This window comes from Girardinichthys multiradiatus, chromosome 23, assembly GCF_021462225.1.
Source record: "Girardinichthys multiradiatus isolate DD_20200921_A chromosome 23, DD_fGirMul_XY1, whole genome shotgun sequence".
In the NCBI taxonomy this organism is placed as follows: Eukaryota; Metazoa; Chordata; class Actinopteri; order Cyprinodontiformes; family Goodeidae; genus Girardinichthys; species Girardinichthys multiradiatus.
Genome location: NC_061815.1, coordinates 12,502,472 through 12,574,560, shown reverse-complemented (window position 1 = coordinate 12,574,560; position 72,089 = coordinate 12,502,472). Strand labels below are relative to the sequence as shown.

At 39.3% G+C, this 72,089-nt stretch overlaps 1 protein-coding gene across 1 annotated transcript; it reads right to left on the bottom strand.

Annotated features, from left to right (window-relative positions):
• Positions 1-18,506: 18,506 nt before the first annotated feature.
• gabra4 (gamma-aminobutyric acid type A receptor subunit alpha4) lies at positions 18,507-51,250 on the bottom strand. The gene is made up of 9 exons (XM_047353889.1): positions 50,834-51,250; positions 50,631-50,749; positions 48,104-48,171; positions 47,242-47,462; positions 43,180-43,262; positions 34,587-34,730; positions 33,919-34,071; positions 22,841-23,097; positions 18,507-19,430 (listed from the first exon to the last, which is right to left on the bottom strand). Exons 1-9 carry the CDS (start codon positions 50,917-50,919, stop codon positions 18,894-18,896), a joined length of 1,668 nt encoding a protein of 555 aa, XP_047209845.1. The 5' UTR covers positions 50,920-51,250; the 3' UTR covers positions 18,507-18,893.
• Positions 51,251-72,089: the final 20,839 nt, after the last annotated feature.

Below are 72,089 nucleotides of genomic sequence, written 5' to 3'. Positions count from 1 at the left end.
TACCAACAGAAAACACATGCATGCGTGGATCAAACATGCAACCTGCAAACAGAAAGACTACAGGGATTTGAACTCAGGAACGTTTTGGTGTAAGCCAACACTGCAAACAGATGAAAACAGACCACCACTCAACAGTCATTGCCTCCCTTTGCAAACCTTCAGCAAGAGGGTTGCTCCATTGATCTCACCAGCCAAAATCAATACCTGTGTGACGAATGATGAATGAGACAGGTCATCTTAGTAATAGTGGCACTAAGGCAGTTTGTCAAATCCAGCAAAACAGGAATCTCATTAAGCCATTTTTGCATGTATATTTCCTTTTCCTTTAAGCTGCGGACCTGGCCTTTTGGGTTCCTTAATCTTACACCACGTTGCACATTGCAAGATGTTGCATCATGCTCAGCGCACTGACAGGCATGAGTGTGTCCCTGTGACTGACAATGTTTGCTGATCAGGTCAGTGTAGAGCAATAGGAAAACAGCCACATGCTGAAAATAAGCAGCATCTCTTCGAATAATAAACAACTTATCTGTTTAAGATTACAGCGATCTACAGCAGGAGTGTTGCTGGTGTGAACAGTGAAATTGTTCTCCTAATGCAATAGATCTAACACGTAAAATCTTCTTTTTTTTTTCAAGGTCTGCTTTGAGTCATTTACCTTGGATTCAGGTGCACACTTTGTATGAGTACCACAGTAAGATATGTAAATCAGTCAATTGTTTTAATTAACGAAAGAATGAGAGCCACCAATCAGTTTTACTGCTGGCATTAACAACAAATTCATTACATCTAGCTCTGATTTGATAGACTGGTAACCAGTAAGCAGGAAGTGTTTTCGGCAGAGAGCAATAAATATTCAGGCTGAGCCAGGAAACATTTGTCTGCTGAGCGCCTGAGTTGGGGGGGGCACCTCAATAATGATGTAGTCATCAAAAACCGCAACATAAACAGGTGATTGTCGATTAAACCGGTTTAGTTATGAGGCTGTAAAATATGTAGATGCACCCATAGTCACGTGTTTACAATTAGCTGAGCTTTAAATCTGATGCAGAGCAGAGGTTAAAATGCAAAATGTCCATGTGGTGAGACATTGACTCACTTGCACACTGTCACACATGGTGTCTTCTATTGGACAAGCATGGCAATGCATCACACAGACTTGGAAAGAGATGAAACAGGTGACCGCTGTGGCTGGAAAAGGAGATCTTTGTAACCAGGGCTGATTTTCTGATTCCCAACTCACGGCAGCAATCTGACATACAGCTCAGATTTTTGCACTGATAACCATGCAAAGGAGTGACATCCAATATGCCACCTTTAATGTGATTCTAATAAAGGAGCATTTTCTAGTACCAGGTGGTTGCTCGATCATGGACACATTTCAGGAAGAAGCCCCCACCCACATCCCTTGTCTGTCATGCACCATGTTGATGTCAGCCTGCTTGTCAGCATGGCCTGATTCACTAATGCTGTAAATACTGAGTCGTTCTCTGGCCTGTTACCTCGGCAACAAACCATGCACGGCAGAAGAAAGATGTTGCGAGAGAAGAAATATGAGGAGCCCATCGAGGGGGTCTGGCACTCTTAAAGTGATAGGTCACCCTTTAAAGTCCCTATTCAAATTTTTAGAATTATATGAGCATGTAACGTGCGCAAAGCCTGTTGTTTAAAGTTATATGTCTTATGTGATAGACCTATAAAGGGTTAGGTGGAATTTAAAAGAAGGAAACGACTTTTAAATTCTTCAAATAAATGTATATAAAAAAGGAACATACTCTTTGACAATGTACAGTGCCTTTGCAAAACTGATCACACCCTTTAAACCTGTTCACAATTTGTCACATTAGGCTTTTATATTTTACCTCAACACAAAATAACATTTTATTGTGAAGTAACAAGAAATGGCTCCGTGGTTTTAAAGATTCTTTTACAAATAAGAATGTGAAAAGTGTGGCATGTGTTTACATTGAGCTTCCTTTACTCTAGAACACCTGAACAAAATCCAGTGCAGCCAACTGCCCTCAGAAGTCAGCCAGTAGGTAGGCTCCACTCGTGTGTAATTGAAACTCTATTAATGCAGCTGTTCTGGACAGCGTCATGAAATAAGGAACACACCTGTAGGCACATATGAAGTTGAGAATATTGTGTGTGTAGCTACACATACAGTACAGACCAAAAGTTTGGACACAACTTCTCATTCAAAGAGTTTTCTTTCTTGTCGTGACTATGAATATTGTAGCTTCATACTCAAGGCATCAAAATTATGAATTAATACATGTGGAATTATATACTGAACAAAAAAGTGTGAAACAACTGAAAATATGTCTTATATTCTAGGTTCTTCAAAGTAGCCACCTTTTTCTTTGATTACTGCTCCGCACACTCTTGGCATTCTGTTGATGAGCTTCAAGAGGTAGTCACCTGAAATGGTTTTCACTTGATGACATCTTCAACTCCAACTCCACAGCAATAAGCAAACTGAAGGGGGTCCTGATGGTTTACTGTTTGCTTACTCAGGTGGGCCAACAGGAGTCTCTCTAGGACCTTCATGATGTGGGATGTCAGGGCAACAGGTCTATAGTCATTGAGGACTGATGGGTGAGTTTTCTTTGGTACTGGAACAAGACAGGAGGTCTTCCACAACACCGGAACCTTCTTCTGGGCCAGGCTAAGGTTGAAGAGGTTCTGCAGAATCCCACACAGCTGCTCTGCACAGGCCTTCAGGACTCTAGGGCTGACATGATCTGGACCTGCAGCCTTATTCCTATTCAGTCTCTCCAGTTGTCTCTTCACTTGACTTCTTGAGACACACAGGTGGAAGGAGGAAGCAAAGGAAGCATCAGCATCTTCTGATATGGTTGAAGGCAAACATGTAGAAGCAGAAGGGTCTAGGGCTGAGGTGGAAGATAAAACTTGTGAGGTGTTACTGGACAGCTGTGGGTCCTGTGGGTCAAAGGAAGGTGGGATGTCTGTTTGGCTGTGAGCAGGAGAGGAGGATGCTGAGCTTGTTTCTGAACTGAACCTATTGAAGAATGTGTTCAGTTCATTGGCTCTGTCCAGACCTTTATTGGTCTGATCATCCTTCTGCTTGAAGCCTGTGATCTTCTTCATCCCTGACCACACATCTCTGATCCATCTCTGATTCATATCTTCTTTTCTTATAGTTCTTAAAGAGACATTGAATTGGCTACCAAACCAAAGCTTTACAAAACCTGGAGATCAGGGAATTCAAATCTTGTGTAGGTACAAATTTGTGCCAAAATAAAGTACATGCAGAAATGCCAAGTTGTACCGATACATATGTTATATACTACAACTCCAAGGAAAGTCTTAGGGTTGAGTTGTTTAAGATGGTAGAAATCCACTTTGAATTTGCCCTGCTGTTTGTACCTCTCAGCTTCCATCCTTTATAGGGATTTGTATTAAATTATCGAGTTTGAGATCACTCTTAGTGCTGACCATTGCAAGGAAGATACTCGGTACCCTTTATTAATGTAATCATTTAGGCATAGTATTTGTAAAGTCTAGTACCATGTAGTTATTCAAATCTGTTGTACTGTGTGTTGCTCTTTGTTGCTCTGCCTATTTTTATGGCTTTCATGTCTGTCTTGCAACAAAAAATATCTCTTATGTAGACTGCTGCAGTACCAACAAGGACCAGGTCAGTCAGGCCCAACATGGCAACATAAGGCTTATAGCAAGATAGGTACTCATATAAAAGCTGTCTGTAAGCTTGTCATCAGACAGGATTTATTGAGGGACATTTTGAAATCAAGTTGAGGAATATAGGGCGGACATGTTGACTCATGAAGGAGAAATCAAAAGGGAAAGAAGAACAGCCTCAGAGGTCACCACCAGGCCTTAAAACATTTAACATTTGATTGGCAGCTGCATTGCAGATGGAGTCAAGTGAAAGTTAATGTAGAGTTCATGTTGCGGAATGCCAGATGATCTCACTGTTACAAAAATCCCAAACCTGCCTACATACTCTCCCATCTTCTTTTTCTATTGATCCGAATCAGAAGCAGCCGTTATTCAATGGCACTATTTATGACCCAAGCTCTGTTGTTCCTGTTGCAGCAGCTTCCACTGCTACTAATTTCCCTCAGCTTACCATGGAAACTAAACCGATAGCAGCTCCTTGATCCTCTGTGCTCTGCCAGTCCTGCTGCATCTGCCATCTTCAGCTCCGGAGTTCCTACAATAATTCTTCTTTCATTCACAGCTAAATTTAACCGCCAAGCTCGTGTACAAACAGCAGAAAGCTGAAGCGTGGGCTCCAGCACCTGGTCTCCACTGTCACATGCTGGAAAACATCTCACAACGAAGGAGACTGGTGACAAATTAAGGCTGTATGAGCTTTCTTTGTGTCGTGTGATTGAAATTATATAGAAACTGCGCTTTTCATTAGGAATAATCAAACAGTTAAAGGTACGTAATGTTGGTGACATAAAGCTTGTGTTATAGACTTTGGGATTATTTGAATTAATCATTCTTTTGGGGAAATAAATGGCAGAAAACTTAAGTAACTGACAACTAAAATATGAAATATCCTAAGATAAATTTCAGCAGTACAATAAAACAATTCATAAAATTGCTATAGTCTTCTCTAGTCTTCATATAAACACACAGTATCTCCAATAAAGTATAATATATCAGTATATATATATATATATATATATATAGTATATGTCTCTGGTAGCTACTGCATTGCAAATATCCACCAGAACGTTCATAAAAACAAACATTCGTCTGGTGCACGCATAGTGTTACTGTGCTGGCAACTTACTTTTACAAAACCCATATTTGGATATTTGGGAATCAGAAAAGGAAATTGTGGCAAGTTTGTGCCAAATCCAAACCAATCGGCCATTTCATTTTGGCCATGTTGAGTCCACCCCCTCTGATCTACTTTGAAAATTTAGTTTCAGAGCAATAATCCTTTAAAAACAAACAAACAAGCAACGTAAACAGCAGCAAGAAAATGAAGGCTCATGAAAGGTGGGTACATTGTTCCACTGTTGCATCCTGATATTAAAATTACTCGAACCCAATCAACTTTCTTGGGTTTTTCTTCACTGTACCACGTCATGCTGTTGTTTGATTCAACATGCTTTAGTCCTTTGAAACCAACTGAACAGAACGACAAGTGGGTCTGAACCAGGGGTGTCCAAAGTGCGTCCCCCAACCACAATTCAAGGATGGTACAAATTTGGTCCACCAGCACTGAAAGAGATGGACCCTTATTGAAGGCGAAATTCTCACTAACAAATTAAAATCCTAAAATGCAAGATGTTAAATACAACCGATAGTGTTCATCTTATATTAACCTTGTTATCTGTTTTAATTTAAATTTTATATGAAATCATCATTTATCATGACAAAATACAGCAAGCATTTTTAAGAATGCGTTAACTGTCCATGTTGCAGAAAGTAGACAGCAAACCATTTAAATTCTAGACTGAAACAGAAAAGCAGCAGAGCCAAACAAACTAGGAAACTGTATGCCTATTTTTCAATGAGACAAATTAGTGAGATCCTTTCTATATTTTGGATCCACAAAATGTTTCATTAAGATATAGGCTATGTAGTTAATTGTTGAACAAGTTAAAAAAATTTAATTTGGGCCACATGGCAAAATATTCGAACTGGTCTACACATTATCCAGGAAGGTAAATGGAAACTTATTTTGTGCTAAATGGACTTTGTGATCTGCTCTGAAATATATCGGAGCTTCTATTAAGACTAAAATGTTTCATGTATTGACTATTTTGTTGCCTCATTTCAAGTTAATCCTCAGTGTTGACGTGATCATTTCCAGACTGATGAGTTTAATACCATCATTTAATTATATGTCATGTTGTAATTGTGTCGCTATTAGAATTTGATAAAAAAATCTCTCTTGATCCGTTACTTATATCATGCGCCAAGTGTTGTCACTGTACATGTGTCGTGGTCTTTTTTTACTCACTGAATTGTCCTAAAATGGTAAAAAGAAAATTTACTTAGCACAATTGCAAGTTCCATTATTTGTGTGATAAACTGTGAATAGCAGAATGTCATTTGAAGCAAATGGTTACATTCAGAATTAACTTTCTTATTACCCTATTTTCAAATAAGCTAAAGTGAAAAAAAATGATAATTTCTGCTTACAGTAGCTCATATTTGGTATGCAGAAATCACAGTAACAATATATGTCCAAAAGACACCTTGTTACCCTACTTAGACATATGGGAGAGTTTCTTATTTTAACCACTGTCTTATTCATATTCCTCCCGCAGTCTTATCATGTTTCTCTTGCTTACTTTTTAAAGAAACCACAGAACATGCAAAAGTATTTGCATGAGTTAGGATATTAAACAATATCTCAAGCTTTGAACACCTCACACATCCCTTTTCCACCAATGCGATTCGGAGCCCGTACCAGTTCCCGAATTTGATTTCTAACAGGTGACACATATTTCCACTAATGAAAAGGGATTCCATGAACTGTGGTTCAAGACGGGCACCACTGAACACTTGGTCCTTCTGTGTGAACCGCAACATCACCCGTGGGCGGGTCAAAGCTGCAAAGACAAAGAACCCGTATAAACATTATTTATATGTTTGCAAAAACACACTAAAAACACATTGCAAAACTACTCGTTTTTGTTACACACCCGGATGCTAAACATATGCAAATGATAACACTGTACATATTCTTGCATTCAGTCGCCGTCTCCTTTTCCATATTAACTGTAGTTTATGGATGTTCTCTTTTTGCATTAAAAGGAACATTATGCGCAGCTCAGTAAGGTCCGCTGTCTCGCTACCAGGCTGTGTCATGCCCACTGTTAATGACTCATGCTTGGTTCACAAAACTGATGGAAACACCCATCGGTGCTCAACAAAAATGCAAATTACAAAGTCACCCAAACCGAACTGGTTCAAAAATGAGAGTTCTTCCAAGGGAAAAACGCTAACAGAGGACTGTTCAATCTTCTGAAAATTATAAGAGCATGACAAAACCTACCAGGACATAGCAGTCCATCTACACTGACAGGTCAGCCAAGAGGCCCATGGTAATTCTGGAGGAGCTGCAGAAATCCACAGCTCAGGTGGGAGACTCTGTTGACAACTGTTAGTTGGGTACTCTACAAATCTGGCCTTTTTGGAACAGTGTCAAGAAGACATTTATTGTTGAATGAATTGTTTAATTGTGGAATTACTATTTAGAAGTCCTGTTTGTATTTTGCCACAATCCATGTAGATGACAAACATGTGGAAGAAAGCACTCTGGTCAGATGAGACGAAAATAAAATCTTTGACCAGCAGTTACACATGGTGGGAATGTTTTTATTCAGCAGGGACAGGAAAGCATGTTGAAGCTGATGGGAAGACTGATGGTGCTGAAAACAGGGCAATCCCAGGGAAAAACAAATCTTCCAGAAGCTGTAAGAGACTTTATACCTAGGTGGAAGTTTAGCTTCCAGCAGGACTATGACCCTAAACATAGAGTCAGAGTTTCAGTGCAATCATGTTGATGTGTCGACATGGCCCAGTCAAAGTCCAGACATTAGTCCAATTGAGAATCTGTGGCAAGACTTAAAAACTGCTGTTCACAGATGCTCTCCATCCAATCTGTCTGAGCTTGAACTATTTTTGAAAAATGAACAAGTACAAATTTCGACCTTTGCTGTACTAAGCTGGCAGACACTTGAAATAAAAGACTTGCACCTAGAATTGCATTGAAAGGTGATTCTATAAAGCACTCATGGGGGCTGAATAAAAGTGCATGCCACAATAAAAAAAAGGAAAATAAAGCCATGTATAATTTCTTTCTACTATTGTGAACATTTTTACAAGGCGCCTTGGGTTCTGCCTGATGCAAAAATGGCTAAACTACAGAAAAGCTTGTTACCATGACTTTATTCATCTTAAACGTAGCAGATATAAGGGTCATTTTTATTCCTTTTTTGTATTATGGCTTGCTCATATAGTTTATGCAAACAATTATTTTTTCAGTAGAAATAGACAGCAGTTGCTAACTGAAAATTCTTATAAAACATAAGGGTCATATTCTTATCTTTTAATATCACCATGAGCAAATATTACTCACCAAGCCAGAATCAAAAAGCCACATCAGCCCAGTTTTATACAGCCACTGATCACTGGTTAGAAAACAGTAAAACATTAGTGTTGTTTGTACACATCCTTCTTTTTCCTCTGGGTGGAAAATGGCCCTTCTTATATATCAAGTGATTGTCTGATGTGCAGGTCTAGTTTGTCATTTTATTGCTTATTATTTCTAAATTCTGATTGGTTTTATCATTGTAATTATTACCTGGAAGTCGATGGGAGAACAAGTATTTGACACACAAAAAACAAAAACAAAAAACAGAAAATCACATTGTCTGATTTTTAGGTAATTAATTAGCATTTTATTGCATGACATAAGTATTTGAAGATGGATCGTGGCTGGGTCTTCCAGCATGACAACAACCCAAAGCACACACCCAGGGCTACTCGTTTTTGTTACACACCCGGATGCTAAACATATGCAAATGATAACACTGTACATATTCACTGACTGGCTCCGTAAGAAGCAGCTCAAGGTCCTGGAGTGGCCTAGCTAGTCTCCAGACCTAAACCCAGTCAAAAATCTTTAAGGGAGCTGAAAGTCCGTATTGCCCAGCAACAGCCCCAAAACCTGAAGGATTTGGAGAAGATCTATATGGAGGAGTGATCCAAAATCCCTGCTGCAGTGTATGCAAACCTCGTCAAGAACTACAGGAAACGTCTGATATCTGGAATTGCACACAAAGCTTTCTGTACCAAATATTAAGTTTTGTTTTTTCTGATGTATCAAATACTTATGTCATGCAATAAAATGCAAATTAATTATGCATGCTTTGCAAGGGGGAAAACCTGCAAAATCAGCAGCGTGTCAAATACTTCCCACTGTATGTATATATATATATATATATATATATATATATATATATATATATATATATATATATACTTTAGTTATCAGGCTCCTCTCCTGTGGAACCAGATCCCAGTTTTAGTCCGTGAGGCAGACACCCTGTCTACTTTTAAGGCTAGGCTTAAAACTTTCCTTTTTGATAAAGCTTATAGTTAGAGTGGCTTATGTTATCAGGGAGGGAGCCTTCCTCCCTCTCTGTTAGTTGGAGTAACGGGGAGTCAGGTTTAGCCTAAACCGGCTCAGTTATGGTTGAGGTGCAGTCCGACAGAGAGAGGTATCCCAATCATTGTGGTTTTTAGTATAACAATGACCATCAGTGGGACCCTTTGTGAGGTGCCTTGAGACGACATTGTTGTAAATAAGCGCCGTTTAACTAAATAATCTGAACTGAAACTATCTGTGTAGTTATGCTGCTATAGGCTTAGGCTGCTGGAGGACATAATGACCACTTTCACCCTCTTCGCTACATTCTCACACTACTCTCCAATTTTGCATTATTTGCTGTTATTTCAGCTTTTAACTTTGTTCTCTCTTTTCTCTTCCTAGAAGCTACACCTGGCCTGGCTCTGTGTCTACCTGTGACACCTTTCTGGAGAGGGGCATCGTCCGAGCTTCTGCTGGCAACAACTTAATGCTCACCCTCTACCGATGATCCACATAGCCCTGTCTTTCAGTGTTTAACACTTTCTCTCTCCTAGACATGGCTACTGACTGAGCTTCTACTGTGACTAACTCTATGTGCTCTTTTTCAGACTCTATCCTTGAAAACTGGCTCAGAGTTTATCTGTTCTTTCTTTCTAGGTGAAACGACTAAAGGAGCTACATCCATTAACATTTACTTTTCCTTCCCATAGAAAGTACTCCTGGATCATTGTTTCTTTGTTCTCTTTGTGTCTCTGCTCTGTTCTCTCAAACCCACAGTTGGTCGTGGCAGATGGCCGCTCACACTGAGCCTGGTTCTGCTGGAGGTTTCTTCCTGTTAAAAGGGAGTTTTTCCTCTCCACTGTCGCTACATGCATGCTCAGTATGAGGGATTGCTGCAAAGTCAACACCAGTGACTGTCCACTGTCTCTACATGCTCATCCAGGAGGAGGGAATGCTGCAAGTCACTGACTGGATGCAATCTGCTGGGTTTCCTTAGATAGAAAAACTTTTTATCCAGTTTGAATAAATAACTAACTCTGACTGCACTGTTCAATGGTTAGGATTAATTGGAATGTATGTACATGTTGTGAAGTGCCTTGAGACGACATGTGTTGTGAAGTGGCGCTATATAAATAAAAACTTAATTGAATTGAATTTCATTTGCTCTTTAGAAATAATTTTGTTGAACCCATATTTTCTCTTGAACATGAACTTCACTTTTGCTGGTTTATTAAAACAAAACAACAACATGGAGTTTATCTAACATGTTTAATAAGGTTTCCTCCAAACTGGACGTTGGGACTGATAAATAAGACAGATGAAAAAATATTTTTATCCCCCATAGTGCCTGTCGGAATACAGTTCTATACAATCCTGCAGCTTGTGGTCACATAATTTCTGCATGGCATCAGAACTAATTACACAATAGATAAATAAATTTTATGTAGCTAAAAAAGCACAGCAACATTTTTTGCACATTTGTAAAATCATATGTACATCCCAAGGGGCTCAGGTTTATTAATATGGGTGCATTAAATGATGCTTAAATACATGAGTTAATGGAAAAGCTCTGTAATGAATCCTTTGGTGCTGTACTGGTTTTATTATAAAGCCCAGCTGAGATTGTGTACATGTGTTGATGCTTTCATGTACCTTATTGTTATGGATTTTTGGTTTATCTAATGTTGTAAAGATTGCTCTGCCTGGTGCTGAGAGTTTTATCATGATCTCTAAAAATCTCAGGTCCACATTGACGCAAACATTTACCAGGAGATAAGAAGAGGATTTCAACTGGAATCATGTGCTCCATTTACTCTGGGAGGTTTAATGATGAGTGGAGTCTGATCCAGAGAAGGTAAGAAAAGATAAGATAAAATAAATTATTCAAAAGCTCATTCTGAATTTAAATCATTTCATGTATGACTTTGGGATATTTTCAACACAATCCCTGTGACACCATCCATCCATGCATCCATCCATCCATCTTCGCTTAATCTGTGCAGGGTTGGCACTGGTGCCTATTTTCAGTGATCAACGGACACCCTGGGCAAGTTAGCAGTCTATACAAATGTACCTTCAAACTAAAAATGTAATAAGCATTAGGAAAAAATCTGTTTAGTTTTGGTTTAAATAAAATGTATAAAGGGCAATGTATATTGAGTTATAGTAATTATGGGCCATCCTGGAAAGCAAATAAATACTGTTAGTATGACTTTCTTTTAACACAGGGAAATGGATTGTCTACACATAGTCTTTGGAAGTCAGAACATTACAATACTAAACATTTTATTGAAAACATTAAGTCTGAAGAAGACACCTACAGCCCCAGACTCCCTCTAGTGGCTTGTTTTATTTCTTTAGTCAGCAAATATATAAAAAACGACGAAGGTACTCCTCATCTTAAAGCAAAATAAAAATAAAAATTAATCATTTGAGATGCCTGTTTAAGTCACAAAAAATACTACACATTATTTAATTTATACAACTTGTTTCTGAACTAAGACCGCCAATACCAGCATCTTTAAAAAGTGTCCATTCCCATTGAGGTTTAATTCCCACAATGTGAAGAAATGATCTCGCACATTCAATCCCAGTCTTCAATCCATCCAGTGGCTAAACCCATTTCATCCAGTAAATGGTCACTGAGGGCGTGACCTGTGATGCTGAAGGAGGTGTGAGGCACAACTAATTTTTTACATAACATAACGTAACATAAGGTCTCGAACACTTTCCATATTTTTTACTTTAATTGGTTGGTTAGCTATCATATTTTGCATCATATTAACGGGAGTGCGGAACCTGCAGTTTAATCCAGGTCACACCTTCCTGTCTGTGTTAGCCTTCAGTCCACATAATGCGTTATGGGTTATAGTCTGAAACAATCCGTTGACATGACTAAATATATAGGTACAAAATATGTTTAATTTTAAATAATGAATTAAAAGCCAAAATATAACGGCCACTGACAGGTAAAGTGAAAAACACTTAATATCTCGTTATCATGGAACCAGTTGGTGGGTGATATATTTTAGAAAGCAAATAAACATTTTGTCCTCAAAGTCGATGTGTTAAAAGCAGGAAAAATAAACAGAGGTAAGGATCTGTAGCTCAGATTGGTGAAGAAATTGATGCTGGTTCTGATAGAAAGGTGTCAGAACACACAGTGCATACAAAGTGTGTGATCAGGGCTGCATAGCCACTGACCAATCTGGGTGCCCGTTGTGATCATAATGTTATGCCTGATCAGTTTCATTTTTCTACTTGTGGATGTTTTTCCTTCAAAGCCCTTCTGTTTACGTTGAAGCAAAATTAACTGTAGCTGCTCTTGGATTCCACTTTACATTAGAAAGGGACCCATTTCTGTCTTTGTTTTTCAGCATTCAGTGATGAGATTTCTAGTTTTTGCAATGTAGTCTGAAAAAGATTTATATTTATGCAATGCTGTGCAAATTTTACATTTTCCGCTTCTCTTCTTTTTATTAAGTGTTTTAGATAATAAAACGTTTTTTGATATAAAGCCATTGTGTTGCCTGTAAATATTTCCAAATCCTGTTTTTGAAGATTTGACAACCTGTGAAAGTCTCTTAAGATATCAAGCAAACTACATAATTTGTTGGTACTTGGTAGAAAACAATATGAAGAAAATGTAACACTTGCTCACTATTTTTTGTTCTTCTTCTGTTTTTGCTTGTTTTGTCACAATTAAATGTTTCATGTTCATCAAACAAATTTGACCATATAACAAAGATAACCTGAGTAAATATAAAATGTAGTTTTTAAATGATGATTTCATTTATTATTGGAGAAAAGCAAATTGCTTTAATTCAGCCACAATGGAGGGTTTTCGAGCATGAGCAGCGTGTTTGAGGTCATCCTTTTTCTAGACTAAATTTACCAATGAGACCAGGGTGGGGCCAGAGATTTGTCATGGGGGCACAGAATAAAAGAATTAAACAAACAAACAAAAAAGAAAACAGGGCAATATTTCATTGTTTCATATAAGCCAAAGAGCTGCAGGTTACACACCCCTGATGTCGCAGATGAAAACTGTGATCCCATCTGAATACAGCTAAAGCTAAAAGTGCAACACTTTAATTTTTAATTCATTGTTGAAGTAAAACTGTACAGGTAAAAAATAAAATTATGGTAACAGTCAGTTACGGTTTATGTGCCAGAAGTTGATTTAGTATTATGTCTTTAGTACGGGGGCCATAACAGGGGGCCAGTTCTACAGGGGGACTGGCCCCTATTGGCCCTTGTCTAGAACCACCCATGCATACCAGCACCTCAATTTAAGACTCTTGGATCTGAAAAATCTGGCTGATCCAATTTAACTAATGATTCAAAGAGGGAAGCAATTACTTTTTCACATAGTGCCAGGTTGGTTAGGATAGTTTTTTTTTCCCTTCAAATGAAATCATCTTTTGAAAACTCAGTCTTGTATTTACTTGTCTGGTAATAAGATTTGTTTGATGATCTTAAACATTTAAGTGTGACAAAACAGTACAAACTGAAGAAACTTGCAAGGGTGCAAATACTTTTTCACAGCACAAATAGCAAACCACAAAAAGTAAATAAAACTTACAGAAACCCAGTAGCCTTAAATGGGTAAATGCCAAACAAATCCTAAATAAAACACCCCAAGTGAGCCACTAGAGGGAGCCTTCTACTATATTTTTGCATCATAGGTGAGGGTAAAACTTCCATCAGGGACCCACTCAAGGCAAACTGTTTGACAGTCGCTGTTTCAGTTTTTCTTGATGATGATAAATTGAAAGGCTGATCTTAGGGTGTCTTCCTACTTTCTGCAGCTTTGTACGCCAATCCTGCGATCAAAATGTCAAAGTTAGCATCTTTTATCTGTTTATCTAAAAAAAAAAAAACAAAGCACGAGCAGAAAACCCACAACCTTGCGTTGGGAGCATCGATCAATCACACTCATGTTGAAAGAAATCTCAGAATATAAACAGTAAACATCAATCTGTTGCTGACAGGGTTAGTACACAGATGTGTTTTTATAATGGGATATATTTGCCCCTTTGGAGATAAATGGACAGAAGGGGGGGGGAAGCAGAGACCAATGGGGAGCTAATGATGACAAAATCAATTTCACACATGGTTGCCTTCAGGAGGAGAGTGGTGCTGGGCATTTTGATCTGTCCATCAGCCCCTGTGTTTCATGACGCAGTCTCAACATCAGCGCTCCTGTTGGATCAACCGATCAAGGAGGAGCAACAGCCATGACTACACGGACAATACGGTTATTAGAGCCTCAAATGAGGCACAGACTACATCATGAATCCCCATCCATATGACATCCTCATCAGCAGACATGCTCATCCGCCAACTGTTCAGTGAGACATATTCAACTGGTACCACCTCATTGTCGTTAGTCACTGACCAAAATGAGAGGTTTTATTTCATAAATGACAACTTTCTCAAGGAACCAGTCAAATCCAGAAGTTGAGCATCCCTGATATTTCCCCCATTATCTTTTTTTGATAATTTCTCAGACATTTTCTCAAACATCTCAAATATTGTTTGTGCATTTACACCAAAGCAATCACATCCCTATTCTTAGACAGCTCAATGACGGTGACTTTTCTACTTCACCTCCACCGGCCTATTACACAATGGCAATAGAATACATCAGGAAGGACAATTTGGTGTCATCATGTTGTGTGCTATCAGGATAATGGTGTCCTTTAGCAACACAAGAATCAAATTACCACCAACAGACTTACTCCCTGCGAGGGTCAGAAGCTTTACAGATTCCACAAGGTTTCCATGAAGTGCAAGGATGTGTGTCTCTTTACAGGTTTTAATAATACACTCGAAGGTTTCCTGTCTGATTCAGACATCAGTGTGAACACTGAGGTATGTCTACTTTTAAGGGGTTAGGGTCACTCACCGGCCACTTTATTAGGTACACCTTGCTAGTACCGGGTTGGACCCCCTTTCAGAACTGCCTTAATCCATCGTCGCATAGATTCAACAAGGTACTGGAAACTTTCCCCAGGAGTTTGGTCCATATTGACATGATAGCATCACACAGATGCTGCAGATTTGTCGGCTGCACATCCATGATGCGAATCTCCCGTTTCACCACATCCCAAAGGTGCTCTATTGGATTGAGATCTGGTGACTCTGGAGGCCATTTGAGTCCAGTGAACTCATTGTCATGTTCAAGAAACCAGTCTGAGATGATTGGTGCTTTATGACATGGCACGTTATCCTGCAGGAAGTAACCATCAGAAGATGGGTACACTGTGGTCATAAAGGGATGAACATGGTCAGCAACCATACTCAGGTGGGATGTGGCGTTGACACGATGCTTAATTGGTACTAAGGGGCCCAACGTGTGCCAAGAAAACATCCCCAACACCATTACACCACCACCACCAGTAGATTAGCAGTTTCTGAAATACTCAGACCAGCCCGTCTGGCCCCAATAACCATGCCACGTTCAAAGTCACTTAAATCACCTTTCTTCCCCATTCTGGTGCTCGGTTTTAACTGCAGCAGATCATCTTGACCATGTCTACATGTCTAAATGCATTGAGTTGCTGCCATGTGATTGGCTGATTAGAAATTTGCATTAACGAGCAGTTGGACCGGTGTACCTAATAAAGCGGCCAGTGAGTGTATATTGGGAAAGATTGGATATTGTAACTGTCATAAGGGTCTGGACAATGGAGAAAGTGAACCCAGTTTTAGAAGAGGGATGCAAAGTTATGCTTCAGTTGCTAAATTTAATCCCCCCCATTGTCTGGACCTGATCTCTGACAGCAGAAAATGTTTCAGGCCATTGCAAAGGTAGGCTTTAAGCGGCTTAGACCTATAACCAATCTGTAACAGAGCTAACCTCACCACAAGTAGGCTACTTTAGCAGCCTTGGAAATATAGTTTCCTTTTCTGATAAAAAAATGGAAATAAATTTTTCCGTAAATATTGTAAATTCTTGGTGTTTCTAATCAAGGTTATCAGGCTGTGAGAATGTCAACCTGCCCATGCCTTGTGGGATCTTCTACACACTTAAAAGAGAAAATCACTTCATTTTTACCTGCTTACGTTTATGTTTGGTAAAGTCAAGACTTTTAAGTGTAACAATTATGCATCGCCATTTTCCTTAAAAAGCATCTGCTGTGTCTATTTTCTTATTTAAAATGATGTGCAGGTGACAACGGGGATGTCTGGGTCATTGAATGTTCAAGTGTTAACCTAAGTCAAACATTTAATAAATGTGGCCTCATTTATTGCAGAGATGTTTAAGATATGTGTCAAGCACTGTCAAAGGGACAGAAGTTTGGTGAAGTTGTCATCGGTAGTCAGGACACAGCCTGGAATAAACAGAAATCTTTTCACAGTGGGTTCACATAAATAGAAAATCTTATCTTGGAGGAACAACCCCAACTTCTCAGACTAGAGAATCTGATAAAGTAGAATTCCTCCGTTTTTGGAGAACTCCAACTCAAAAATATCATAAAGCTGGAAGCCAAGACCAGTTCAGAGAACTGTAAACCTCTACACGTTTGGATAAGGCTGTGTACTTAACTAAGCAACAAGTTACTACAAGAAATTACTACTGCTGTGGTTGTTAATCAAATTAGGTCACATCTACGGAAAATAAGATATAAAACCTTGACTGTGAGCTATAATCTGCTCTATCAGGACCCACTGTTAGCTTTCCCCTGGTATGAGAATTTCTGGCATTTTCACACTTCAACAAAGCCTCTGTCCACTACAGGTAAGGTACCAACTAATAATGAGTACCTTGCAGAATCCCACAGCAGAAAGCCATTACAGCCCTTAAAAGGACAGCTCAATTAATGTTCTGTGAACTGGTTATCAGTATTAATTCCCTTACCTGTAGTAGAGGTCAGATGACCATTAGGTTTTTAGAGATGTGAAGACATTGTCAGAGCTTGGAAGGCTACAAGGTAGGTACGAGGATTTTAGCAAATTAAAACTTTTTTTGTTGATTTTAGCAAATTAATACAACTGAAACTGAAAATATTAGCAGATATTACAAGTGTACAGTTTACTAGAAGTGGGTTATTAAGTTTCTCTCTGTTTTCTTGGCTGAATGTGTTACTCGGGAAGTTACTTTGTTTGATGCTGGTGGCTGTAATAATCTGCCTTAACAGCTGGGACTCATGAGTCCTCTCTATCTACACCAAGAGTGGAGCAAACTTCTTGATTTTGGGTCAGGCTGTTATTTGTCCAGCAAAATAAGAAAATGGTACGTTCCTGTGCTTTTTCTACTCATGTAGTTGTGTGCAAAGTATTCTGGTGCTTCAGAATAGGTAATCTTGTGCAGTAACACGGACGGCGCAACAAACTTAAAAATGGTCACTTTTGAAAGTGTAAGACATTTAACATCGACTGACAGTTCCTACAGGGAACTTGGAAAATCCAACCTCTGAGATCAAACAGACGGCCTTTTAGCTTTCGACTCCACTGAGGATTTCTTCAGTTTTCTTCAACCTTGCTGCAGGATGACATCTGCTACATATAAGGGAACTACTACCGATGATATCACAAAACCTCAATTTATATCTGAATTATCCTTTTTGTGAACGCATTTTTAAAAGAAATGCTATGGCACTGCCATATGAGTTGTAACCAACTGATAATAAGGTAACATCTGACTGCCTGACAGAACAAAACACAGAACCAGGTGTCTGATTGTTGATGCCCTTGAGCAGGTTCATTAACACAATTTAAGCTTCATCTCTGAACCTTGCAGTATCACAAAACAGATGATTCCCAGTGAAATGCATTAAAACAGTGCAACACGGGTCCAAAAGAAAAACAAGAAGAAACAGCAACTTACTTTTCTTCTCCCACACTGAAAAAGTAAATGTATTAACTTTCGGTTGTTTTTGTTTGTCCATATCGATTGTTTGTAATCATTTACACAATCAAAGTATGAACCTTGGCCAGACAGTAAAGAAGCTTAAACCTTCACTATTTCCTTCCTGATTTATCCCTACATTTCATCTTGTTTTTTTTTTCAATTGCTTAATCCGTATTGTGCAAGATTGATGCTTCACAAGGAGATACTGTGCAAGAAGCTGTCACAGCTCACCCATTCGTGACCAAAGCTCCTTTAAGCCTGGTTGGAGGACCTTTTGATCAAATTTCTTTTCAGCTTGACACTTGATTTGCCAGGACGCATTTAAGTCCATACCCCACCACCCAAATCTCTTTGTACTCTAAGGTAATTTTACTGTAAATCCTTAAACCTATGGTTTTTTAGTTTTAACATTAAATATAAATCTGTTTAACCTAATAATTAAATATTTATACATATATATATATATATATATATATATATATATATATATATATATATATATTCATATTTATATACATATTACATTGTGGGTGAGGTTCAGTTCTGAATGATGACATATCCAAACATCCCAACAGGTGCAGGGTACAAAAATAGGAAAATGATAAATCCCCACTCTTTATCCAGGCCAAATGGATCACGAGGCAGTTGAAGACCTTTACAATCAGATGAAATAGAAAGAGCACAGTAGAATACTCCAATGTGCAGACGTTCTTTCTTAGGTTGAGTTAGTTCAGTCTAAATATAAGGATTTGGTTCCATGCTTGTAGTCCCTCAGCATAAGCAAAACAAATGAATTGTAAATGTGTTCTGCAGGATCCACTATTGATGGATGAGCACACTTAACTGTTTGGCAAAACCAGCAGCATCTTGTTGTATCCAGGCTAGAAGAAATAATGATGAATCTTATTGCCAGAGCATTCTCTAGCCACCTTTGGTCACCATTGTGTCTTTAGACAAGTAGACTACCCAGTAGACCATGTTAAATGCCCCAAAAGACACTGGAAATAGGATCCGTGCGTATTTGTCAATCTTACTAGTTCCACCCATGCCAGCAGTGGTTGGCTGAGAGCAAGGCGTCTGCTTCGGCTCCAGTTTGTTCCCCATCATCTGGATGCGCTCCAGTTTGGGCCCCAGCAGATGCTGCAGAGACGGGGAGCCGGTGCCCTGCCTGCCCGGTGTCCCACCCATGACGTCAGGGGTGGAAGCCACGGGCTGAGGTGTGCTCTTGACCAGCTGGGTGGAGGAGGAGGCCACGCTGAGCAGGCTCTCAGACTTGGGGCTGGAGCGGGAGAGAGTGGAGGAGCTGCCATTGGCTCCACCGGCTAAAGCTCTCAGCTGCCTTCCTCTTCCCAGTCCTGAAATGTTGGTGGTGGACTGAGCTCTTGGCTGACTGGTCGGATCTTGTTGGGAAACGTAATTCATTCGTTTTCTCAGGGAACCATTTGTGTCGGAAATTTGCTGTGAAAGATGAAAGAAATGCTTAGGTTGTGGTAAACAGGACATTTTGAAATCTGATATTCTTTTGAAGGTAGTGGTGAATTAATGGGATACACAATGCAATGTTACTGCGCATGGACGATGATACCAATCATATCATAAAGCAGACACAGATATGCAAGCCAATTCTAAGAGGCTGGTCAAAAACACCCAGGAAAAGATATAGAGCTGAGGAATCTCTGAATGCTGCAGCATTACTTTGTTTCTTTCTCCGTTTTGTAACCTTATCCTGAAGGAGTTTCTCTTATGTTGTCTAAACATATGACTTCAAGTCAAGTTTCCCTCATTTACATTGCATCACCTTTGATTGTTTCACAATCAAAGGTGATACATTTTAACAAATTTAAATTTTTTTTGGGGGGGGATTTTTGAGGGGTTCTCTCTGGGTACTTCAATTTCCCACAATCCAAAAACATAACCGCTAGGTTACTTCGTTTCCTTAACTACCCTTAGGTATGTGTTCACCTAAACAGAAAGATTAATCCAAGGAAAGCATTAATCAGAGAAGCAATCAAAGGGCCCATGGTCACTCTGGAGAGGCTGAAAAGATCCACAACTCAGGTGGGAGAATCTATTGGCAGAACAACTATTTGTTGTGCAATTCACAAATCTAACCATTATCAAAGGATGGCAAAAAGAAACTTATTGTTGAATTTAAGCCCTCAGAAGTTTTGTTAAAAGTTTGTCACATGCCATGTAAGGGACACACCAAACATCTGCAAGAAGGTTTGGAACTTTCAACCTGAACACACACCTGAAACGTGGTGGTGGCAGCATTATGCTGTGGGGAAGCTTGTCTTCACAAGGAACATGGTCAGTTACAGGGAAGCTTGGCGGAGCTAAATACAGGGCAGTCTTGGAAGAAAACCTGTTAGAGGCTGCGGAAGATTTGAGGGTTACCTTCCAGCGGGACAACGACTCTAAACATGGAGTCAGAGCTACAGTTGAATGGTTTAAGATCAAAGCATATTCATGCATTAGAATGGCCCAGTAACTCCAATCGAGAATCAGAATCTTGTCTGACTGGTCTTAAGCTATTTTGCAAAAAACATAGGACACAATGCCCGTCTCTAGATGTGCAAAGCTGGCAGAGACATACCCAAAAAAAACCTTGACACTATGATTACAGTTAAATATGGTTCTACAAAGTACAGATTCAGGAGGGCTGAATACAATCACACACCACAATTTCCAGATTTTCATTTGTAAAATAAAACCACGTATCCTTTTCTTTCCACGTAGCGAAAAACCCAACTGCGCGTTGATAGGTCACATAAAACACCAATAAAATGCATTGAAGTTTGTGGACGTAGTTTAACGGCTATTATGAGCAATTTAGTAAGGCACTGTAGGACCTTTGTCAATCTCCACCAAGTGCTGGTAATACTGTCAAATTTATGTGTCATTTTCTTGTGTCTAGTGACCTTCACTCAAGATTTTCACTGACTGTCAGACGCTCCTATATATGTCTGTGACATGATCGCTCCACTTGGGCTGCCACTATTGAGTCCTCAATTTCTTTTGTCACTAAGTGTGTACACCTGACTCATTTTTAGTTAAACTAAATTAAGAACCTGTGCATGATGAAAAAAAAGTAAACACTAATGTTTTTTCAAAGAACGGGACATCCCTTTCTGCTGTTAGCTTAAAGGTGTCTGCAGCCGAGGCAAACCAGCTTGGATTGTCTCAGTAAAAAGTGTGTCACGCAACATCAGCCTTGTGGTATTGATCAGATTACAGTCGCCCTGACACAAATGGCCTTCAGCTGGACGCGGGCAAAACAGATGCGATGCGTGTGCATCACAGATGTCACTTAACAAGGATTTCACTCATTTCACACAGGCTTAAGACAGAAAGTAAGTTGCACTGCATCCGGGTGGTAATGGAGTGTAGCATCAAAGGAGCTTATCCTTTGAGAGTTTATGTTTTTTCAAGCTGGGAGAGAGTGACGCCGGTACTGAGGCATTGTAGAAATAATCCAACCCCCTCCCCATCATCCACTCTAAAAATTGAAAGGATCCGATATTATTGTGTCCAAAGCATAGCTGTGGAGGGCAGTGTGTTTGTGTTTGTTGGTGTTTGTCAGGGAAAAGCTAAAAGGCTGAGTACGTATAATCATCAACAAATGCAGGCTGTGTGCCAGGCCTCCAGCTAACAGGGCCTGCTCCCTTCTCTAGAAGAAGAGAGCATTCATTTCCCCCACCCCAGTGCAGGAGGCTCTCTGAAACCTATACAGATGTACCCGGGCTCCGTTGCTGTGGCAACCTGCTAATCCACTGAAGTGCCGTTGTCACTTTACTACATTCAGGCATGATTATGCCACACTGGGATTTGAACTGGAGGGGGCAACTTAAAGTGTTTAGTGTAAAACAGACATACTGTATGTGTTGCTGGGTTATGTCAGCATCAGTGATCAGTTAACAGTAGATCTCTACACTTTATTGTTTTCTATGCAGACATTTATACATTCAGAAATAAGCAGCCTTCTTTTTGCTTCAACAGACATCTAGACAAATAAACACAATTTAAAACGCATCATAAACAGATTCTGACAGTAACTTGTGATGGATTCAACATATTTGAGCTCTAATGTAGCTTCATGGCATATCCATGAATTCATAATGACTCGATATGTCAGCTCCCATGCTGTTTATGTACCTTGCCTTGCAAAAGTGTTCACCTTTTCACATTTTTATCATATTACAATCACAAACCTGAATGTAATTTAGCGGGATTTCATGATAGAACCACCCAAATTAGCACATAATTGTGAAAAGAAAGAAAGATTTGCTTTACAAACTGGAATCTGAAAAATATGGTGTGCATTTGTCTCCAACAGCCTTTACTATGATGCTCCTAAGTAAAATCCATTGTTAACAAATGCCTTTGGACGTCTCCTTATTAGCAGTGTGTAATTTGATCTCTGTATAAATGGGTTTTAACACTCTGACTACATTAAAATGAAGGCCCAATTAAATGCTGCCATTTTCGATTTTTAAATTTTATTTTATTTTGACTGTGTACATAAATTAGCTCCTAAAGTAATATTTAAAAAAATATATATGTTGGTCACAAAATCTCGCTATAATGATTTAAAAGCTTTTACTAACCTAACTAAAAACATTGACATGTAAATTCAAAGTGTACGGTGTCCTGGAACCAGAACTTGTTTGATTTCTCTGCAAAAAATATCCACAAAAGGGCAAAGCTAATTATTCTCAAGCACACTCACTTGAAGCCATTCAAGAGTCTAGGCTAAATGCCAGATACGGAGAGTCCTTGCGATGGGGTATGCTGCCTAAGTGCCCCTTGAGGTAAAGTGCGATCAGATTATTGAGCCAGTCTGAGGGGGAAAAAAAAAAATCCCTCACCTGCTGCACTTCCTCTGTGTCCTTCACCTTGACAGGCGTGCTTTGGGGCACGGGGGGACATTTGCCTGGCTTCTTCTTGGCCCTTTCAATCTGTGCATTGGTGAAATAGTTGACCGCGGCAAACTCAATGAGGGCAGAGAAGACAAAGGCGAAGCAGACGGCAATGAACCAGTCCATCGCAGTTGCATATGACACCTTGGGGAGAGAGTGGCGAGCACTGATGCTGAGTGTCGTCATTGTCAGGACGGTGGTAATGCCTTAGATAAAGAGAGACAGAAATAACATGGTAAATAAATAAATATATATATACAATTACATGAGTCATATGAGTATTTTTTTTTTTCTAAACAAACGTGAAATTGGTATTGTGCATTTTTTCCTCTCCTTTACTCTAATACCGCTAAAGAAAATTAGTTGCAACAAGCTGCCTTTAGATGTCATATAATTAGTAAGTAGAGTCCACCTGTGTTTAGTTTAATTTCAGTATGAATCTGGCTGTTCTATGAAGGTCTCAGGAGGTTCCTTGGAGGCCATTAGAGGACAAATAGGATGGTTAACATCAAAGATCCCCCAGACAGGTCAGGGATACATTTTGGGCATATTTTCAAGGCCAGGTTGGGTTATAGAACAATTTCCCAAGGTGTTAACATCATAATGAACACACTTCAAGACATCATATGTAAATGAAATTAGTATGAAAACTGAAAAGAGGCGAAGACATGGCTGTTCTCCCAAACTGACACTGGGCATGCAGAGTATTAACACGAGAGGACATCATGGGTCCCATGTGGGGGGTGGGGACTGCAAGAGTGGAAGACGGTGATGGGATCATGTTTGACGTTTGGAGGGATGGTGGGGGACTTGGGTAAAAAAACAATGAAGTAGATACTGTAGGTTCAAGATCATAAATGCTATAAAGTTTACAAGTTTGCATTCAGTTCCGCTATATGTGCATATTAATAACCTCCGTTTCGTTTTTAATAAATTCCTAAAAGCAAATTCAGTAAACCCAATTAAAATAATCAAGAAACATATTGTTTTGGGGGTTTTAAAACATTTATGTGCTTTTATATCTCTCTGGCTGTGCAATCTGTAGCTTCCCTACAAATTGACTTCCCTTCTAAAATAACACATTAAAAACTGGAATAAGAAACAAGAAGTGTTCAACAGCCCATGCATGCGCAGTAATGTTGCTCTCATCTGCATCTTTCATTAACAGACTGCAGATTGATAATGAGCCATTTTTGCTCTCCCCAATGTGGAACATGTACAAAAAGGACTATACTCCTTATGTCAGCATGAAGAGTCTTTTTGGGGGGGGGAGGGACCGAAATGTTAGTAGATCTGTACCATGTTTACACACTCAACAGACTAAGGGTAATTTGAGCATTTCTCAGAGATACAGCGTTGGCCACAAGGATTGGCAACCCTTGTAAAGATGTGTAAAAAGACTTAAAATAAATTAATCTTTAATTGCAGCAGTATAATATTTCAATGAAAAATTGTAATATTGTAATAAATCCAACCTTTAATTAGAGTGCACTTATTCAGTGGACGAAATGTCTATGTTAAGAGCTAATTGTTTTAACAAAATAACAGATAGCACAATTATTGGAACAATTGCTGGTAATACAGAGTCTACAAGCCCAATTTTGCAAATAGGGCAGCAGTTAGTCTTCTCGAATAACTTTAACCAAAGTTGGAATATTGGGAGTGGGCTGTTTGCATGATCTGTTTGTGTTGGGTGGACCATATCTTTGTTGATCTGACCATATGCTTATCATCATTATTCTGTTGAAACTAAATGGCAATTTATTTTATTGTTTACTACAACAAACATAAACCAATCACAGAAACCCAGATTTCTCTTTAAAATGTTTTGGTATTTAAAAGATATGACACCATGCACTCTAAAAAGGTTCCCATGGAGATAAATAAGCCCAGAGCATAATAGATCCTTGACCATACTTAACCATGGGAATGAGGTGTTTTCAACATATTCATCATTTGTACTGCACAAGATCCACCTAGTGTTTGTTGCTAAACTCAATCATAGTTTCATTTGACCAAAGCGAACTGTTCCAGCTAAAGTCCAAGCAGAGTGAAGCAAACATATGTTTATGTTTGTGGTGGTAGGACAAAAAAGTTTTTTTTGTTTCACTTCCAAAGATTTGGTTTGCATGTAGAAAGACTCATATATGGTTGTTATGGAGACTTGGTAAAGTCTATATGCCACTCGTTGCTACCGGTGTCTCAAAGTATTTTGGAGATTTCCTTACCATCCTTCTCACTTTGCATTGTGTAAATATAAATTTAGGTCCTCATCCCATCTGACAAGCTGAGGTGGACCAGAAATTTGGTCGTTTGAAGCCAAAACTGTCCTGACTCATCAAGAAATGGACTCCTGATAACCTCTGAAGGTCTGGCAGAGCATGTGGTTTCAGGTCACCATGGCAGATCCTCTCTTATCTGCTTCCCAAGGCATAACTGAAAACCCTTTTCTTCAAAGTCACAGGGCAAAATAAAGGCGCCCAGTAGCATTAGACATCACTGTGCAGGGTTGTGTAAAACAATGTTTCCTCACACAGTAGATCCCTCTGTTACATCCCAAGTCAAACAACATACACAGACAAGATAATCATTAAAAGATTATGTACCAAATCAGGCCACCCTTGTCCACCTCTGTCCAGTGACTCAATAATGTAATAATCACCAAAGAGTTATTTGTGCTGAGGACTTTCAGGCGAGACCAGCATTAACCTGTTACCACATGTCTATCCTCCTAGTAGCTGGTAAACTTTATAAATGTAAAACTAAACGTATAACTTTATAACCATCTCTGCTCCCAACAAACTCAATAGGTTCTTTACATTCCTGCTGTCATTTGGACACCTGATATTTTTTTATGTATTTATACAAATTGTCTGTATGCTATGAGTGCTTGAAACTGAAGTCAGATTCCTTTTTTGTGCACACAATCTTGGCCAATAAAGCTAAATCTGATTATGTGCAAAGTTTTACCATATTATTGTAAATAGTATTTTGTTTTTTATGTGCACAAAAAATCAGGAAATTGTTTTTTTATTTTTAAATTATCACCTAGGATAGAAACCTAGACAATCTATTAACTCAGTTGCACATTTATTTGAACACGGGAATGTTATTTTTAATAACTTTACAGTTTTCTTCCCTTGTGTGTTGCGAATTTGGCCTTACAGTACAGTCTTTTATTTCTTATTTTATGGTATTATATTTTACATTGTGTGAAATGCATGCTTCCATTTGCCTGTCACTTTGCTGTTGGTACACCTAGATTTCCCCAATGAGGGACTATAAAGCATATTACTATTCCATTACAAAAATTGGCTATGGTAGCTACTCTGTTGGATCAGACAACATGTGTCAACTTTATCTGATTAAATGAGGCATGACTTTATTTTTCTGTCTCAACATATCTACAAGGATGTTCTTTTTCTGCACATCGTCAGGAAATGTGCCAGGAAATAAAATTGGCAAGATTTCACTTGACCTGAGTGGTCATAATGTTATGGCTACAAAATGTAAATTTCAAAAATGGCTAAATGACCTTTAGATAGATGTATTCCCCATGAGTCTGGAGCCTGGTTAAACACTCCCAAAATGCATATTTGACACAAAAACAACACTGAGGACTACCAGAACTTTTCTGGAGAGGGAACAAAGGGTTTTGTTAAAATGGACAAAAGTATAAACAGTTCCAAATGCCACTAAGTTTAGACCCAATCTTTCAGGTATCTGCTAAAAAACTGATGATGAAGAGGGTTTTAATTTTTCATCATCACTGTCAGTCAAAACTTTGGAGAACCTTTGCAGAGAAAAGGGGGTAAACATTGTCAAGTTGAGACGTGGCAGGGTCATAGACCTCAACCAAAGAAGACTGACTGCAGCAACTCACGAGCCTTTGCAGCAAGTTGTTGCATCTTGTTAATTTCTTGGGTGTATTTATACTTCTAACAACTAGAATAAATGTCACATTATATGCAGTAACAGTTTAAAACTATTTATTATTGCCTCATTTTTTATGTCACACCAATCCGGCTTCACCAACACCCAACACTACATTGCTTCAAATGAAGCAACACTTCACACACACACACACACACACACACACACACACACACACACACACACACACACACACACACACACACACACTCTTGTTTTGCTATATGTAGTGAGGACCATCTGTTGACTCCCATTGACTTCCATTGATTTTCAGTCATTTTCAACCCTTTCTATGCCCTAACCCTGACAATAACCCTAAACCTAACCATTACCAGTGCTTACCTAACCCTAACCTTAACCTAAAGTCAATTCACACCTTAGTCCTAAACCTAACCGTTAGCAAAATAGGTCGTGAGGACCAGCAAAATGTCCTCACTTTGGTACAAACAGTCCTCAATTTGATGGTGAAATCAGGAAAATGGTTCTCACTGTGATGCCAAGACAGGAACACACACACACATCTGTGTTTTACTATATTTATGAGAACTTTTCGGTTACTTCCATTGACTTCCATTCATTTTCCTTGATTTTTAGTGCCTAACCATGACCCTAACACTAACCCTAACCAGTTAATACCTAACCCTAACCCTAACAATAACTCAATTCATACCCTGGTCCTAAACCTAACCCCTGTCCCAAGAACGGAATTTGAAAAAGTGAGGACCAGGAAAATGTCCTCACTTTGTCAAAATGTCCTCACTTTGCGATAAAAATACGAAAAATGGTTCTCACTCAGCAACAAGTACAAGAACACACACACACACACACGCATCCACCTGCCGCTCTGTCCTACCGCCACTCATAAACAAGACCCATTACCTTTTTTGCTTAAGGCATAGGCTGAACCCCTCAACTGGAAAAATGGTGTCTAAATTCTTGGGTTCAAAATATAAATTGCTTTCATTGTTGTGTCTGCCAAGCTTGAGTTGAACTGTTTGATAATTACTGTTTCATGTTTATTGATGATAATTTAAGACTACATTGTGGATCCTGAGGACCTTTTATTAATTTAAACAACCAACAACACAACAGACCCAATTCACATCACAAATAGTCATTTTTTGCAACTGCAACTCAGAATCAGTTATTATCATGTTAAGTAACTGAATCATATGTCTAAATCCAAAATGTATTTCCTACACTTGGTGAGTCAACCATAGCTGACAAGGCTAAATACCATAATCGTTGAAGCAAAGGAGTGACAAATGAAAGGCTTTGTGGCATCTCTGCAGCTCTCTTATATTGACTAGGATTATTTCTGCTAGCATGCAAGCTCTGCCTCCAAATGCTATTCTTGTATCAAAAGACACCACACCACCAGCTTAGAGTTGAATAAACCATATCTCATCGTTTTAATGTCTGACTCTACCAAAGCAGAAGCAAAGGTAAAGGCAGTTTGTACAATATGGAGCTAGAGGACTTATTGACTGGGGCACATATACACCATGCATCATGTACGTTGACTATATCATTGTTGCTGTTCCAAGAAGAGATAGATGACCAAAATGAATGAGGAGGTCATATGTGTCTCCAACAATAACAAAGGGGTACGGTGCAGTATAAGCCCATAGACTATTGCTTGTCCTTGGTATTATTAACAAATAGCAATTATGTTATGTGAAGAAAATCCCCTTTAGTCGCATCACAGGAACAGAGCCTGCTTTAAAGTCCTTCCGCAACATAAAGGCACTTTGTCTGTGCCTAGACGTGACCGCCATATAATTACCTGTCAGTCAAAAGCTGCTGGCTGACATTGACAGGTGACCTGCGGCTGAAGTGAACATGCAGAGGAAATTAACTTGAAATGTTGCAATGAACTCTAAAACTTAAAGAGACCCACTGTTAAAATAAAAGCACTAAGGGAAAATCCCATTTGCTGTTAAAGTGGTGTTCTGTTTGGGTAATTCATTCAGTGTGCAGCATTTATTGCTGGAAATGGAAATTGGCTTAGCTTATTTTATTTGCAAGAAATGTAAGCCGTTCAAAACAAAGCAACAACAAGGTCTATACAACATACGTCAGGGTTTAATTTTTGCTTTGTACCCTTTGCAATTTAATTAAACAAACTGAATTGACTGTTTAGAAAAAATTATCAGTACATCATGTAAGAGATTCAGGTTAACCACTTTGTTGGCTTTACACTTTGAGTAAGGAGATAGAGAAATACATCTTTATAACAAGGAACAAAGCTCATATTTCATGTCAAAAAAGATAATTTGGCTCTTTGATTTATCATTTTATTTTAAAAGGTTCTTCTTATTATGCACCTCCTTCAGCGCCATGATTTTACCATGTTGCAACTGCAAACCTCAAAGTATTTTTTTGGAAAAAAGACACATGGTTTTACAAATAACAACTGTGGTGTGCATTTGCATTCAGCTCCCTTTACTCTGATTAAAAGTACCTCCAAAAGTCACCTAGTAAGTTAACAGTCTTCTTGTGTGTAATTTAAGCAATGTCCACACGGAGCCGAAGACGGTATCCACACAGAAACATTTGACCGTGAAGATGAATCCATGAGGTGCCACACTAGGCATTGTAATAATTACAATGTGAGTGGTAACGCAGCAACTGAGGTAAAACAAAAACACATTGCGCATGTGCGGGAAAGTGTTGTAGGAGAAGACAAACATGGCAATCTAAGCATCTGTAGACATAGTTTTCCAACTCCCGTTTGGGTGCGAGGTAGGGTGGGGGTGACAACTGAGTTGATGCACTTAAATTTAGCTGTGATCTTGACTATGTCTCTCCCCTCCAAGGTGGGCAGCTTCTCCCTCATTGCTTTTGTCTGCTCCACTCTGGCTTTCATACTCCAGACTGGGCCCCCTCCCTGATCCTGGGCCCCCTCCCCTATCCTGAGCCCGGGACAACAGACCTACTGGTTCCCCGCTTTTTGCGGGCCTGGCCACAAGCACTGTAGGGGGCACAGCAAACACGTGGCAGAAGATGGACAAATAAGGACAAATATGGACCAGGTTTTAGGCCTACTTGCAAAACATTGTGGAAAAGTAACACTGCATATTATGCTGAACACACCAAGCGCAGGGAAAAACATGGTGGTGACATCGTCACTCTGTGAGGATATACTTCTTTTCCCTGTTTTTCAGTCAGAGAAGCTTTTAATAGTTGGTGGGAAATGGATGGTGCTAAATACAGGGAAATCCTAGAAAAATTAACATGTTAGAGCATGCGCATGCACATATTAAAAATGTCTACAATAACAACAGAAATCTGCTGCCTCAGAGCCTTCAAATGACCAAAAATAACAGCTGTGATCCTCTGTCATGCTGAAAGCTTTGGGGAACGGAAGCAGAGGCACTGACATATACATTGACCATAGCAGGAAAAAAGCTTTAATCTTCTGGGGTATACAGGTCCTTCTCAAAATATTAGCATATTGTGATAAAGTTCATTATTTTCCATAATGTCATGATGAAAATTTAACATTCATATATTTTAGATTCATTGCACACTAACTGAAATATTTCAGGTCTTTTATTGTCTTAGTACGGATGATTTTGGCATACAGCTCATGAAAACCCAAAATTCCTATCTCACAAAATTAGCATATCATTAAAAGGGTCTCTAAACGAGCTATGAACCTAATCATCTGAATCAACGAGTTAACTCTAAACACCTGCAAAAGATTCCTGAGGCCTTTAAAACTCCCAGCCTGGTTCATCACTCAAAATCCCAATCATGGGTAAGACTGCAGACATGACTGCTGTCCAGAAGGCCACTATTGACACCCTCAAGCAAGAGGGTAAGACACAGAAATAAATTTCTGAACGAATAGGCTGTTCCCAGAGTGCTGTATCAAGGCACCTCAGTGGGAAGTCTTTGGGAAGGAAAAAGTGTGGCAGAAAACGCTGCACAACGAGAAGAGGTGACCGGACCCTGAGGAAGATTGTGGAGAAGGGCCGATTCCAGACCTTGGGGGACCTGCGGAAGCAGTGGACTGAGTCTGGAGTAGAAACATCCAGAGCCACCGTTACAGGCGTGTGCAGGAAATGGGCTACAGGTGCCGCATTCCCCAGGTCAAGCCACTTTTGAACCAGAAACATCGGCAGAAGCGCCTGACCTGGGCTACAGAGAAGCAGCACTGGACTGTTGCTCAGTGGTCCAAAGTACTTTTTTCAGATGAAAGCAAATTCTGCATGTCATTCGGAAATCAAGGTGCCAGAGTCTGGAGGAAGACTGGGGAGAAGGAAATGCCAAAATGCCAGAAGTCCAGTGTCAAGTACCCAAAGTCAGTGATGGTCTGGGGTGCCGTGTCAGCTGCTGGTGTTGGTCCACTGTGTTTTATCAAGGGCAGGATCAATGCAGCTAGCTATCAGGAGATTTTGGAGCACTTCATGCTTCCATCTGCTGAAAAGCTTTATGGAGATGAAGATTTCATTTTTCAGCACGACCTGGCACCTGCTCACAGTGCCAAAACCACTGGTAAATGGTTTACTGACCATGGTATCACTGTGCTCAATTGGCCTGCCAACTCTCCTGACCTGAACCTCATAGAGAATCTGTGGGATATTGTGAAGAGAACGTTGAGAGACTCAAGACCCAACACTCTGGATGAGCTAAAGGCCGCTATCTAAGCATCCTGGGCCTCCATAAGACCTCAGCAGTGCCACAGACTGATTGCCTCCATGCCACGCCGCATTGAAGCAGTCATTTCTGCCAAAGGATTCCCGACCAAGTATTGAGTGCATAACTGTACATGATTATTCGAAGGTTGACGTTTTTGTATTAAAAACACTTTTCTTTTATTGGTCGGATGAAATATGCTAATTTTGTGAGATAGGAATTTTGGGTTTTCATGAGCAGTATGCCAAAATCATCCGTATTAAGACAATAAAAGACCTGAAATATTTCAGTTAGTGTGCAATGAATCTAAAATATACGAATGTTTAATTTTCATCATGACATTATGGAAAATAATGAACTTTATCACAATATGCTAATATTTTGAGAAGGACCTGTATTACACTGTGAAAAACTAGAAACATTTCACATGAGGTTCACACAGTCTTTTTACTCAACAAACAAGCTTGTTAAACATTTATTTGATTCATAGATGGATAAGTGTTTCTAAACGGAAAAAACAGGCCTAGAGCTGAATCATAGAGAGCATTTCTTGCCAAATGTTTAAGAATGCATCACAGCTGCCACCATTTTAGGTTAGATAATGAAATTTACAACCAAACTTGTTATTGAATGCCTCAAAACCGAAACATGTTGTGTCCGTCTGTGTTTTAGACAGTATTCTTGTAAAAGTTATTATTTTATCACAGGGTTGTTCAAGGATTAAGCCAGACCAAAGTGGCTATTTGACCATGGATGCAGTTGAAAACCAATTCTTCTTACTGGCTCCTGTTTTAGGATGTGCTACATTGTGTGACAGTTTTACAAATGCAAACGTGAAAATTCTAATGCGAACTGTCTGAACCACATGGTAACTGAAAGCTCCTAAATAGATCAACCAAACCTCTGACAAAACTTTTAATGGTTAGGTCAGGATTTTTGCGTCGAGCATCTGTTGAAAGGTTCCAATTAGGTAATATCTTACAGACACCAGATAGCCCTCTTGGCCTTTCATTTAGTATATATCTAGATTAGCTGGTTTTGGATGCTGAAGCTCGTCTGATTGGGGCCAAGGCAAAAAGCTAACTCCTAGCCTCCACAAACAGCTCCAATCTCAAAAAGGGCATAGTAGCTTAAGCTAGCAGTTATTTAAAACTATTTAAACCATTATGATGTTTGCATTGGGTGGATATTTACAGGAAAGCCAGTAATGCAAAATCGAAGAAACAAAATTGCTTTTTGCCTGAATTGGGGTTGTTTACAAAGGGTATAAGTTAACTGTGGTCTTGGCCCCTCATGTACGACCCATTAGCTTCAGCCCTCAGCTTCAACTAATTTTAATAATCTGCTAACAGAACCTCACATAAATAACTATATCTTTGGAAAAAAATGCCATTTAGTGGCAAGCATTGTTTTGCTTCATACCTGAAACAATAGGGTGAAGCATGGGTCACTCAGTAAATTGCAATCTCTAACTTTGCCACTAGATGGTGTAAACGTCTACAGAGAGCTCATTTAAATCCCAAAATGTAAAAATAATGATAAATAAATTGTATTGTAACTGGTTCATATTACAAAGTTTCAAATCTAAACACCTCACACTGTGATTTCTAGCTTGTAGTGTTGGGCATGAATGCTCTCCGTTGTCCCATGGCCCTCCCTCCAGAGCTCCTCCCCCACAGCAGAGCCTGCCATTAACGCACAGATTAGTAAGTAGGGCCACCGATGACGGCAGATAAACAGGTATATATTCACTGATAGGGACAAAACATTAACAATATGCTTTACAATGACTTTACAATGACTTTAAAAACAATAAAGATTTGCAAATTTAATCTTAATTACTTGCTTTTTAGCTATGTGAATTAGGGCAACTGTTTTGGGACTTCAGCCTCCAAAGAAAATTCAGTTTATGTCAGCAAAGACAACAGAAGAGAATTAAATAGATGCAATTAAGCTGTCATGGGAAAGACTGCAAATACTGCGTGATGACACAATCATTATACAAACTGGTAAATTAAGTCATGACCTATATGTATATTTTACATATTTTACTTATTTTGCAGCTATGAACTTAGTTCAGAATGTTTGCGTGGTGAACTATGAACATGAACATTTCAACTGGCTGAACTTAGACCTAGTTCTTTTGAAGGCTGAATTCGCATATTGGCACAAGTTCATTACTGGTACAACATAACATTTGTGTTTTTTTGTTACCCAGTTTGTTATTTTGATACTGTAACTTTAAAAATGTTTGGAATAAGAAGATGTAATGCAAAACAGGTAATGCAAAATGAAAATGACCCCGACTGAAAGCTAACATGTACTGTTTCTTAACATAAAAGAAGCAACATATTATATGTTCCATTAGCAGTACTCAGTGCAGCATTACTACAGTACTCATCTGTACAGTACAGATGAGTAGACAGGGAGATGCATTAAGGCTTACGTACCAAAAACTGTCCGTGCTGGGACTGACTCCTTATTTATCCAGAAGGACACTTGAGAGAGGATTACTGTCATTATGCAGGGGATATATGTCTGAATCATGAAGTAACCCATTTTACGTTTTAAGTGGAAGTAGACCGTCATCACGACATATTCACCTGGGGGATCAACAGAAATAAATTAGTTTAAGTGACAGTACATACAATAAAAGACAGCCAACACTCTGTTTCACAACGTTTCACACCTCATTACAGCTTCGATTCTATTTTCAGACAAATCTACGCCTGTCATCCAGCCTAGGTGTCTGTAAAATAAAAACCTGTTTTTGGATCCATCAGTTTTTGGATGAACCAGTTGGCCTGTGAAATGACTCAATCCGTGATGTTTACTTCATGAGGCTGCTGCTGTGGGCTAGTCATGCTTCAACTGACAGACTGTCGTGTTTGTGCAAGTGTCAAAGCTCCAAATCCTTGCAATATCACCAGTGAAGCTGCATTCAAAGAATATATACCCAATCCTGTGGGCTTTTCACTCAAATATTCAGGGTAAATTTGGGAACTTTTATGCAATATAACTTATTTCAATATAACTTGCAATTCTTTCTGTAACCATTTCTAAAGGAAATAATCACTGATATATAGCACAAAATGTTGACCGGACAGATATGGCTCACCTGTGATGGATTTAATGGTCTCACTGGAGACGGTCTGGCCAGTGAGATCATACTGAACGAGGCTGGAGGACTCAGGGGGGACCTCCACCGAATGCTGAGGCCCTTTGGTCCAAGTGTAGATCATCTCTGTTTTGGGATAGGCATCTGAAAACAGACAGGAGCGCCACACTCACACAAATAAGATATAAATGATGGAATAAAAAATAATAACTTCCACCTATTTCATTTGCAGGTTGTATCCCCACAAGTTAACAATATTATAATTCAGGCAGGTATTATTTTTGCTTGTGCCTGCAAATTTAGTTTCTAAACTTTTTGGTGTGCTTTGTTGTGTCATTGAGTCCCATTCAAAACCTACTGCAACTTATTATTGTTTGTATGAAGTCTTAAACAAATCTTGTAAAAGTATTCACACCTGTTTTCTCATTTTGTTATGTATCTGCCACAGCCTTTAATTCTATTGGGATTTATGTGAAAAACCAACACAAATTTGGCAGACTGAGAGGCGGAAGGAAAATGGTTCATGGTTTTCAAGCATTTGCAAAGCATAGCTAAAAAAAGTGCATTTGTATTCAGCCTCCAAGCTAAAACTTTGGAGAACTGCCTTTGTATATAGCAGGACAACATAGGTGGTTACAAAAAGATGAGGCTTTTTGCAGCCACCAACAGGTTTCCTTCCAAGATCACCTTGTGTTCAGCTCCATCCTTCTCCTCAACATCTCTGACCAGTTTCCCTCTCCCTGCTAAAGAAAATTATGCCAACAGTATGATGCTGCCACCACTTTTAAATATCTCCATAACTTTATCCCTGACCTGTCTGCTGTGTTTGCTGGTCTTCATGTTCCCTAACAACCCTCTCAGCTATTCACAGAACAGCTGGAGAGTTTTACTCATTAGGTGCCCTCTAAAAGTTGGCTGCACAAATTTTCTTTAGTGTAGTGGTATCAGAGAACAAATGCAGACTGCAATTTTCAGGGTTTTATTCACAAGTAAATTGAGAAATATGTATAATATGTCTTCTACTTCGCAGTTATGCACTACTTTGTGTTGGCCTGTCACTAAAATCCACATAAAATGGACTGTTGGTTGTAAAAAGTTCAACGAGTATAAATCCTTATTTAGGCACTACCTTCTATTCGGTCTGATTTCAGCTCTTCTGGCCACACAGAGTGGTGAAAGAAAAAGAAACAGTAAAATTTTTTAGCTGTCATAGAAAAGGATTTTTCAGAAAGTTTACTTTATAAACATTATGTTTTTAAAATCTTGTTTGTCTAGCATAATTTCCAGCTCATCAAGTTTTTCTAAGTAGTTAATTATTTTTATCTTGATAAAGAAAAAATAGCTGCATTCTTCAGCTGACGTAGAAATTAATAAGACAGTAAATATTTCCATTTTGACTATAATGCAGGGTGATGGCAGTTATTGTGCTGAAATAATCCATGAGCCTGGTTGTGAAGACGGCAACACTACAAGTGTCACATTTAACTTTATGCACATTTTTTCCCTTAACTCTATAATTTTCAATGGGGTTAAAAAGAGTCACAAAGTGAAAGAAGCCACAGTTTCAGAAAACTGGCCTCATCACGCTGCTTTAATAGATTTCTTTCTTAAGACAATAACATTTTTATTTCGGACATTTCTGTGTCTCATTTCCAAACTGTAGCATGCTTATGCTTAGTGCAATCTGTGACAAAACATGGCAAAACATCTTTTGTTGAGATGCACCAATCAATCGGCCAGAGGTTTTGCTGTTGATTACGTCTTGGTCCTGTTTTTTGATGTATAAACATGTCAACCAATAGCATGTACTTATATGCTTTTTTTGTTTGGAATATATGCTTTGAGGTAGGTTCTGTTGGATTCAAAGCTACTGCCTCTATCAAAGAACCTGCAGCTCATTTCTTTGATGTGTCATCCTTAAAATATCAGTCAAAATTGAAATCTACAGATCAGATTATATAGAAATCATATAATTTGTATTGGCCAGGAAAAGCCTGATTAGTGCATCTACAGTAATTTCACCAGCGTTTTTCAATTTTACATTTCGTTCCCATTATCTGCTAGTTATGTTTAGTCAATGCCAGTCAACTCTGTATGTGTTATGGACCATAAGCTAGTCCCCCCATCTTTAGCAAGCACCAATTTATGAATTTATGCCAATTTTATAACAGCAGGGTTTAAAGTAAGACTGGCCCCTAATGTAGCTTTCTAAACACTGAGGCACTAAACACTAACTATGTACAATCGGTTATGTTCTCTTTATTTTATATTTATATTATACATCAATAACTATTAGTTGTCGTTTGATTTCCTGTTGTAAATAATCCTTAGTATTTCCTATGAATGTAACTTTAAATTAATTATGTAGCATTGGGGATTTATAGGTGTATCTCATTCATTTTAAATATCAATGAAATGGTCATTTAATTCAGTAGTTCAGCTCAATGGGTGAAATTCATATATTACACAGATTCATCACAAACAGAGAGGTTGTTTTTAAGCATCTATATTTCACTGACACCCTCGACAAGGAGGGGAAACCACAAAAAGTAGTATGCTACAACCGTATGATTGTTCATAGAGTGCTTTGTCCAAGCATTTCAATGGAAAGTTGAGTGGAAGGAAAAAGTAAGACAGAATAAAGTGCTAAAGCAACACGGATAACTGTATCTCTGAGAGGACTGTGAAGCAAGCCCATTCAAGAGTTTGGGAGAGATTCACAAGGACTGTGGACTGCAGCTTCAAAAGCCACAACACACACAGTATGCAGATGTATGCAGGACATGGGCTACAGGTGTTGCATTCCTTGTGTTAACACACTCCTGAAACTGAGACATTAGAATCAGCATACTGTGCTGACAAGCCATATTGAGATGCTGATCTCATTTTCATCAGGATTTGGGTACCTGCCCACACTGTCAAAAATACCAACAACAGCTTTAATGACCATGTTATCTCTGTGCTTGACTGGCCAGAAAACTCTCCTAAACCCTACAGAGAATCTATGGATCCATCTATATTCATGCAAAAACAGCCCAAACCAAGTATTGAGGGCATATACTGTACAAATACATTACTATACAGGTCCTTCTCAAAATATTAGTATATTGTGATAATGTTCATTATTTTCCATAATGTCATGATGAAAATTTAACATTCATATATTTTAGATTCATTGCACACTAACTGAAATATTTCAGGTCTTTTATTGTCTTAATACGGATGATTTTGGCATACAGCTCATGAAAACCCAAAATTCCTATCTCACAAAATTAGCATATTTCATCCGACCAATAAAAGAAAAGTGTTTTTAATACAAAAAATGTCAACCTTCAAATAATCATGTACAGTTATGCACTCAATACTTGGTCGGGAATCCTTTGGCAGAAATGACTGCTTCAATGCGGCGTGGCATGGAGGCAATCAGCCTGTGGCACTGCTGAGGTCTTATGGAGGCCCAGGATGCTTCGATAGCGGCCTTTAGCTCATCCAGAGTGTTGGGTCTTGAGTCTCTCAACGTTCTCTTCACAATATCCCACAGATTCTCTATGGGGTTCAGGTCAGGAGAGTTGGCAGGCCAATTGAGCACAGTGATACCATGGTCAGTAAACCATTTACCAGTGGTTTTGGCACTGTGAGCAGGTGCCAGGTCGTGCTGAAAAATGAAATCTTCATCTCCATAAAGCTTTTCAGCAGATGGAAGCATGAAGTGCTCCAAAATCTCCTGATAGCTAGCTGCATTGACCCTGCCCTTGATAAAACACAGTGGACCAACACCAGCAGCTGACACGGCACCCCAGACCATCACTGACTGTGGGTACTTGACACTGGACTTCTGGCATTTTGGCATTTCCTTCTCCCCAGTCTTCCTCCAGACTCTGGCACCTTGATTTCCGAATGACATGCAGAATTTGCTTTCATCCGAAAAAAGTACTTTGGACCACTGAGCAACAGTCCAGTGCTGCTTCTCTGTAGCCCAGGTCAGGCGCTTCTGCCGCTGTTTCTGGTTCAAAAGTGGCTTGACCTGGGGAATGCGGCACCTGTAGCCCATTTCCTGCACACGCCTGTGCACGGTGGCTCTGGATGTTTCTACTCCAGACTCAGTCCACTGCTTCCGCAGGTCCCCCAAGGTCTGGAATCGGCCCTTCTCCACAATCTTCCTCAGGGTCCGGTCACCTCTTCTCGTTGTGCAGCGTTTTCTGCCACACTTTTTCCTTCCCACAGACTTCCCACTGAGGTGCCTTGATACAGCACTCTGGGAACAGCCTATTCGTTCAGAAATTTCTTTCTGTGTCTTACCCTCTTGCTTGAGGGTGTCAATAGTGGCCTTCTGGACAGCAGTCAGGTCGGCAGTCTTACCCATGATTGGGGTTTTGAGTGATGAACCAGGCTGGGAGTTTTAAAGGCCTCAGGAATCTTTTGCAGGTGTTTAGAGTTAACTCGTTGATTCAGATGATTAGGTTCATAGCTCGTTTAGAGACCCTTTTAATGATATGCTAATTTTGTGAGATAGGAATTTTGGGTTTTCATGAGCTGTATGCCAAAATCATCCGTATTAAGACAATAAAAGACCTGAAATATTTCAGTTAGTGTGCAATGAATCTAAAATATATGAATGTTAAATTTTCATCATGACATTATGGAAAATAATGAACTTTATCACAATATGCTAATATTTTGAGAAGGACCTGTACACTTCAGTAGGCCAGCTTTTCTGTACTAGAAATCCTTTTATGTATTGGTTTGGGTAGGCTTTGACTGGACCATTGGAACATCTTGTTTTTTTTTTCTTTCATAGCCATTCTGTTGTAGATTTGGTGCTGTGTTTGTACTCCTGTCTATGGCCCAGTTTGAGTCAAGCTTTAGTTTTCAGTACGAATATGGAGTTTTCTTATTTGCTTTTGTTGCTTTCATTCTCATCTTGCTTTCCTATATTTGTACAGGCGAGTTTGACCAGTCTGTGCATGCACGGCTAAATAGCAGTTGTCTTTGCCTGCCACTCCCTATGGGACCCCACATCGACGGGACACCAACTGTTCTGCCAAATGAAATGACTCTGGTGTGTCATGGAGTGGAACGCAGTGCCTGTGCACACGAGCCCAGATGGAGAAGCAGAAAAGAAGACAGAACGGGGGGGTGGGGGTAGATGCAAGATGATGGAGAAAAACCGAAGGAGAGGCAGACAGCGAGAAAATGAGCTCACACACAGTAGCCTTGGAAAATAGCTGCATAGGTCTGTGCTGTCCCGAGGCGGAGGAAGGGATTCTGACCTTTCCTCTGCTTCGGGCCACATCAGATTCACGGTCGCTTCCTCCTCACCGGAGGCTGGCAGCAGCAGAGCGGCATAAGCAGGAGGAGGACGGGCAAGGAGAGAAGGATGACAATAACAGAGAAATGTGAATTTGTCCTCCACAATGTCACCACACTGGGTAATTGACAGCGGGTGTAAATGCTTCTCCTTTCCTGTGTCTTGCAGTTGTAATCGTCAAATAAATCGCTGCACTTGTCTGATAAGACGGAGCTGCCTCATTCAAGATGCGTCTGTATTTGAATTTGTTTCTGCTGACCACGAGGCTCACCATAAACACAGATGCTGAGTTAGGGCTTCATTGTTCACAATAAAGAATGAAACATGTCGTCATTTGGTTACAGCGCTCTGTCGCTTTGTGTTCAGCTCCTCAGCAATCTTTTCAGCATAGAGTCCATTTCAGTTGCAAGAAATAAGGTCATGTGACTCAATTTTCTTACTTCTCATTGTGAGGAAGAGTAAATGTTGGCTGTTTGCACTGCCTTCCAGAAGTGTTCAAACATCTTGAACTTTCTACATTTTTTCACTTTACAGTAAAACACTTCAAAGTATTTTATTGAAATTACAGTGACAGACCTGTAAAACTTTCATATAGTTGCAAAGTTGAAGGAAAATTATGCATTGTTTTCAAAATATTTTACATATAAAAACAAAAAGGTTTGGTGTGCATTTGTATTTAGCCTCCTGAGTCAGTACTTGGAAGAACCACCTTTTGCTGCAACTACAGCTGCAGCTCGTCTTGGGTTTGTCTCTACCAGCTTTTGCAAATCAATAGACTGCTTTTATAGTTCATTCTTCTTTGAAAAATTGCTCAGGTCCAGTCAGATTGGATATTGAGCATCTTTGACATCAGTTTTCTATTCTTGTCACAAATTGTCCATTTGAATTGGGTCTAAACATTTACTAACCATCCTAACCCTAACCTAAGATGAATACACTTTGATCTGAACCATCTCATTGTAGCTCTGGCTGTATGTTTAGAGTTTTTTACTGAAAGATGAACCTTCAACTCAGTCTCAAGTCTTTTGCAGACTCAGTGTTTTGAGGATGTATCTCCATCTACAAAGCATGATGCTGCCACCACTATGTTTCATTGTGTCACTGATGCTTCCAGGGTTATTGCAGTGTTTGTTTTTTCCAAGCCCATGTCATTCATTGTCTAAGCCAAAGATGTCAATACTTTTTATAAAGATAATTGGTTCCACTGGATTTTGTTTAGGGATATCACAGTGAAGTGGGCTACATGCAAATGAAATTACTTTACTTTTGTAAAAATTATGATTATTGATTAATTAATATTTATCAAGAATTATAATTTAAAATCATAATTTGAAAAAATGTATTTCTTAACCAAAAATCATTACTTACGAATAGAAATCAGAGATGTCCGCTGGTGTTGTGATTATGGGCTCAAAGCTCTTTAATAATTACAATTAGCTATTCATCATAAATATTTGATAAATTATTAACCAAAACCACAAAATGTCACTGTTTATTCAACCGCTTCACCGAAGGTGGGGGATCTTCGACCTTGTTTTGACAGATTAATCACTCTTGTACGAAATAAACACAAACGCTTCTCTTAATTATATATATGAGGATTTATTGAAACCAAATAATTCTGATATACCATTATTCTGGTCCAAAAACCTTCACCTAACTAACAAGCACTGTTCCAAGGGAATAAAAATGACTACCTAACAATAATAATAAAATAAAAATATATGCACATTTAGTGTCTATGAAGATCAAACCAGCAGTTTTATGGACAAAATGTGTAACTTGGGTGAAATGGAAAGAAATCCTCCTGTTGTGCTGATGTCTCGGTGGGGCCACGCCCCTTTAGCCGTACAGCTGATTGCCCCAAATCTTGAACAAAGAGTCATAAAACTGTGAGGCGGGAACTCAGTGGAAAAACTCCAGTAATAAAGCTGGAACAAAGAGGCCCAGACCGCAGTTGCTTTGAATGAAAAACTTTTAAAAGTCCAACTTCTAACTCCTGGCTGATTTGGGATCAGCTGGATTAAACATGAACACGCACGATTCAGCAGCGCTTGCTCAGCAAATCAAAAACAGCTCAGCATAAAACACTTCAATCAGTTTTTTACCTGCACCGGGTGTCGGCGTGGTCTTCGATCGACGAATAAATCTTCTGACCTTCTTGTATCAGATAGATTTCCAGCTTTCAAGCTCTTCCGGGAATGGCCTTGTGGAGCAAAAGTTCGCCTGCGAGCTTTGTTTCTCCAGATATGCGCCCTGTGAGACACGCAAGAAATGGCCACAAAACTTTTCCCCTCGGCGGGTTTCTAATCCCGGTGACGTCAGAGCTGCGATGTCTGTTGAGCTGCGCGTGTTCAACTGTGCGACCAAAATGTATGACTCCAACACTTTGTGTTGGTCTATCACATAAAATCCCACCAAAGCACATCAATTTGTGTGGTTGCAACGTGAGAAAAGGTGAAGATGTTCAAGGGATATGAATACCTTTGCAAGGCACTAAAACCTCCTTCTGTTACTGATTGGTTTGTTGGACTGTGAATGTACAGGGTATGTAGATGTGTGGCTTAAATGATTTAAAAATGCTTTTATGTCACAACAGAGTTTGAAAAATAGTTTTACGTTTGCAGAAATCCAATCCTACTTTATTTGCAGCACACTGAAGACAGCTGACAAAATAACTCTGTAAACTAGCCTGAGTCCACAGCTCACTCCTAAGCTGACACCTGCCCACTTCCCGTGTGTCCTTTGCTTATCTAGCTGCCGTTTTCTTTCTCTAATGAAAAGCTCAGAGTCTCCGGAGAAAGGACACCAGAAGGTACTGAATATAAAACAAAGTGGGAAAGCCAGCAGAGGCAGCCCCATTCCCACAGTTCTTTCACAGCCAACATTTGCTTTCAGCCCTATTAAGTCATTAAATGGCATCTTTAGCTTGCCTGCATATTTTTGTAATTCTGCTGAGTACATTAGACATAAAAATTAACTACCAGACATGGAACAAAGTAAGTCTGTGAAGCATACGGTGGTTATAGTGGTAGCTGCATTGAAAAACCTGTCTGAAAAGGCCTCTGATATATTTTTAGTAGAAACTAAAATGACGGTGAAAGATCAAAATTTCTGCACAACCCAGTCAGCATTATGGTCTAGCATGATTTGTGTTACAGTTTTAACTCTGATGACTTTTGCAACAGGTTTGTCAGTTTCCTGTTCCGGCTGTTTTTCTGTATTTGGCAGAGAAGTTGCACATTATTTCATCAGGTAAATGCAAACAACAGCCAAAGGACTTACAGCTTCCAAACTTGAGAGGACAGGCATGTCCATCCATGGGGAAATCCACCAGCTTCATGGGACACTCTGCAATAATGGTCAACCTGAAGCAGAACAGAGAGGAATGGTTTAAATGAGGGCCAAATGTAAACTTTACTGGGATATATCTGCAACAGTGCCTCTCATCACAACAAAGAGGATTTAAAACCTGTCTGAAAAGGCCTCTGATATATTTTTAGTAGAAACTAAAATGACGGTGAAAGATCCAAATTTCTGCACAACCCAGTCAGCATTCTAGTCTAGCATGATTTGTGTTACAGTTTTAACTTTGATGAACCAAAACCAATGCTTTTGTGGCAATTTCTGGTGATTTTAACCATGCTTCACTGTCTGCTACACTTCCAACGTTTCAAATGGTAGCTGCTCTACCAGAGAAAACAAAACATTGGATTTGTTTTATGCAAATGTCAAGGACTCATACATCTCTACAGCAAGACCTCCTCTAGGCAAATCAGATCACAATCTTGTTTTTCTCTGCTCGAAATATAAGCCCCTTGTTCAAAGGCAACCTGTAATAAAGAGGACTGTGAGAAAATGGTCCCAGGAAGCTGAAGAAGCTCTGCAAGGTTGCTTTGAGGCTACAGACTGGGACACACTGTGCCAGCCACATGGAGAGGACATCAATGCCATGACTGAGCGTGTAACCGACTATATAAACTTCTGTGTGGATAACATCATCCCCACCAGAACCGTCAGATGCTTCCCCAATAACAAACCTTGGATCACCAGTGACCTGAAGGACCTGCTTAACAAGAAAAAAAGAGCCTTCAGAGAGGGAGACAGAGAATTATTGAGGAGTTTACAGAAGCAACTTAAAGTCAAGATAAGAGACAGCAAGGAGATGTACAAGAAGAAGCTGGAGAGCAAGCTCCACCAAAACAATATCAGAGATGTGTGGACAGGGATGAAGAAGATCACAGGCTTCAAGCAGAAGAATGATCAGACCAATGGAGGTCTGGACAGAGCCAATGAACTGAACACATTCTTCAATAAGTTCAGTTCAGAAACAAGCTCAGCATCCTCCTCTCCTGCTCACAGGCAAACAGACATTCCACCCTCCTTTGACCCACAGGACCCACAGCTGTCCAGTAACACCTCACATTTTTTATCTTCCACCTCAGCCCTAGACCCTTCTGCTTCTACATGTTTGCCTTCAACCATATCAGAAGATATGTGTGTCTCAAGAAGTCAAGTGAAGATGCAACTGGAGAGACTGAATCGGAATAAGGCTGTAGGTCCAGATCATGTCAGCCCTAGAGTCCTGACGGCCTGTGCAGAGCAGCTCTATGCAGCACCTCTTCAACCTTAGCCTGGCCCAGAAGAAGGTTCCGGTGTTGTGAAAGACCTCCTGTCCTGTTCCGGTACCAAAGAAAACTCACCCATCAGTCCTCAATGACTATAGACCTGTTGCCCTGACATCCCATATCATGAAGGTCCTAGAGAGACTCCTGTTGGCCCACCTGAGTAAGCAAACAGTAAACCATCAGGACCCCCTTCAGTTTGCTTATTGCTGTGGAGTTGGAGTTGAAGATGCCATCATACACCTGCTTCAACAAACCCACTGTCATCTGGACAAAGCCAGCAGCACTGTGAGGATCATGTTCTTTGATTTCTCCAGTGCATTTAATACAATCCAACCTGATTTGCTTTGTCAGAAACTCCAGAAGACTCAGGTGGAGGCCTCAACAATCTCCTGGATTAAAGACTACCTGACAAACAGACCACAGTTTGTGAGACTGAAGGGTTGTAAGTCTAACCAGGTAGTCAGCAGCACAGGAGCACCACAGGGGACTGTACTCTCACCATTCCTCTTCACTCTGTACACCTCAGACTTCCAGTACAAGACAGACTCCTGTCATCTGCAGAAATACTCGGATGATTCTGCAGTCGTGGGGTGGATCAGAGATGGACAAGAAGCTGAGTACAGGAAGGTGGTGGACCACTTTGTGGCATGGTGTGGAAACAATCATCTCATGTTGAACGTGACTAAAACAAAGGAGATGATTGTAGATTTTAAGAGAAACAGGAATAAGTCAAAAACTATTTCTATCATGGGAGAAGAAGTGGAGGTGGTGGAGGAGTATAAATACCTCGGTGTTCACCTGGACAACAGACCAGAGTGGAGATGCAACTGTGAAGCCGTCTACAAGAAGGGACAGAGCAGACTGTACTTCTTGAGGAAGCTTAGGTCCTTTGGTGTTTGCAGCAAGATGCTGCATATCTTCTATAAGTCTGATGTGGAGAGTGTGATCTCTTCTACCATCATCTGCTGGGGAAGCAGCATCAGAGCCAGGGACTTAAAAAAGCTCAACAAGCTGATAAAAAAGGCTGGTTCTGTTCTGGGGTCTCCTCTGGAACATCTGGAGATCATTGTGGAAAGAAGGATTCTTCATAAAATGAAGAACATTATGGAGAACCTTGAGCATCCTCTTCATGAGACTGTCCTACAACAACAGAGTGTCTTCAATCAGAGGCTTCTTCAGATCTGCTGTAAGACGGAGCGCTACAGGAGATCCTTCCTGCCCACAGCCATCAGCATCTACAACGGCTCTTTGAGAAAACCTTGATAATATGAGCTACAACAACATTTAATTTCCCTTTGGGATTAATAAAGTATTTTTGAATTGAATTGAATTGAAAAGCACAATGTATTGAATTTCTAAATGTATTTAACTTTATTTAAAAAGTGAAAATAAAGTTTCCATGAATGTCAATATGGTGAAAATAAAAACTAAGTACATCCTATGATTCCCCTTAGGAACTAATCACCTCAAGAAGTCATTTTGTGTATGAGTTTGTCAGTGTCTCCCATGATTTTTGAGAAATAGTGGCAACCTCTTAAAGTCTCACTGCTACATTTCAATCATGTTGAGATCTGGGCTTTGACTAGAACATTGAAACATCTTGGTTTTTGTTTTTGCTGTCCGTCCATTTTAGCATCGTGTTAATATATGCTGTATGCTCCAGAACAGCAAACCGCCAAATTATTCACTAATATAGAGGTTATTAAGACACATTAAATCAGCAGCATCTGACTCTATCATAACTCTGTCATGATCCACAGGTGTTTGGGTTTTGATCATTTCCTTGTTGTTTATTATGTTCATTAGGTCTTGCTTTATTTAGTTGTTATTCTTTCCAATAGGGTTTTGTCATATTAGTTCATTCCTTTGTGTTTAATTTCTTAGTTTATTCCTGTATTCTGTTCTTTGTACATTTGGATTCATTTCTCTTACATCTCTGTTAATTTTTCCCTTGTTTAAGTAGTTTCTTTGTGTCTTAGTTTAGTGTCTCAGTCTCCCTTGGTTTCTCTGCCTTAAATCTGCCACAGCTGTCCTGCATTTCCTCTGATTAGCTCTTCAAGGTTCTTTTGTCATTTTCCACCCCTACCTCAGTATATAAGCTCACTGGTTCTCATTGGCCTTCACTGGATTCTTCTGTTACAACGTGCTCAATGACCCTTTCTCCTCGTGCAGAGATTTTCCTGTAGATTTTCCTATTTTATTATTAAAGAACTCTGTTTTGCCATTTCAGTTTCTGCACTTGGGTCCGTTCACAAACCAAAACATGACACTCGTATTCCTAAATCCTATGGAAACCACGTGTCAGTGTTGATAATCATGGAAAATGTATTTTTCCAGTGTCTAAATGGTGTCTACTAAAGGGCAAAAACGGAAAAAAGGGAGTTTTTACATTGTTAATTTCCTCTTTTGAAACACATCATTCAGATTATAAAAAGTTTCTGACTCCTTTAAAAGTTTGTTATCTGCATTGCCTTTAAACAGCTTTCTGCTGTTGACACTGAGAATCCTGGTTGGATTTCACGGTAAATCCCTTTTATTACTTTATAACAAACACAGCCTGTCACCGCTCGGATTCTAGCTGAAAATGCAGAAATATAGAAATCAAAGTGTCTACAATCTTATCACAAGCTAAGGTTTGAGAAGGTTAGGGAGTTAGATGCAAAAGAGCAGACTGTTTTCAAGATGGTGATGCAGTTAAAGGTTGTGTAGAAGGTAGTACCTCATGGTGTAAAGGATGGTGCCATTCTTCATGATGCGGAAGAGCTTGTTGGGCGCTGTCATGTTGTGGGCAACCGACCTCTTGCCGTTCCTGAAAAAGGTGTCTGGTGTCCAGACCTTGGTCACCATCAGGTTGTTAAGCCTCAGTATCTCCACTGGGCCCTCGTACATCAATCTCCGATCAACCCAGGTCTGCCGAAAAAATACATCCATAGTGTACTCCTAATAGAAGAATAAACAACAAATTACTAAAAACATGACAACAAGCACAGTTTGATGTATTTACCTTGAAGACAATGAGCTCTTCAAGTGTTTCCCACAAACTATTAGGTGCAGTAATGCTTTGTTTTAGTGGATTATTTCAGTGAACAATATAATTTTGCAATGCAATGGACCTAACAGCTGCACAATATTAGGAAAACTTGCGATAGAATTGGTGAATGTCGCAGTAAATAAATATTTAAAACGCGTGTCAACACCTTTTACATTTTATTGGCTGTCTACTTTGGGTTCATAGCAAACATAAACTCTGATAATGAGTAGTCTATCCAGCTACTGGGTAAAATAAACATTAATAAAACTCATCATTTCTACTTCAACAAGTTTTTAATAAAAACCTGCTTCTGCCCAAATTAAGCTGTTTTAGCATTGAATCAACTTTGTTTTTTAATTAACGAGGTGATAACTAAAACTATTTTAATTAATAAAAAATAAATCCATGTAAAAAAAAAAATATATGGATCTTGCATGATAAATATTCAATATACTGTGCAGCCCAACCTAATAGCACAAAAAATGGTGCAAAAGTAAAAACAGAGTTCCACATAATGAATGCATTGAGCCATAATAGTTTAGCTACATACCATCTCAACATCGGAGACCGGCCCAAAACTTGTCACATAAATGTCAGTCTTCACCTCAGTCACAGGGCCTGTTGGGATCAATTAAATCACATTCATTGACATTTTCCCACACAATCCAGTCTTACAAAGTTGCCAGTCTTATTCAAATAGATGTTAAAAACTGTTGACTGCCTATAGCCCATCAAGGAGACTTGCAGTAGCACATCTCTTCTGGAGCTGTGTAGTACTCTGAATAAGGCAATGGGGAAAATAGCTTAAAAGATGTAAAAACTTAATCCTGTTTGATTTTTTTCCCCTCATTGAATGAACGTGGAGTCCCAGTATGAAGACAAGCTGTAAGTGTACGCCTGCATACGGACATTTTGTTGACAGGCTGCTTTTGCACAGTAAATGAGTTCTTGCTGCATTCTCACATGAATATTCAGTAGACATCATGCATGAAAACCAAATCCATACTTCTTGAACCGAGCATTATGCATTTGTCCTGAAACATACAGGGGATTATATAACTTCCCTCACTCAAATGAACTTATCACTGAGGCCCCTCTTTTAAAGGCAAACCCATCACAATGTTGGCATGAAGAGTGAAACACATTTTAGCAAGCATATACTGAGAATGTACAACGCAACATGCACTATGCAATGCACATCTTGCAAGCTAGAGTAATGTGGCATGAAAGCACAATGTTGATTTAAAGACTGACTTTGCATGTTCTGAAAGAAGGATTTTCTTATTTGCTCATAAGGGTCTTAAGATCAAATTAATTGATTTTCATTGTTTGGATTTCCTACTTAATGCCCTTTATGGTTTACTTTAACGTTTTGTTTCTCCACAGTTATTAGTCTTCAGTTAGTAAAGCAGGTTTGATTAACAATTCTTAAAGGCTGTTTTGGTTCTTAGTAATAAGTTTACAGCACTTCATTTTCCCATGTAATGAAAATGTTAAAGAGGACATTTTAGATAGAGACCACAAGAGGAAATTGGGGTTTACAAGCCTTCTCACAGATTCTCTACCAGATTTAGGACTTGGCCACTCTAACATATGAATATGTTTTCACCTGAACTACTTCTTAGTAGCTCTAGTTACATGTTCAGGGCCATTACCTTGTTGCAATGACAACCTCTTGCCCAGTCTCAAGTGTTTTGCTGCCTTTAACAGGCTTTCTAGAAGGACTGCTCTTTATTTAGCTCAGTCCAGTTTCCCATCATCTCTGATCACCTTTAAAAAACATCCTCACAGCATGATGCTGCCACCACCAAGTTTCCCGTTGGAGATAGTGCATCCAGGATGATGTGTAGAGACTGTTTTCTGCCACATATAGCCTTTCCGCACCAACAAGTAGCTTCCCTGTTCCTGCCAAAAGGAGAAGAATTCCCATTTCTTCTTGCCACTCTTCCAGAATAGGTGAGATCTATGGAGACTAGAGCTAACACCTTCGCTCTTGGACAGATAGGGAGAAAGCCACAATGTTGATATAATGATGTGCTTGATGGATTTCCAGAGGCTCAATGTTCTTATTTGCTTATTTGAGGGTCTGAAGATCAAATAAAGTGTCTTGAATTATATTTACTCAGTGCATTTTTTTTGCATTTGTAACCCTTTATCTTGTTCATCCATCCATGCCATTTTTAGCCTTCAGTGAGTAAATTCAGCTAGTTTATACTCTTCTAAAAGATAGTTTGGTTGGAGAAATGTTGCTTAGGGCCCTCTGCTGGCCTGAGCTGCAGGTAGTAACTACTATTAGCAAAACTTAACAAAAACAATGCAATACTTTCCATTTTATGTGTTCAACCACAAAAAAAAAAAAAAAAGAAAATGCTCAGAATGAGGTTGCACAGTGTTATATGCCATTGGTTAAAGGTAATGTAAATCTTTAGAAGTGGAAATTAATTGTTTATTTCTGCAACATTCACCCCCTTTTCAACACCTTTTGCATTTATTGCTTTTATTGCTGCTTGAATACGACAGTCCCAGTTGGAATTCCTTCTTCACTGGGAGTTGGAGTTCTTGTATTTCCAACTGTGAACTTGGAAATTTACAATACCCAATACAACCACAACCCACCAAACTCCCACTGTTTATGATTTTCAACTGGGGGTTGACGTCATTCTTGACTTCAGAGACAAACTGAATGCAGCATTTTTCAAGGCTGGGAAGGCTGGAGATGGCCCTCTGCTTAGGGCCTGAGACAACCTTGGCCCGCCCCTGCAGCAGAAGTTTATATATCTATTTTCTAATGTAATGAAAATGTTAAGGAGGAGATTTTATAAGATATGAGCAGAAGATGTAAAAGCAGAATTTTGTTCTGACCTTTTTGGGCTCAATTTGTTTGCACAGCGGTACTTTTACGCCTCCACAGACAAAATGCTCTTTTCAGCAGTCCTTTGGCTTACAAAGGAAACAGTATGAACATTTTCAGTCTTTTCATTTTAGTCGTCAGTTTATATCCAAAGTGACACGAAAGTGTTTTAAATGATATGGTGCTTGTTCTGTGGTGCGCAAAAATGCGCTTCTCCTCTAAATACCTCCGAATCCAGGTCGCAGCCTGTTGTCATAGCCGTCCAGAAGTCGGTCCAATATCCGAGTAAAATTCTCCGGATAAATCCTCTCATCCTTCCTTGTTTGTCCGGAGATGTTTTTCGCACTAAGAGGAGAAACGAATAAAAGAAAAACCTCAACTTTAAGGTCTGAACTGATCCGAGTGGTCAGGTTTCAGCAACGCACTCACCAAGTCAAACACAAAAAGTAGAACAGGGTCCGAATAAACGCGGCTCGCGTCGCTGTCACCATCTCCTTCTTCTTTGCGCACACCATCCTTGCATGCCATACTTTAAGCCTCTTCACATCTCCGCCTGGGTCTCGAAGAAAGACTGGGAGAGTCGCGGCGGCGGCAGGGCGCAGCGCAGCCTAGGGGCGCAGGAAGGATGCTGGAAGTTGTGTGAGCCTCTCTGCGGTCTCTCAGCCACACGCACAACACAGTCTCTCATACACACACTCACACACCTTTGCCTTCACCTTCCAACACCGGGCGGTCGCCTCCTGTCCGAATCCGAGGTCCCACAGAAAAAAACTCTTCCCTCTTTCTCACCTTTTTTCCCTCATTCCTTCTATTTCCCCTCGTATCTCCATCACCATCTCTGTTACACATTAGACTTGTGCACAATTCTAAAGAGGAGTCTCTTCGTGTCCTCTGCTCCAAGCCCCAACCTCCCTGACCCCCTCCCAGGGGCGCCTCCAGAACGTTTTGTAAAGGTTTGCCAGATGGGGGCCACTAATAAATTTTAGGTGGCACACCAAAGCAATAACCAGAGCAGTAAGTGAAGCATTTACTCCTTAGGATATTTTTAAAGCAACCTAATGCTCAGTTAGTTCCTGCTGTCAAGGAGCTATGAAGCTATTAATGTCAATACCACCTTTGCACATAAAGAGGCTGAGTTTTTTTTTGTTTTACTTTTTCTTCTTTGCAAATTAGCTCAAGAAGTGTTTCATGTCATGCCACACATGTTGACAGTCCAGACCTAATTTTTTGCCATTGTGATACATCTGGCTGTATTTTAGCATAATTGGTTTTTAGCTTAAAGGTGATCCTTTACCTCAGTCTTTTGCAGCCTCAAACAGATTTTCTTCCAGGTTTGTCCTGTATTTAGCTCCATCAATCTTCCATCAACTCTTGGCAACTTCCCTGTCTCTGCTGAGGAACAGCATCACCGCGTCTCATTGTGGGGATGTTCTGTTTGAAGTGATGTACATTGTAGGTTTTCCACCACACAGTGTTTTTATATGTGTGCCAAAAGGTTTAACTTTGAGATAATCTGAATAGAACACCTTCTTCTACAGGTTTGCCGAGTCCCTTATATGGCCCAGCGGACTTCTTGTGAAGTTATTTTAATAATGGCTTTCTTCTTGACACTCTTTTACCAAGACTAGATTTGTGGATGACAGTTTCTCCCACCTGACTTGTGGATCTCTGCAGCTCCTCCAGAGTTACCTAGGGCCTCTTGGCTACTTCTTCTTTTCATACCATGTATCATTTGTCTTTCTTTTCAGATTCATGCACTACTTTGAAGTGTTCTATTGCATAAAATCCTGCTAAAATAAAATGAATGACAGACATTTAAAGGCAGTGATAGAAAAAAAAGCAAGCATATTTAACAAATAAATAAAGGTTAAGGTTCATTGAAAGTTGTTGTTTCCTGTCTTAAAATTATGTTCTTTAAAAAATATAATTTAAGTGAGATTATCTGGGCAAAGGGGCAATTGGGGACCCAGCAAATTCAAACTGGTGGCCATTGCCCATCCATCCCCTTTTTGATGCATTTTCCTTTCAACAGGCAACAGCATTTTTTGCAATGAGTTTTAGTTGCAAATATGCACCTGCTTGTCATCCAATATTCCCACTGTGCTCTTTGACCTCTCTGTCAACCAGCGCACACCACTCTCTGACATGTAGAAGTGTCAGTTGCAGCTTAGCCTACATGTTGAACTAGTTTCAGGAAAGCCTGTATAAGGATTCAAATGGGTCAGTCTTGTCGCAATACGCAGTTGCACTCACACGCGCCAGCACACATGCACAGGTACTGTAAAGTAACTGGGACAAGCCACATGCTGCTTCACAGATTTCTCTGCACCTGGGACAAGAACAAGACCTTCACTCGTTGTGTGTGCGCCTTTGTTTCTACCGTGCATTGTGAGTGTGTGTGGCTCTGAAGGTGAAGCGCGGGTGAATCAAGACGTCTGGGATCAATAACACTGGCTTTCCTGATGAGTTTGAACGTGTAGAAAGACACTCAGGTTTTTTTGACTCAAGCAGAAGCTGCTTGGTTTGAGGGGGAAGCTAAGGGAGCATTATGTAGATACAGTATCTTTTATGCGAGCTGAAGTCATGCAGTCTTGTAAGGCAGCTCTCAATCTCCTGCACAGCCGCCCACCCCCAGTCCTCTCACAATACACCAGAGCAAGGCGGCTCTGTGGGGGATGAGTAATGCACGCGCATCTGTGGGGGCAGCCATTTGTCCGAGGGAATCTTTCTTTTTGTTTGTCTCTCATCTTTTTAGGCATTTGATCACTGTTTGGTCTTTTAATGAAGGCTCTCACAGCAGACTGCACAGTAAGGCTGTTTTCAAATTGACTCAACAGCGGTCAAATGCCTCAAAATGTTAGGCAGATTTGGGAAAAGACGCTTCAGCCTTATTACACCCGTTGACCTTTCCTTGTAAGTCTGGCTGGTGTTTAAATTTCCGTACATGATGTTCTGCTCTGTCAACACTTGTGGCCTGAAGACAAGTTCAGTGCCTGTCATGGTGAGGAATTTTCCGAGGTCTTTAATTAAATTTTAGTTATTGTACATCTCTGTCATGAGGCAGTCTAAAACAGAATCAGCTGCTTTGTAAGCATTATGGCCTAAAGTGGATTTACTGAATGATAATCTATTTTTTTTTATCTCTCAGAGCCCATGTGTGTTTGCAGGATGGAGAGAAAGAAGGTGGGGTGGAGATCTAAGACATTTGGTTGTGAATGCTTTGGAAAAGGTTGGGTTGAACTAAAAGATGAAGGTTTACTATACCAGTCCCAAATGTATTAGAAAAGTAGAGCCTGTCAGTCAAAACAAACACAGTAAAAAAATTCTACTGTCTTTATTGTTGTCTTTACTGCACTCTAAAAACTGGTTAATTGAAAACACATCTATTTGGGTTGTTTTGCTAACCCAGCTCCAACTTAAGTGAGGTTCTGTTAAAATTCTATAAGCAATTAGTATTTTACCACAGTAGATAACTCTGTTGATGTTCTTCTTTAGTCTAAATACGCATTAGTAACAACGGGTAACAGCTAGTTCCAGAGGAGCCAAGATCAAGGTGGACTTTTACCATTTTAAAGCAACACCAGTTTGGAAAATATCCTAGCGGTTTTAGGCTCATGGTATTTTATGATGCTGTCAACCATTTACCATTTTTTTTCTTTAACAAAATACTATTTTTTTTTTTACTTTGTCCTACTCTGACGGGAAATACTTCATTCATGTTTTGTTCTCACTGCGAGTTAGATGATATGTGGGGCAGAGACTCCAACCTTTATTTTCCGTGTATATAAACCATTGCTTTCTGCATAAACAACCACCTAATACAATCGTGACCATAGCTAAAATAAAATAACACTACTATAATGTACCAAGGATGTTTTAGAGATTGGTAGAAGTCCACTTTGATGTAAGGATATCAACCATTCATTACCTTTTAGTACTTTTAGCACGGGTTATATGAGGCCAAAGAGGATTTTGTGTTGGGCTTTGAAGAATAATAGTGAATATACATTAAAGTATAACAGAAAGTATAACAGGAAGGACAATTTAGGGTGTAATCACACCAGGAAGGTGAGGTTTGCTTTCACATTGTACTTCTTGCAAGTGAACTATAACTTGTAGACAAAGCCACTCGAGGAAAAAAATTGTGGCAGTCCTGCGTGTAGCACCTCTGTTCTGCATATTCGTGCTGTTATTGCAGCTGCAATATCACTGTGAGGGTCAAGAGCAGCTCATTCAGCAAAGATTTGGCAACTTTCTATTTAACATTTTGTAACCCTGTAGAATTCGTGCTGCAAGCAGAAGGAGACGTTGTGCCCTGCACCGGGCTACAACACACAGGCAACAGCGTTGCTAAGCAACAAAGTGCGATTCATGTAAGATTTCAGGATAACGTTCACTGCAACGGTGGCTTGTTGAATCCAAAGAGACATATGCTTCTGAAATTGGGTCAGATTGAGTCCGGTTTCTATTCACATCAGAAGCGAACCGCACCAGAGTTTGTTTGGAAGTGGACCGAGAGCACCTCAAAAAGTGGGTCTCAGTCTGATTGTTTGGTTTGCACTTGAGTACCCCTGCACAAAAAGTTCCGGACCAGTGGGAAACAAACTCTGGTTCGTTTAAAGTGGACCAAAGGTGGCAGGTTTGAATACACCCTAAACTATAGCATTAAAGAACACACATAAGGTTACAATGAGTTCAGCATTGTGCCTTTTGAGTCTGTACAAAATTGGATGGATCTGCCTTCTTGAGGTGAGAAAAACAACCAGACAACAATGTAGTGTTGTCATAGTTTGTCATCATAGAACTGAAGAGGTCCAATCAGGATGGAGAAAGGCAACATTAGCTCAAACAATCACTCCTTCCAACCAAGGTGTGCAGAGCACCATCTCTGAATGCACAATGAGTTAACTGTATGGCCTCCACATTCGTCCGATCGGTCCAACAAATCTGATGCAACTTTGTGATGCTACAATGTTAAAATGAACCAGACCCTCTGAGGAATGTTTCTGACCCTTACTTGAATCTTTTCCTCAAAGAAGTAATGCAGTTGTGAAGGTACGACGGGGTCCAACTCAGTATTCGAAAGGTGTACCCAATAAAGTGATCGGTAAGTGTACAGTCTGACACTGATTTGAATAACATTTGTGTGCGAATGCACTGCATTTAGCATCATTTTACATTTTTAATTTGACTTGTCTATTTTTGTAATTATTTTCTTGGAAAACATGCCTCTCAGGCTCCATATGTTTTTTCCAAAAGTTGGACAGAGTAATAATCCAGTAATAATTGAGCCTTCGCAGATGTGCAAGTTATCTACTCCCTGATTTCCAAATGGTTGCTGGCATTTAGACTGAGCCAGAAGCTTACTTCCTCTCTTTTGCATGGAGGACATGGTCCTCATGTAATTTGTAAACAGAATTTTAGTGTCTTTAAATCATCCCATTTTTAATATTCTCAGGCAGTTGCAGGCTTTTTACCATTGTTTAGAAATACTCCATTCTCTGAAGAATTTACAGAGAAAATGTATCATTAAATATTTAATCTTGCTATTTGCCATTATTACACATTATTACACACAAAACCTTTTTTAATCTCAATGTCTGACGTGAGATCAGACTAAGATTTTCCTGTTGTAGATCAGTCAGGAATACTAACATTATTTATATTTGTCAAATGCTAGAATAATCAGAGAAAATATTTTGAGATAATCTTTTATTACGTTCTTAAAAGTCAGAAGTTTACATACAATAAGAAAACTGTGTCTTTAAACAATTTGGAAAAGCCCATATGGTAATGCTGTAGCATAATAAGATGCTGAAGATTGATCTTTGACAACATTTGAGTTAAAAATAGGCACACATGTGTATGTTTTATGGCAACACATCAAACACACTGATTCTTTGTGGCATATGATGGAAAAATCTAAAGAAATCAGAAAAGATATCAGGAAGAGCATTGTTGACCTCCACAAGTCTGGTTCATCCTTGGGTACAATTTCTGAATTTCTGCCACGTTCATCTGTTTAAACAGCTATATGCAAGTATGAACATCACGAGAATGTTAGCCATCATATGTCTCAGGAACGATACGTGTTCTGTGTCCCAGAGGTGAATGTGTTCTGTGTAATGTACAAAAAAACCCTGGAATAAAACTAAAAGTGCTTGTGAAGATTGTGGTTGTTGCTAATAAGAGAGTTGCAACCACAGTGACAGGGGCTGAAAGGGCACTCAGAGAAAGAAGCCAACACTCCAAAAGCAACATAAAAAAGACAGATTCAGTTTAAAAGTGCACGGAGGGACAAAGACCTTAATTTTTTTTAGATATTTCCCGCGGTCTGATGGAACCAAAACTGAAGTGCCATTCATTTTCTTCTATATCTGCTTCTTCCATACAGGGTTGCGGGGGAGCTGGTGCCTATCTCAAGAGGCAGGGTCCACCCTGGACAGGTCAACAGTCCATCACAGGGCAGCACAGAGACATACAAGACACACAACCATGCACACCTAAGGGCAATTTAGAGAGACCAATGAACCTAACAGTCATGTTTTAGACCATGGGAGGAAACGGGAGTACCTGGGGAGAACCCACACATGCACGGGGAGAACATGCAAACTCCAGGCAGAAAGACCCCCAGCCGGGAGTCGAACCTAGGAAGGCAACAGTGCTCCCAACTGCGCCACCATGCAGCTCCAAAACTGAAGTGTTTGGGCATAATGACCATTATTACATCTTGAAGAAAAATGGGGAAACTAGCCAGCCTGAGAACACCATCTAAACTATGAAGTATGGGGGTGGCACTTTTGTGTTGTGGGGGTGTTTCGATGCAAAAGTAATTGGTTCAATTCTCTAAACAGATAGCAGCATGAGGAAAGAACATTATGAAAAAATACTGAAGCAATATCTCAAGACATCACCCAGAAAGTTGAAACTTCATCACAAATAGGTCTTTCAAATGGGCAATGATTCAAAGCATAATGCGAAATTAGTTGCAAAGTGGTTTCCGTACAACGAAGTCAATTTTTGGAGTGGCGATCACAAGTCCCTAATCTAAGTACAGTAAAAAAAATTGTGATGTATGTCAGCAAACTGGCCTATAAGCCGGATTCAGCTACACCAGCTCTGTCAGAAGGAATGGGCCACAATGCTAGCAAACTATTGTGAGAAGCTTGTGAAAAGATACCCACAGCATTTGACCCAAGCCATGCAGTTTAGAAGAATATGTCATTATTCTTGCATTTAACAAATGCAATTAATTTCAGTCATTCCAACATACATAAAACAAGAAAATAAATTTCAGGGATTAGATCTGGTCAAGAGATTATTTTCTCAATGTTTAAAAAAGGATGTTCTGGATTATCTATGATTGAATCATGCAAAGGTTTGGTAAAACCCACTGTTCAAAGCCTTATCCACACATAAATCCAACACGTAACATCACGATAGATCAAATCAAGTGGAAGAATCAGTCCAAATGATTTCACTATGAACAGCACTTGCCACAGGGCTGGTATTTGCTTTGTTTCTGGGTTGGATTATGGAACAAAGTAAACCATAAAGGCCAGGTAGGGAGAAGACAGCTTGTCTGCACTCAGAGTTACGATTGATGAGGCTCATTGTGGCAGTGCAGGAAGCTAATGAGTCAGAACCACGAGTCAAGCTGTTGGGAAATCACACCAGTGCCAACACCCCCAAAAAAAGACACAACGTGACACCGTCGACTCCAAACAAATGCAGCTGCAGAGACACGTCGACTGACACGAAACGAAAAACCAGAGACGAGCTTCTGTTGTTGCTTCATTTCAGTGGTAAATCATTTTTCCCAACAAAAATGTCTGTCTAATCATCTAAAAATGACTAAGTATAGATAAAAAAAATCTTTAAACCATACGTAAAATAAAGGAATGCATAGTTTTTTTAAACTAGGGCAGCAATTGTAAAAGATATGTCCTAAAAAAAAAAAAAAACGCACTAAAAGCTACCTCTAAAAGATTTCTCTGAAACTGCCAAGTTTCTCCAGTTATCTACTTACAGCTGAAGTTCTGAGCAGCAGATCAGTAACTTGACTTAAGGCGGTCTCTTCTCTGTCTAACCTTCTGCTTTGAATGCATTTCAGCATTATATAATACAAAACATCAGCAGTGACACTCTTTGGCTGGAACTAGAAATTGGAAGTTTCATGTAATCCCAATATCTTGAGTGGGCAGGAATCTCAACATATTTGCAGTACCTGGCAAAGGAACATCTCTACATTTTGTCAGTATACAACTGAAAACTTTAATGAATTTCATTGAGATTTTATGTGACAGACCAACACAAAGTAGTGTGGATTTGTGTTGTAATGTCAGAGCTTGGCTCCTCCCTTTCATTTTTGTCCTAATACCACCGCCTTATTGGGCTGGTATTCACAGGTCAACCCTTAACAGACCGAAATATTATTTAATAAAATATTAAAGTATTCATATTAAATAATATATTCATATTCATAATCACAACAATCCTTTAGTGAATTCCTGGGTGAATACTTTTTAGAACCACTTTTCATTCAATTACAGCTGCAAGTGTTCTAGGGTCACATCTGAAAATGTTTCTTCTTTGCAAAATAGCCAACGCTCATTCAGATCGGATGGAGAACATATGTGAACATCGTGTTTCAAGTCTTATTACAGATTCTCAATTGGACTTAGGTCTTGAGTTTGATTGGGCCATTCAAACACATCAATATGCATTGATCTTAACCATTCCATTGTAGTTCTAGCTGTATATTTAGGGTCATTGTCCTGCTAGAATGTGAATATCGGCCCCAGTCTCCAATCTCTTGCAGCCTCTAACATGTTTTCTTGCTTCTTGCCCTGAATTTAGCTCCATTCATCTTTTTATCAAATGTGATCAGCTTCCCTTTCCTAGCTGAGGGATTCCCACAGGATGATGCATGTGCACCAAAAGGTTCAGCTTATGGTCTCATCTTCCCTGTGCACCTTCTTCCACACGGTTGCTGTTTCCACAACATGGTTAATGCAAAACTTCAAGCTGAACTTATCATGGCTTTCTTTCTGAGATTGTTTTTTATTTCATTTTCCATAAAGGTCAAATATGTGAGGTGTACAATTTATTTATGTTTTACTACTTAAGTAACTTCTAAAATTATTTCAGTGCTCTGCATTTGATTTAGGGGTGCTAGAGGAAAGGGGGCACGGCACACTTTCAGATATTTATTTCACCATTGCAGCACATCTGTATAAATTCAACTCTAGTTTCTTCTCTCAAACAGAACGTCTCACTCTAAAAATGCAGTAAAAAAGTGTGATTAAAAAAAAACAAAAACAGAAAGAATGTGTTACGGGACAAACACTTTTTTACAGCACTGTAGAAGATGCAACATGACATTCTCCTTACAAACGTGTAATACTGGAGCAATTAACTCAAAATTAGTATTTCAATAAGCAAAAGAATATTTTTTTGTCCAAATGTATTAAAACTTAAACTTTAATGTAATTAGCTTGAAAGCTTTTGATAATTTTTTTAGTCTGCTGACCAGTTAACTTTTTATGTGGAAAATATAAAACAGCAAAACAACTGCAGTCAGACTAAGGGTTAGGAAAAGAGTTTCCTGACACATTTGATGCAAACATTTGTGTTGCAAGTCCTCTGTCTAATGCAGAGGATTGTCTTGCATGCACCAACTCTAACCTCTAGTTTTGCATAACTGTGCATGTTAATGAGATTGTGATTTTAGACATTTGTACCCCTGTTTTTTTGCTTTGTTACTTAACCAACAGCATTTTTGTTTCACTCCATGGCAGATCGGTTTCTGTGATAGCCACCAGAAGTGAATTTTCAAAATTGCTTTGCCTTACAATCCATCAAAGTTATGTTTATTTTCACTGACACTGGGTCCCCTTGAACCAGTCAGTGCTTAGAATACCCAGCAGCTTTTTTATATACTCAAGAAAGTGTTAGCCCAGCAGCTTGGACCTTCATCTCACAGATCAGAATGCTGTATGGTGTTGCTGACCCCCGGTTTCCGACCCCTCTGTGGAGGTGAGTTTGATTCAGAGAGAGTCTCCCCTCAAGGTTCAACAGCATAAAAGGCACACCTTCACTGACATGCAAGTGTATAAAAATAAATAGATGTTTCTGTCTTCCACCTTCATGGAAAAAGTATTGACATAATATCTTTCCTTTTAGGGCTAGGGACCACCAGCCAGCGCTCATGAGGTTAAGTGATTCCTGCGTTTTTGAGTTGTTTGTGCAAACGGAACAAAAGAAATGAAAACCTCGACACATCAGATTGTGACTCTGGAGCTGCTAATCCAAACCTGTTCTTTGCAAAGATGAATTAAAGTGGGATCTTCAAGCAGTGAAAGCTCCTCAAAGTACAAGTGACAATTAGAAGGGGTGGCCTGCTGTCTCATGGCAGAAGTACTTTAGCCATCCACAACCATGGAAAGTGAAGCTGCTCCAATCCAAATTAAAAGGACACATCATTCTAAACCATTATCTACTTGTGAATCTGAGTGATTGGGTGTTATTTATGCTCTACAGGGCCCCTCATCTCTTTCAGTCAGCCCGCCCACCCATTAGATTAAAGTACTTGACAATACTTGAGAGCACTCTTTCCTCTTTCTAGACTTTTCCCTGCTTTGTCACCCTCTCAAAGTTTAAGTCTTGGATGATGGGCAATTAAAAGTCCCAACCACACACACACCCATCCCCTTGATTACCCTAAAGTACCAGCACACTGTTTTGTCTGACATGGCGGCTTCTAAGTATAGACGTTTGGCCTATTTAATATACCTGTAACTGACTTATGTGGGGACTACAATATCATTCCTCCTTAATAAGAGGGAGACTAGATCCCTATTCTCTCTACCAGTTTAATGCAGGACTAACTCACCTCTGCTGTGTCTTGTGTGTGAGTGCAGAGCCAAAATAGAGAGTTGTGTGTGGGGGGTTATAAGTTATATAAGCCTTCAAGTCACCATTAGAGGTACAGTCACAGGGTCTAATTGATGTGAATGTGTTTTAGTGGAAAGTGCTCGCATATTATGGAACAATGATGCTGTTGTCACTCAGCATTATTAAGTCTATATTTGTAAGGGCCATGTGAGCAAATATAGACTTAAAAGAAGAATGGAGCTTTAGAGTCTGAAACACAAAGTAAAAATGAGCACAGATGAAGCTCATGGTTGTTACAGTTTGTTCTACCTTTAAAACACTGTGACTAGGAAGTCTCCGATTAACAGGATTACTTAGTCTTCTTGTTAGGGGCAGGGCTGGTGGCTGAAAGTATGGAAGGTCACCTGGACAAGTCATGGGGCCAACATGGAAAATAAACAAGAGAAATAGTACTGCACACACTTAAGATCAATTACAAATCACCAGTTAACTCAGGGTTCTGCTATGTTTAAAATCAACTAACCCATTTTTACCTCTTCCTTAACCAAATAAACTCATCTAGACCAATTAATACTTTAAGGGTTTTTTAAGTGACGTTAAAACAGCTTCTCAATCTACTGTCACACTTTTTCCAAGATTGGTATGCATGTTGGCATGTAGAAAAATGAGTGTTGCAGATAATAGTGTCTAAACTTTTTGCAACACGCCAAAATCATCAACTGAAAAGTACTCGTGGGGCACAAAATAAAAAAATAAAAAAATGCCTACATTAAAAACAGTTTATTGCAATTTTTTGTACCTACTCAACAACAAACTAAACACATTTTTTTTATTAAACAAACAAAAGAGTCAGGTTTTTATAGAAAAGGGATCCATGAATCATTGCAGATGCTAAACACTAAAAGGTTCTAAACATCTGCGTGATTAAAAGAAATGCATACAATTTCTTAAATTTTGATGAGTGTTTTCTATTGTTTTCTGTTTTCTTGGTCTTGAAAAATATGTCTATTCTGAGCAACATAAATAAGAAATAGGTCATTTTTAAAACTCTTGCTGTTTTTATCCATATTTAACTGAATGGGTGCACACAAGTTTGTTATAAATTTAAAATAAAGGCTAAAAAATGTACTTAACAGTTTCCTTGATGATAGGATTTTTTTTTTCAGTAATATTGTCCTCATAAAAACATTTTAACAGTCTAGGAATAAAATAAAGATTTCTGACTAAGAGGTCAGAACATCTTTCGCGGAATTATTCAGAAAGTCGCTCAGTCACTTTCAGTTTTAAGCATCCAGCATCCCGAGGTGGGTGAATCTTGATCAGCACAGATAGACTATTCACATAGATTAGTATGAGATTATTATTGGATCTTTAAAATGGTATTTGAGTAGCTGCCTCAAAATGATATAGAGGAGGCACATATGTTTGGTATCAGAGTCCGCCCAAGGCATAAACAAACTAGGTCACTGCTTAGGGCCTCAAACCATAAGGGGGCTCCCGTAAATGCTTGAATTTTAAAACAGTGTCTAAAATATTTATATTCGTATACTGATGTTGAGCAATTACGATTGTTTGATTTTGAATATTTATCAAAAATTATAATGTAACAATCATAAGTTATTATTTATAATCCCTAACCAAAATCATCCACAACATTTAAATATTCAAAATATACTATGAAATTGTGATTGTTGAGCTACTAACACTTAATAAGTGCATTTAATAATTGGAATTATGAATTAATAACTGTTATCCAAAATCACCAAAACGTAACTGTATTATCAGAAAGTTAACCAAAAATAGATGATACAAGCACAGGTCTTCGGGCAGCAAATCACTTTTACCAACAATAAGTACAAAACACTTCTCTTTGTGTATGTGTGAATTTAATAACCAAAATATTTCAACTTTACAGTGAAATATCTCAGCTAACAAAATTCTCTACCAAAAACTAGTAACATTTACTAAACTACTGAACAACGGAAAATAATAATATTTTTAATAGTAAAATGGAAGACTAATCAATTGATGAGTAATGAACAACTGGAAAAATATGGAATAATCAAAACCAGCCTAACTTAGCAAGCAAATTAGCACCCATTGTGGCTAGGCTGTTAGCGTGGTTAGCTAGATAGTTCCCTCGTGCAAAGGAAGAGCCACACGCAAGAAACGAGTGGGGAGAAGGAGAAGAAGAGACATGAGAAGCAGCCTACCGCAGAATAAACAGTGCCCAAAGCAAGGGGCTGTTGTATTATCCCAAAATACCTTCAAAAAGTAAAAATCAAACTCAAAAGGCAGTTAATGAAACCAAGGTTACCTTTACAAACACAGTGAAAACACAATTATTTAGCCAAAGCTGCAGAGGAAGCCTCAGCTCTAGGGCAGACAGTTAAAAAACACACAAACAAATAGCACAATGATGATTCTGGATCGTCCTACTTTAACCTCAGTTTTATCTCTGCCCTGTCATAAGCTGTACTTGAAGAATATCCTTTTGTGAGCAGGATCAATGTCTTCCATCTGAATGATAGCTCCAGAGAGATGCAAACTGGCATAAAAACCAGTTCTACAGCCGGAATTATTAATAAGGAAAAGATCTTGCCAAATACAGAGACAACTAGATCTTAAAGCTTTGTTAGGTTTCTTCTTCAAAAGTAAAACGAGGGAAAAAGTTAACTTGCCAGCAAGTTAATAACACGACCTGTAGGATGATGTGCCCAGCATGGCAAAAGAAGTGACATCAGTACTTACTAGACCTCCTTATATAGCCTTGGTCTGTGATGTCAGCAGTATTCTGGAACTGCAATGAATGCTGGGAGGTGTAGTTTAATCAGTCCTTATTTTGGGTAGATGCTGGCCCAACCTTGAGGATAATGATACAATTAAATCTGATTTCAGCGTAGATAAATTAAAATGTTTTAACACGTTTAAAATTTCAATTTAAGATTTAAAGGAATTGGGAAGTTTACTCCTTAGATCTCAGGATCGTACTGAAAAGTGCAAAGAATAATCTTTATCAGAATCAGAATCAGAATCAGAAAAGCTTTATTGCCAAGTACGTTTTTGGACATACAAGGAATTTGTTTTGGCGTAGTCGGTGCAATACTGTACAAATTAAACAGTATAAACATATCTACAATATAATATTTATTGTTCGATTGTTGTGTTAATATAGTTACACTTTGATGCCACAAGTTTAATCTTTTCTTTGTGTTTGAGCTCAATGTGTTCACAAATACATCTCAGCAAATAATAACCAATCATCCGGGATACAAAATATTAATGTAATGAGAAACTGTTAGTGGTGGTGATGTTCTTAACAGGATGAGAGGCCCCAAATCAAGTTCTGTTTAAGGCCCTCTACAACCTTGGGCCAGACCTGTGTGATATACAGGGGTTGGACAATGAAACTGAAACACCTGTCATTTTAGTGTGGGAGGTTTCATGGCTAAATTGGACCAGCCTGGTAGCCAATCTTCATTGATTGCACATTGCACCAGTAAGAGCAGAGTGTGAAGATTCAATTAGCAGGGTAAGAGCACAGTTTTGCTCAAAATATTGAAATACACACAACATTATGGGTGACATACCAGAGTTCAAAAGAGGACAAATTGTTGGTGCACATCTTGCTGGTGCATCTGTGACCAAGACAGCAAGTCTTTGTGATGTATCAAGAGCCACGGTATCCAGGGTAATGTCAGCATACCACCAAGAAGGACGAACCACATCCAAGAGGATTAACTGTGGACGCAAGAGGAAGCTGTCTGAAAGGGATGTTCAGGTGCTAACCCGGATTGTATCCAAAAAACATAAAACCAAGGCTGCCCAAATCACGGCAGAATTAAATGTGCACCTCAACTCTCCTGTTTCCACCAGAACTGTCCGTCGGGAGCTCCACAGGGTCAATATTCACGGCCGGGCTGCTATAGCCAAACCTTTGGTCACTCATGCCAATGCCAAACGTCGGTTTCAATGGTGCAAGGAGCGCAAATCTTGGGCTGTGGACAATGTGAAACATGTATTGTTTTCTGATGAGTCCACCTTTACTGTTTTCCCCACATCCGGGAGAGTTACGGTGTGGAGAAGCGCCAAAGAAGCGTACCACCCAGACTGTTGCATGCCCAGAGTGAAGCATGGGGGTGGATCAGTGATGGTTTGGGCTGCCATATCATGGCATTCCCTTGGCCCAATACTTGTGCTAGATGGGCGTGTCACTGCCAAGGACTACCGAACCATTCTTGAGGACTATGTGCATCCAATGGTTCAAACATTGTATCCTGAAGGCGGTGCCGTGTATCAGGATGACAATGCACCAATACACACAGCAAGACTGGTGAAAGATTGGTTTGATGAACATGAAAGTGAAGTTGAACATCTCCCATGGCCTGCACAGTCACCAGATCTAAATATTATTGAGCCACTTTGGGGTGTTTTGGAGGAGCGATTCAGGAAACGTTTTCCTCCACCAGTATCACGTAGTGACCTGGCCACTATCCTGCAAGAAGAATGGCTTAAAATCCCTCTGACCACTGTGCAGGACTTGTATATGTCATTCCCAAGACGAATTGACGCTGTATTGGCCGCAAAAGGAGGCCCTACACCATACTAATAAAATATTGTGGTCTAAAACCAGGTGTTTCAGTTTCATTGTCCAACACCTGTACATGGCATATGAGAACTGCAGTGCTCATCTTGGGAATTTTTTCCACATATCCAGTAACCGACTTAGCTGGTGATCAAATATGGTACTGTTATAAATGTGCAGGAAGGATCCATGTAGACGTTTCTGGGACAAAAGCAGCTATGAGGTAAATAACATTTACTTATTATGAGCAATGTGCAAAGAGAGCTGGAAGATGAATGATTAACACAAAGGAAACTGAACCAAACACAAGTAAACTATAAATCAAGAGGAAAAAGACACTGATGTAGGAGAAATAAATCCAAATGCACAAAGAAAAGAACACAAGAATAAGCTAGAAACACAATAAAATGAACTAATATGACAACATCTTTCTAGTAATAATGATCAAAGAGAAATTACTTGAATATTGCAAGACCTTTGAACCAATAATAAAGAACTGAGAAGTAAAGAAACCCCACATAAACCAATACACAAACACCAAAGGATTATAATACCAGCTGTTTTTAAACTTAGGGCTACATTTTTTATCCTCAGTGACAACAACTTGAATTCCCTAATGAATAATCTGTCTTTTTTTTTTTTTACAATGCCTCATTTTGATTCCACTTAAAACTTTTCTTCAAGGAAATATACACTTTGTACTTTGTCAACACTGCCTTTTGTTGGGTCAAAGCTTATTACTAAACTGAATATTGGGAATGAATGGATTAAACAAAGTTTGAAGATCTGGATGGAAGTTAAGAAAATGTTGACTGATATAGGTTCAATATCCCAAGCTATGCCAATAGTGGGTAACATAGAGTTTCTCCCCTCCACATGGGATCATGGATTTAGGTGATGGGCTAATAAATGTCTTACCATCCTTGATCAGTTGTTTGAAGGAACAGGCCTTAAGTCTTTTTCACAGATAAGGGAACAATTTGATCTTCCGGCAACTTATATGTATTGGTATCTCCAAATCAGACTTTATATTATGAGCCATAAAGAGAAAGAGAAAATTTATAAAGATTCAAACCTGATGGAACAATGTTTTATTACCATTCTAGCAAAGAAATTGCCGACAAAAAGATACATTTCCAATTTGTATAAGAGGTTCTCGCTTGATATTGTCCAGAATACTTGGTATATTAAAGAGAAATAGAAATTAGAGTTAAACATTATAATAGAAGATAAATTATGCGATAACCTATGTAAAAGCAGCCACAGAGGGATTAATAGTCAATTATAGAGAATTTGACTGGAAATTAAAAGTTTGTTTCTTCCATACTCCTCTTGTCATTTCTAATTTTGTTAAAACACCTTCGACTGCATTGTGCTGGAGAAATTGTGGGACAATAGGTGATCATACGCATATATTCTGGGACTGTCCTGTCATCCGGGTGTACTGGAAAAATGTCAAGGAAGAGCTCAAGAAGGTTTTGGGGATGGAGGTACCATCAAGCCCTCTGTTTTATCTACTAGGTGCCATATCAAGTAAACTTTTTAGTGCAGATCAAAAATACATTACATGTATTTTGTTACTGATTGCAAAAAAAAAAATATTACTCTGAAGTGGAAAGATATAAAACCTCCAACTATAACTGAGTGGAAACAAAGAGTTAAACAAATATATATAATGGAACGCATGACTTCTATTTTACAAATGAATGCTGATCTCTTTAATCAAAGATGGTGGTGTGTAGAAGTGTATCTAGCAATTTGATAGAGGGTTGTTGTAACAAATGCTGAATGGAAACTATATTTGATATGCCCTGTCCTGAATCTGCAAAGTTATGTGTGTATGTTTTTGTGTGAACACAGATATGTGTGGCTGTATGTCTCTTTTTTTTCTTTTATTTCTGTCTTGGATAAATTTCAGAATTTGTTCTGTAAAAATTTCAAACATAAAAAGTTCCAAAAACAAAATATACCCTTTGTAAAATTCAACTTTCCCGTAAGTTTTACTACAGTCAAATATGCTACTCTACTCATAGCCTGGCTGTCAAAATGGGACACCAGGTTTTGAACATACTGATTTTAAAAAAGACTGCATTGTGGCCCAGTTGCTGTATTGCTATGCAGCAAGAAGATCCTCAGTCCAAATCCTGACAGCCTTTCTGTTTTATTTGTTCTCCCCTTGTATATGTGGGTTTTCTCCAGGTAACCCAATTTTTTCCCACCATTCAAAAATGATGATGAAAATTATGAAATAACGTAGCTGGGTGTACCCCGCCTTCAGCCAAGCATCTATAGATACCCACCAGCCCCCTTCAGCCACCTTTTGGCCCTGTACGGATTAAAGGGTTAGAGTAAATTCATGGATGACGCAGCAGTTATTGAAAACCTGAGAGAACAGTGCATTTGTTGAAGTTTAAATGTTCTTTTAGACTCTTTACAAAACTTATTAGGAGAGAAGCAGCCTGGCTCAACAAACATGTATGTCCTCCGGTACTTTTTAAGTTGTTGAAATACGGTATTGCTATGCATACAAATCAAAAAACAAGGTGGGATAAGTGATGAGATTGGTCTTTTCTGTAAATATAATCATTAGTTCATACAAATGCCACTCTTGACCAAAGCTGTTGAAATTCTATGGTGTCAAATTCATGCCAAAACCCGATAGGAGCAATAAAGAAGATCACAAGCAGCTCATTTTAATTCCAAGAGGGGGTGGATTACGTTCCATGCGCACATTGGAAGTCCCATGCGCGCACAATCCAATGACCACGAGCGCTACTCTATGCTGCAGGCACAAAAATCAACACAGGCGCGCCAGAGATGCTCCTTTCTGTGCTCTCGGTGTATCAATCTGCTCGCGCGTGGATTACTCCTGCGCGCTCGTGTGAAACATTTGGCTGTTTAGACAAAAAAAAAAGACATTTACATGCCTATGATTGGCCACTTTTCCGCTATCCCCGCCCCGTGACCCCTGTTGCTAACCGTGACCAGCTAATGCAGCTGAGATGAAAACTTTTTTCAGGAAATCGGAGTTTGATGAGTAAGGGCTTTATGAATTTATCATAGAACATTATGCATGTTTCATAGTTGCATCGGATTATGCATGTATTTATTCACAATTCACAATATTACTTGGTCTGGAAAAGGACAGGTTAAAACGTTCAGTACCTAATAGGTTAAGCTAACATTTAGCTGCCTTCTGCGAAGGGAATCAGCAGGGGATACAAGGGCTATAACCACCCAAAACTCCAGTTGATATTGAGTGACAAATACAGAAACTATACAAATGATTTCCTGAAAAAGTTTTCATCTCAGCTGCATTAGCTGGTCACGGTTAGCAACAGGGGTCACGGGGCGGGATAGCGGAAAAGTGGCCAATCATAGGCAGGTAAATGTCTTTTTTTTTTCTAAACAGCCAAATGTTTCACACAGGAGTAATCCACGCGCGAGCAGATTGATACACCGAGAGCACAGAAAGGAGCATCACTGGCACGCCTGTGTTGACTTTTGTGCCTGCAGCATAGAGTAGCGCTCGTGGTCATTGGATTGTGCGTGCGTGGGACTTCCAATGCGCGCATGGAACGTAATCCACGCCCTCCTGGAATTAAAATGAGCTGCTCGTGATCTTCTTTATTGCTCCTATCGGGTTTTGGCGTGAATTTGACGCCATAAAATGCCACTTCAAATGAGCTTGAGAGCTGCAGATTGGGGATCTCTAATTTAACCTAACATGCATTACTTTCAGGTTGGTGGAAGATATTGATGTAACTGGATAATACCTATCTAATGACCAGAGGGAATGTGAAAACCCTACACTGAAAGGCCCCAGTAAAGATTCAAACCCATCCTCTGTAGTTGTGAGACGACAGTTAGAGACGGGGTTTATGGCTGTTTAAATGGCTGCTTTTAAAGAGTTGTTGAAAAGACCGGCTCAATTTTATATTTACCTATTAGTAAGAATACATCTGTGTCGTAACTAATTTTCTGCTTTTTTTCCAGTAAATATCACACTTTGCTTTACCGTTTTTTCAAATTGGAAAAGGTTTTGGCTCAGACAAGTCATTTTATCCTGCTGAGTCACCAGTCACTCACTTCAGATGAAGAGGGTGCCCACTGCCCCCCTTAAACCATTACACCATGAACTCAGGTGAAGTCGGTGTACACAATTCAGATACCATGCAGTATTTGTAAAGAAAACTTCAATAAAAAAGAATGTTACTGTATATAATACAAATACCACTCTTGTACTGTGTGCGCTTCTCCCTTGTGCCTGTTCTTCTTCTCACTCAGTTGAGTAACAAAGGAGGAGCTTTTGTGTGCAAATCCAAGCAAACTGCAAGAGAAAAGAAACAAGGTTCGAAACTGCAGCTTGGTTCCTATTGTTCGTGTTAAAGAGCCAATAGATTCAGTTTGTTCAATATTGTCATTACTCAAGAGACAGCGCCAACCACTACAAAACTGCTTCCTCATAGTGTGCATAAATGTTAACAAAACCAGATGTTTAGGAAAGATACATATATATATGTGTCCATAGACCAATATGGGCTCTGGTCCAGTTTGACTAAAATGCGTTTTGCAGTGCCTTGTAAAGGTATTTATAGACCTTATGTCATAAGGTGTGGTTTTTGGGCTATGACCTAAGTGCAGACAGGAGCGTGTGATGAGCATTAGGGTTTATTTTAAATAATAAGCAAACCTACAGGTGGCATAGCAAGAAGAACATGACATCGTGCATGGAAATAACAAGCAAGCAGAACATGGGAGCACGAAGGAAACAGACACATGGAAGGTAAAGGGTACATAAAAGTCGAATGGAGGAATCCAGCAAAGTAGTGGAAAAGCTCAGACCTCCGCCAGTGCCACTGCATGTCAGCTGCTGACAGGGCGAGGAACCATGTGGGAATTCCAAGTTGTGGCACCATGATCTGGCAATGATAAAGAATCCTTCAAAAATAATCCAGAATCCAGATTAAATGGTTCTCAGTTCCCTTTATTCTGATACCACTAAATAAAAACACAGTGCAAAAAAAATGTCTTTATGTTGTTCTATGACCTAAAATTCCAATAACAATACACAGGATTCAGGTGATTTTGATCAAATAACTGTGTTTTCTATACCTAAACCTCATAAACATACAGTGCTAAGACAGAGGAGTTTTTCATACATACAGGCAGAAATGAGGCAATCACACATTTATAGAAAATTTCTGGGGATGATTTGGATATTTCTGCAGAAGAGGTGGCCGGTGGGAGATAGAAGAAGAGGCGTAAATGTTGGTGGGAGAACGTTTGCCCTGCAGCAAACATTGCGTGACGGCTTTTCATGCGCACATGGACTTATGCAAGTATGATTCTCATGAATAAATCTCTAAACATTTCAGTATTATTTTACATTTTACAAGTTAACTAAACTGCATCCATGACATGATTCTAAAGAGAATAAAATCAAAATCAGTTTATGAAATTTAGCCCAAAACAGATTGGTATAATATTTAAGCATCAAAATAAATCTGTTGATTTTACTGGCATGAGCTGATTTGACTTTTATATGCAATACTAAAATATTACATTGAATAATTTTTTTTTTCTGTGGAGCTAAAATGAACAAATCTTGTGCTTTTGGTGTGGTACAAAGAATTTTCTTGACAGAAAGCATGTTTTTGTTCTGCTCTGCTCTACAGCAGTCTTGGCCACCTACCAGCAGCAGCAGATGCAGCCACCACACTCACTGAGCTGTTTTGCTGAGCCATGACAATTGCAGGAGAAATAGAATGACACCGATAACCCGGGTGTCTTTGGCCCACCGCATGCACAAGGACAAACCTGATGGCAACTGTTTCATTATTTTAATCTTCATGGACATTAGTTTTGGGCTGTTTCCATAGCTTTTTAAAAATATTAGTTTTTGAATTATTTATTTATTTTTAACAAAAAGAAGTTAATGCTCCCTGAATAAAGTAGAATAAAATCCAAGCAATATCTCCACCCTGTATTTGAAAGGACCGTTGTTAGAACCTTTCAAAAATTTTAAAAATTTTGATTTAACAAACATCAACAAAATGTGGACAACAAACTAGTCTTAAATGTATTTATTTGTCCCTTTAAAGTGATTACCCATTCCTTTTCAGCTGAGTTGCTGGAGGTCAAAGCCAGCCTAAGGCAGAAAATATTGAAGCGGCTGCTTCAGACCTACAAAAAACCAGGAGG

What these genes read in the sequence shown, in the direction of transcription:
- gabra4 (XM_047353889.1), bottom strand. Translation starts at nt 50,919, where the DNA reads ATGGTGTGCGCAAAGAAGAAGGAGATGGTGACAGCGACGCGAGCCGCG. An exon ending in TACTTTTTGTGTTTGACTTG is followed by an intron (nt 50,750 to 50,833) that starts GTGAGTGCGTTG and finishes TTCTCCTCTTAG; the next exon opens with TGCGAAAAACATCTCCGGAC. An exon ending in TCCTCTCAAGTTTGGAAGCT is followed by an intron (nt 34,731 to 43,179) that starts GTAAGTCCTTTG and finishes GTCTGTTTTCAG; the next exon opens with ATGCCTATCCCAAAACAGAG.